Here is a 67221-nt window from a genome sequence, read left to right on the forward strand (position 1 = left end):
CCCACCCGCCGATCGACCAACCTGCCACTGCTGACTAACCGCGCCATGTCCTGCTCGCAGGCCTCACCCTCTTTTTTTTTCACAAAAGCCTTGGGGATCGATATTTATTATATATCTATATCTTACAACTGCTGACGCAGATTATGGGGATTACAGAGGAAAGGAAGAATACGCTAGATTGAAAGACAATCATATTGCACTCCTGGAAACAACAAGTAAACAAAAGGAGAAAGAGCTTATGTCTAAGCATCAGGAAAAACTCCTAGGAGACTAAGGCTGTGTTCGGGCATCCTTGTACTTACCCATCCGGAACAGTAATCACAGAAAATAGAGTGGTCTATTAGCGCTTGATTAATTAAGTATTAGCTATTTTTTTAAAAAAAAAGATTAATTTGATTTTTTTAAAAGTAACTTTCATATAAAAATATTTTTTTTTGCAAAAAACGCACCGTTTAGCAGATTGAAAAGCGTGCGCGTAAAAATCGAGGGAGTGAGGTTGGGAAAAAGGGTGCCAAACACAGGCTAAGGGCACCCACAATGGTTATCTATAAGCTCTCTACAAGAGATCCATGTCAGCATATCTATTATATAATTAAAGGAATAGAAAAAGGAGCCTTCACGTTCGCTCTCATGGCCTAGAAATTCTCACATTAATCGGAGAAAAAGAAAAAACAGAGTCCATATAGAAATACAATTTACAAATAGCTGAAATTCGGAATTAAAAATAAGGAATATTAGAAGAGGGGACTAGAGTCCATATAGAAATACAATTTACAAATAGCTGAAATTCGGAATTAAAAAATAAGGAATATTAGAAGAGGAGACTAGAGTCCATATAGAAATACAATTAGAAAATACCTGAAATTCGGAATTAAAAATAAGAAATATTAGAAGTAGAGTATAGACTCCATATAGAAATACAATTAGGAAATAACTGAAATTCGGAATTAAAAATAAGGAATATTAGAAGTAGACTATATAGTCCATATAGAAATACAATTAGGAAAAAATAGAAATTCAGAATTAAATATATAATTTAAGGAATAGAAAAAGGAGCCTCCACGTTCGCTCTCATGGCCTAGAAATTCTCACATTAATCGGAGAAAAAGAAAATACAGAGTCCATATAGAAATACAATTTAAAAATAGCTGAAATTCGGAATTAAAAATAAGAAATATTAGAAGAGGAGACTAGAGTCCATATAGAAATACAATTTACAAAGAAATTTGGAATTAAATATATAATTAAAGGAATAGAAAAAGGAACCTCCAAGTTCGCTCTCATGGCCTAGAAATTCTCACATTAATCGGAGAAAAAGAAAAGACAGAGTCCATATAGAAATACAATTTAAAAATAGCTGAAATTCGGAATTAAAAAATAAGGAATATTAGAAGAGGAGACTAGAGTCCATATAGAAATACAATTTAGAAATAGTTGAAATTCAGAATTAAAAAAAGGAATATTAGAAGAGGAGACTAGAGTCCGTCTATATAGAAATACAATTAGGAAATAACTGAAATTCGGAATGAAAAAAAGGAATATTAGAAGAGGAGACTAGAGTCCATATAGAAATACAATTAGGAAATAACTGAAATTCAGAATTAAAAAAAAAGAAATATGAGAAGTAGAGTATAGAGTTCATATAGAAATACAATTAGGAAATAACTGAAATTCGGAATTAAAAATAAGGAATATTAGAAGTAGAGTATAGAGTACATATAGAAATACAATTAGGAAATAATATAAATTCGGAATTAAAAATAAGGAATATTAGAAGTAAAGTATAGAGTATATATAGAAATACAATTTAGAAAAAAAAATAGAAATTCGGAATTAAAAAAATAAGGAATATTAGAAGTAGAGTATAGAGTCCATATAGGAATTTAAAACTAACTAAAATTTGGAATAAACATAATAAAATTAAAAGTAGAGTTTAGAGTCTGTATAAAAATACAATTTACAAATAACTAAAATTCAAAATTAAGAAAAACATTGGAAGAAGAATTTAAGGTCAATATAGGAATACAAATATTGGAATATAATTTAGAAGCAACTGAAATTCGAAATTAAAAATTAAAGAATATTGAAAGATGAGTTTAGAGTCCACATAGAAATACAATTAGAAATAATAAAAATTCATAAATAAAAATGAATTAAAAAAAGAAATATTAAAAGACGAGTCTAGAGTCCATATAGGAATATATATAATTTACAAATAACTAAAATTTGATATTAAAAATAATTAATAACTAACACGTATATAAAATATAATATAAATATTACACATTAGTAGTTTTGTAAAGTTATTGCAAAATTTAAAATTATGTTGTCATTTTAATATATTTGAATAATATAATGAGAAAACATATATGCTATTATATGAGAGAAAATATAATGATGCTAGCCGCGCAATCTGCGCGGGCCACTATGCTTGTTTTCCTAATTGGAAGAGATTAAATGAAGAGAGAGAGAGCAAAGCTATCTACTAACATGGAGATAGTCTATAGAGAAAAAAGAGGCAATGGATTAGAGAGCTATAGATACCCATGTAGACATACCATTGAAATGGTTTACTATTAATCTAGTCTATTGTTGAGGTGTACATGTTTTATAGATAGCACCTTACTTTACCATTGCGGGTGCTCTAAGAGCATGTACAATAAGCTGACTCAGCATGCTCCAAAACATTTTATATTATCTAAATCCTACGTGGAAGAAAGAGAATTGAAGAGAGAAGGAAGCGAGCGACCATTCTGTCGCCAGCGCTAGCTGCATGTGCCTGCGCGCTTCCGAATAAAAAATACGCTTTGCGGACCCCACAACCAAACCGTCTGATCCCCTGTATGTTCCCATCTTCATGCCTGCTTTTTCTCTTCCGCTCCGTCGAATGCTAGGCGAAATCTCCGCCGCGCCACCAAACTGCGTCGCTCACCTCATCTGTGTTATTTTTAAACCGCACCAACCCAAAGCTTCCCCTTTCTTACATGATTCGATCAACCCCCGTGTTCGCCGCCCTTATGGACACGAGCGTTCCTTTCTAACCTGACCTCAATTGTCAACGCCCGATAAAACCGTGAATCGATTTATACTGTAAGTGCTAACCACTAGCAGAGCTTCAAGATTTTATAACTAGGCCGACAAGTATTTGTGTCGAGAATTATATTTTCAGGTTATATAAAAGGGCATTATAGTTCGTCGTGTCGTTACATAATAATGGCATAATATAAGGTGTGTATTAGATGTAATATATACCAAGTAGATAACGGATCTAGTACCAAATGTACTAGGTTGTAACATCTCCGCCCAGGGCTTAATAGGATTGATAGGATACTCATATCAACAATTTGTAACTTCTTTTTCAGAAGCCGATCTCGAAAGAACATAGGTTAAGCGTGCTTGGTTGCAGAAAAGACTTGTGTTGGTCTGTGAGGGCAGTCTATGGCCTATGAAAGTTGCCAGATGTAAGCGGGCCCAGGCCGGTCTGCGAGAGGCGGGACGTTGCACAGGCCTCAGGTGTTGGGTACATAAACTCTCCGTCCCTAAATATTTGACGCCATTAACTTTTTTAAACATGTTGGACCATTCGTCTTTTTTAAAAAATTTAAGTAATTATTAATTATATTCCTATCATTTGATTCATTGTTAAATATATACTTTTATGTATACATATAGTTTTACATATTTCAAAAGAGTTTTTAATAAGACGAACGATCAAACATGTTTAAAAAATTCAACGGTGTTAAATATTTAGGGATGGAGGGAGTATTTACCAACTATTACAAACAACAGATCCACGATTAGAAAAGGAGGTGCATGCGCATGCAATATATTGCATATGCACTCGGTGTGAAATGGCCTACGTGCATCAGTAATGATGCAGCTAATGTCCGATCAATCGTACTAAAAGAACATCAAACACTCGATGGATGCCTGCCATGCAACCTAGGCATATTCATCAATGGCAAGTGCAAGTGCAAAGCTAGCTGCTGCCGCTGCCGCTGCACACGCTCCACTCAAAACAAATCATAGCGTGATGCAGAGGCCTATCTACTGTGCGCACACGAGTAATTATAAGTGCTCGGATTACTGTCTCTCTCTCCGACCATGCATGCTGTTCCTCAATAGCCGCTCCATCTCCTCATTAGAAAATCTCTTTTTTTTTAATATATACTACTACCATTTCATATTGGGTTATTGTATTTTATATTATAGACAACTTGTCTATTATTTCCTCCGTCCTATAAAAAACCAACCTAGTATCAGATATAGACCACGAATCTAGTTATATATCTATCCAGATTTGTAGTACTATGATGTGTCTCATTCGGTACTATATTCGTTTTTCATGAGGCGGATGGGAGTATCTCATAAAATATACGCGCACCAAGATAACATTAATTTGAATATTCTTCTTTATCTGTTGGATATATAGGCCTAATGGGAGAACGTCCACGCACGGTCTAGATGTATGCAAACACATTCGGCTTGGCCTACATGTTTCTGACCCTTTGCCCTGAAACGTTTTTACATAATAATTTTATACTATAAGCTTTTTAATATAGAATCATTCTATATAAAATTATTTAAATCCAATCAGTATTAGAGCAGGTACAATAGCAAGCTATAAGCCAGCTGCAAACATATTTTAAGGAGATAAATAAGGAGAGAGAAGAGCAGCGGGCTACAGATTTATAGCCAGCTGTAGCATGGACTCAAAGACACAGTGTTTGTATGACAGGTGGGACCAGGTATTAATAGTGTAGTATGTAACTATTGTATGAATGAGCTATTAGATTGGCTATGGATGAATTGAATCTATAAAATCGAACTTTCAGTGCATTAACTTACAAGAAGATCGAGGAAATTAATGATGTGGCGGAAAAAGAAAAACACGAGCATTCGTGATTCGTGTGTGGCCCGGACAGGCGAACATTCCGGCACTAGCCCTTAATTTCGATCTTGTGGTTAAAGTTTGTTATGGAGATCGTGTTGACACTTGACAGAGTGGCCTAATTGGTTTCTTATGCTGCAGTGAGAGCGTTAACATTGATGTATGGCTGACACATAGCACCTGATCATTAAGCAATGGTGGGCCCTTCATTACAGATAAAACGCCCCCTAATTTCTGCATTGAAATGAAGTGAAATTGACTAGGTACTAGAGTATATGATCCATCATCATAATAGCCATGCACCTGTGTTTTGAGTGTGTGTAATAATAACATCTATGGCACTGCCACTAATACTTGTTCAATTCATAGCTAATCTGTAGAGGTTTTTCAAGTCTGAACTGAGATTACTTTGGAGCACTTACAAAACTAGAGAATCAATCGATGCTCTCTTTTTTTTAATCAAGGATGTTTATACAAAGGCCAACACTAGAAACAACAACGTTAATATAGATAGACAAAATGCAAATTATTGATGGAGCTGGATATAATTCAGAGCAGAGGATTCTTGTGCAGCGAGACAGGGGTAATCCCTAGCGATAACTTATATAGAAATTTGATGGATAAAGAAATATAGTAGTACATACATACAGTCTACAGAAGAAGAGAAGAGATAAGAAAAGAAATGAAAAGAAAAAGAAGAAAGTAGAAAAGCAGAGTCCGTGGAGCAGAGAGAAGAGCAGGACAGAGTTAATAGTTATCACGCGGTAAATTAATTAAGAGCGGGACAGAGTTAAGAGCGGGACACGCGGTAAATTAATTAAGATTATGATAATTTTGAATAGGACGAATGGGCTTGCGTTGCATCGCTGGCGAATGGCGATGGCCGGCCACGCTTGCAGCTCGAGTAACCTTAGCTATCACTCTGCTAGCTACTCCTACGCCGGCTCCTCCTTCCGTCGCATAGTATAACAATTTGATATTGAATGAAATATTTTACAGTACAATAAATCTTAACACTTTTTTACCCAGATTTATTGTACGGTAAAATTTTTTATTTAATTGTATAAGTTGCTATATTATAGGACGGAGGAAATAGTACAGCAGTGAGTAGCTAGGAGTACAAACTTAATTACTAGATTAAGTAGCGATAAATGAATATCCAGGTCCAGTTCCAGGGGAGGGGACGACGCGCACTCCTTTCTCCAGCTGCGCGCGCGCATGCGCTGTGCTTTAACTCTCTCACAAGACAACCTAACCTAAAGCAAGCTAAGCTAGCTCCTACAGGGAGTATATAGCACGCCGGCCTTGCACTTGCACCTCACCTCGCCTCCCTTGTATATATACACTCACTAGTACACTAGTAGCCGGCCGGCCGGCGAGCGAGAGAGGTCGAGTCGAGAGAGATCGATCGAGCGAGAGCTACCTAGCTAGCTAGGCTATAGGCCTGCACACACATACAGCTAGCTAGCTAGCGCGCTCGAGACGATGCTGGCCTGCATCGCCTGCGTCAAGCAGGAAGATGGCGGCCGCCGCCAGGACACGCCGCGCGCCGGCGCCGGCGCCGGGGACGACACGCCCACCTGCAGGGACCCCGTCAAGACGCTCACCTCCCAGGTTAATTTCTTACTTAATTTATTACTACTATACCTTCATTTTTCTCCTTCCTTTTTGTTTGCTGCTGCTGCTTCTTCTTCTTCTTGTTGTTGTTCTTGTTGCAACCGGCCGGGCTACCTTGCTTGCATTGCATCTTGTTTGCCATCGATCTGCACTCCAGCTTATTTTCGATCGATACTATCATCTGTTACTTAACCATCTGCACCACCGTACCATCCATTACTTTCTTGAGGCTACCGATCGAGCTTTAATTAATTTATTAATTATTAGCTGCGCAATATATAAATAATCACAAATATATATATATATATATATATATATATATATATATATATATATATATATATATATATATATATATATATATATATATATATATATATATATATATATATATATATATATATATGTGCAAGTTTTTTTTCTATATAAATATACACTATTAATTAGCCACACTATATGCTCAGTGTATTACTAGTAGCACATCGATCGATCTGCCGATCGAGGATTTGATCACGGCACATAGAGGGTTGTTATGACACCCGGCACTTAACTCCGATCCTGTACCATCGATTCCTTCAATTATAATCGGGTAGTACTGTCTTAATTCATAATTAAATAAATAAAATAAAATTACTAGTAAATGCTAACTGAGTACGTACGTACTCAGGGTCAGAGATGCGTACTACGCACATATATGTGCAGTATATACATGTACGTATATGGCGTTCGCGAAAAAAACTTAGTACGTACTGTATATATATACATATAAAGTATTCGATGATTTCACCAATCCAACACAACGTACAATATAATAGTACCTGCAGATGTTGTACTCCTACGTAATGAGTAGTGTTTAGAACTTATTAATTTACTACTACTACGTCACTAGCTAGATCGATTGATTTGGCCTTATATATGTACTCCTACGTGTTTGAAGGTTCTCTAGCACTACTTACATACTCGAGACTGATTAATTTCAAAACTTTACATCGTTTGTTTCACTGTTTGGACGGTAGAGTTTGCTATATATATACACCTAGCTTTTCCTCTTGCTTTTTTATATGATACACGCAAGGCAATTAATATCAGAGTCTTATACTCTCTCCGTACTCGTAAAGAAACTCGTTTAGGACAATGTTTAAGTCAAACCTTTAAAATATAAATCATTAATAACTCTCAAGTTGTTGAGTTTGAAAATGTAAAAATTATATGAATAGATTTGTCTTGAAAAATACTTCCATAAAAGAATACATATATCACTTTCCAATAAATATTTTTATAGAAATAAGAAGTTAAAGTTGTGTTTTGGAGACCGTGAAGCTGTTCAAAATGACTTCTTTTTTTTTAAGTACGGAGGGAGTATATATATAGAAGAACTAGGTAGATAGAGTCCCCAATTAATTGCATTACGGTAGTAATTAACTGACAAAAAGTGAGTGAGAGAGATGAAGCTGCAGCTACATAAATTAATGGACATGATGATGAGGACGGAAACGATAATAATAATACAGTTAAGCAAAGTGTGATGCTGCGAGCAGAGCAGTAATGATCGAGAGAGGATGAGTGGCTGGTCGGCCGGCCGGAGATCAGAGGGCGTGCCCGTGCAGTCGCTTTCGATTGAGCAATATATATATATATATATATATATATATATATATATATATATATATATATATATATATATATATATATATATATATATATATATATATGCGCGTTGCCATCCTCTCTCTTAAGTTTACTATATGCCCTAATTAATTACTAGCTTAATAATGTTTTTATACAACCGGAATATATACCCCTCTATTCTAAAAATACTTATATTTTTGAATGGATGAAGTAGTGCATAGTAGGTTAATAATAATGCCAGTGTAAGAAGCAACCAGAGGTATTACCAAACAAGAGAGAAGACTGACAGTACAGCAAGACTACAAGAGAGACGACTGACCATTGTCTCGCTTGGCACGTCTTCCGAGGCGTACGTAGGGGCCCACCAACCCTACCCAGGGCATGGATGATGGATGCGAGCGGGCGTGTACGGTGGATGCGTGGCCCACGTGTCGGAATCATGGCAGCTCAAGCTGATGCTGCTGCTGATAATAACAGCATACGCTGCTGCTTTTCGCAGCTTCATTGCTTTGGCTGCTGCATGCATGAGACTGTACATGATACAGATGATGCAGTACTAGCAAAACACAAAAGCCAGGCGCCAATCCCGATCCATCATCCGATCTCCATCGATCCATCGATCAATCGACCTACCTTACTAGTATTGCATTGCAGCTAGCTACTAATTTACTGTAGGATCGATCGAGTAACAACTGTGATCCATGGCCGGCCGTGGGCTCCATTGCTCCCAGCAGCTGCCTCCTTCTGCTACCTCAGCTCATCGATCGACCAACAGCATGCAGACATCGATCGATCAGATGTCTGCAAGCTTCAACAGATGAAGCTGCTAATTAACTATTAGCGCCAACCTTAATTAAATAGTAGTAGCTACCTAATCAGTCCAACGTCGTCCATGTATCTCTATCACTTTTCTCTTTTCTTCTTTAATCGATCGATCGATCGGATGAATACTATAGTATACTAACACCTGGTGGCCGGTCATCTGCCAAAAAGAAACGCATCTCACTTCTCTCCATCTCTTTCGGCGAATTGAAGCTTTAGCTGAGCATGACACTGACGCTAGCTAGCTATCTTTGTGCCAAAGTCGATCAATTCTTCTTTCTCTTTTCTCTTTTTGTTATTATTATGCTTGTCTACTAGAAACAGAATACTGGAAGCTCACCTGATCAATCATCCGGCCAGTACCTGCCTTTAACTTCAAAGCAAGTTTCGCGCCTTTTTTGCCCCGGCCTCTTCACGACCGTTGTTGCATGATCCATCGCCATTTCACCAATGCTTTCCCAGCTCTCCCAATCTGAAACTTTTCAGAGTAGCATATCACAAGTTAGCTTGCAGTAGATGCCTGATTCAATTTAACCAATCACCCGTTTCACCCATCTGATCAAACTAATCCATGCTTTGGCATCAATGTGAAACCAGAAAAGATGTGCCCCATTTAGTCCTGATCAACATTTGTTTTCACATTTGGACTTGCTTTGAATCCAATGTTTTCACATCCATACTTTCTGTAAGGATAATACCGCTACCGGTCTACCATATGAAAATCTGAAATTAGATCAGATAGGACTAGATATATTGTTTTTAATTAGCTATTCCCATAGATGTAGCAGCCAGATGGACACTGCACTTCATATTATTTAAGCTAACTGAACACAGTTACTAATATTTGAGTGATGTGGATACAGTTAGTTAGATACTGTATATATGTTCAAACTGAAACTGAAGCGGGCAACGAGATGGTCAAAATGAGGGGACAGGTAGCGTAGTGTAGGCTGTGGCTGCCCTGGTTGGTGGATGATCACCTTTCACTTTGTGTCGTTTCCTTGGGGAGAGATCCTGGAACAAATTAAAGCAAAGCACATAGTATGCGTCATCTACATATGTCTATTGTTTCTTTCTTTCATTCCTCCCCCACAAAGAGTGGCCATGGACTATTCCCTTGTTCTTTTGTGACAAAGAAGCTTTGTGCCCCAACTTCCCATAGCTATGTGTCCATGTCTTTTGCTTCTCATTTTCTCTCTTTTTTCAACACCAAAGTATATGTAGTATAAGGTATGCTCAGAGCTTCAGATGAGATATTGATATAAGGATGGGGCTCCAGCATGCTTTCTTTCTCAAAAGGAGAGATTGAGAGAGTGGCACTAGTGCACTGCAATGCAAATAAAGAGATCCCCTGGTTGGATGGATGGATGGGGATGTTGCACTGCATCTGCATTGCTGCTTGCATGCTTCAGTTGTTATCAGTAGCACGGCAAGAATCTATGTGCGGGGATGTTCATTGTACTAGTACATGTTTTTAACAATAACAATACATAAAAGAGACCAGTCCTAAAGTGATGCTTGATATCATGAAAGGGGAAAACAAACTGTAGATGAAACATACAGGCGCATGGACAGTAGTGGCTAGTAATGGAGTTAAATAGCTAGGAAGAAAATGTAAATATAGTATATACTTGTATGAGATAAAAACATACATATCCTTGTTTCAGGTTGTGCTGCTTTATATATTTACCTCATGGTAGAATAAGAATTTACTACCACTTACTGTGTGAAGTGTGGAACAGGTCGTATTTACTTTCTTCTTCAGTCTTGATGAGGTAGCAATGCAAGATGGCATTGTGCAGTCTGAGCTGAATAAAGATTACAAATTGATTGGCTATAGGTCAAATAGTGGATCCTAGAGTGTAAGATAGTCTTTGAAAATGTCATTCCCTGACCCCTAAAGGGGAAGCAGCTTCATTATCTAGCATTCATATTTGACCGGAGCCTTCAATGGATTCACTAGCTGCACTGCCAATAGTACCCCAATATAAAATCGCCCATTTGAATGCTGCAGACAGATTTGTCGACAACTAGTGGCTATTAGTGCAGATAGTTGCAAGATGATGCGTTAAGCAATAACTTACTAGTAGCTATTAGCTCTAGACCTCTAGTTTCCAGAAATTCTGGTTGTAGAACCAAATACCTTGACAATAATGCAGATAGGAACATGGATGATATACTAGGTAGTAGGACTAGTACCTGGCCCAAAGCTGCAGTCGTATGAATGAGTCCAAATCAAGAGCTGAACTTCCCTGGAAATCAGCCAGTTGGAAGAGTATACAACTTATTCAGCAAATCATGATGCCTTTTAAGTTGTAACCAAGAGTAATGCATCCAGATGGAAGCTTAATGACTGACACATACCCAGAATGAGCACAAATGCGTCCTGAATTATGATTCAATATATTCAGCAAACCATGATCCAGGTATAATCTTAACGGAAGGAAATAACATCCAGAATCAGCACAAATGTATGATTCATTATAGTTCTTTTCAGGACTATAATGTGATCGAATAGCACAAGTTCGATTTGCATTGCTTGGAGAAAGCGTTTACAATTTCTTTTACTACTTGTTTTACCTGCAGTGTAGCTATCTGCTGAATGCAGAGGCAACCATCAAGGGCTAAATATCTCATTTCAATGCACCTAATGAACCCTGATGAAGTTGACGCAATGTCATTTTCGTCATCATAGGACAAAATCTTGCATCTGATCACATTGATATTTAAGTATCATCCTAGTGTTGATCATCGATGATCCCATGAATCCAATTAGGAGATGATGGATGATGGATCATCAAAAATTAAATGTGTTATTAATTGTTGGTGTATGCAGCTCAAGGACATGGTGATGAAGCTGTCCGGCACGAGCCGTCATCACGGTCAGCAGAGGCGTGGCGGGTCGCCGCCGCCGAGGGGCCGGACGACGTCGGTGTACCGGAGCGGGTACTACCGGCCGGGCATGGTCCAGGACGACATGGCGGTGCCGCCGGCGACGTACCTGGGCGGCGGCGGGACGTCGATGAGCTCGGCGAGCTCGACGCCGGCGTGGGACTTCGCGCGGCCGGCGGAGGGCGAGGCTCGGGAGTGGGTGGCGCAGGTGGAGCCCGGGGTGCAGATCACGTTCGTGTCCCTCGCCGGCGGCGGCGGCAACGACCTGAAACGCATCAGGTTCAGCCGGGAGATGTACGACAAGTGGCAGGCGCAGAAGTGGTGGGGCGAGAACAACGAGCGGATCATGGAGCTCTACAACGTCCGCCGCTTCAGCCGCCAGGTCCTCCCCACGCCGCCGCGCTCCGACGACGGCGAGGTCACTTCACTTGTTCTTTCCTGACTACTACTAGTACAAATGTCATGGTCCCCATGCATGATGTGGCCGGCGAGGCGGCGACAAGGCAACAGCACACGGCCACGACGGCGACGTTGCCTAGCCTAGCCTGTCCCGTTCTTGGCTTGGCATCATGCAGTGATAGATGCTGATACGTTCTTGCCTGCATCTGCAACTCTGCATATGGCGATGCTTTTACAGAATATTGCTTTCGTCGTTGCTAGCTAGTAGCTTGCATCAAAAGATGCAACGACGATTTGCTAGCTGCTGCTAGTGCTGCAGAGTGCAGAGCATGCATGCAACGATTAAAGCTGGTGATCTATGGATATCATATTCATATATGGCCATTTCTCTCTCTCTCTCTCTGCATTTGCATGAATTAAAATTAATTATTTGAGCAGAGGGAATCGTTCTACTCTCAAGTGGGGTCGACGAGGGGGAGCCCCGCCGCCACGCCGTCGCCGGCGCCGCTCACCCCGGACCGCGTCACCAGCTGGAGCGCCTTCGTCCGGCCGCCGTCGGCCTCGCGCCAGCAGCAGCAGCACAGCTTCCGGCCGCTGTCGCCGCCGCCGCCGTCGTCGTCCAACCCGTCGGAGCGGGCCTGGCAGCAGCAGCAGCAGCCGCAGCGCGCTGGCAAGAGCCCCGCGGCGGCGTCGGACGCCATGGACGCGGCGAGAACGACCAGCTGCTCGTCGAGGGACGAGGTGTCCATCAGCAACGCCAGCGAGCTGGAGGTGACGGAGTGGGTCATACAGGACGAGCCCGGCGTCTACATCACCGTCAGGGAGCTCGCCGACGGCACCAGGGAGCTCCGCCGCGTCCGTTTCAGGTCACAACCTTCATTTTTCTACTACTCTAGCTACCTATCCCTGATGTAGTATCTATTAATTACTTCCTGAATGATCAGATGATCTGCTAATTACTATAGATGATTGATTAAATGCGTTTTTGAGTATTGCTGATGATTTTGTTCTTGCAGCCGGGAGAGGTTTGCAGAGCTGAATGCTAAGCTATGGTGGGAGGAGAACAAGGAGAGGATACAGGCGCAGTACCTCTAGATGATCACTTTGCATTATTGGTAAATCTGGGAATTACTACTAGCTAAGCTACAAGTTGGATGCTTCCATTTTGCAAGGAGGAATTAAACTACATAAAGTTTATTTTACAAGTAAATAGAGTTTGTGTTCCAAGTTGGAGCTGGGAAAGATTAAGATAGGAGGTGGGAGGTGAGGGGAAAAGAAAGGGAAAAGTTTAGGGCATTAGTACCTGCCCCAGGTAATCTGTGACTGGTGTACCATAAGTTCCACACATCAACATCCTTCAGCTTTGTTCAATCCAATTTCTCTTGAGTATGCCTAGCAACTTATTTCACAGCAGAAAAAAATGTGTGCATTTTCCTTTCTTAATTTACCACCTGTAAATGCAATATAGATATAGTGAAGCTACGAATCACACATGATAGTTTCATACAACAGCCAAAGTGATCCAGCATTTACACCGCATGTTGGCCCAACGATCAAAAAAATTACAATGTACATAAATCGGTAAATGTAAGCTAGCAAGATTAATACAGACTAGAGCATTTATCAGAGGCATAAGCATAAACCTGTACAATTACTAACCAAATGAACTGCGGTAATGCACATTGACACCGCCAACTGATCGATGTCTATGTGCAAACTAATGTAGGGCATCTGTAGTACACACTGTGAATGCTCCACTTCATGCAAGTTCGCGCACACCCTTGTCCAGTGGAATCCTCAACAGCAATTTGGATAAATGTGAAGAAAAGTGATCTAGGACACGACCAATTTGTGTCAAAACATGTAACCGGCAAGGAGAGGAGAAAAACTCTGGATAGGAAGTTAAAATAGACATCCTAAACCAATCTTTTGTTTCTCCTTTGGTTCAAAAGAAATCAGTGAAAATATCAGTATGGTCTAAGATCACTTCTCTTCATACCTTCCAATGTTTGCAAGAATACCTATTAAGACCCAAGGGTATCTGCGATTTCACATGCTGAACTTCATCCATACTTTACCTGATGAAGATGAATTAATGTGCCGACCAGAGTGCTCTAAGATTATCATCGAACAGCTGATGCGTAGGGAGACAAAAAGTACTCCCTTATGCGTGATGCCCCGTCCCTTGCTAACATGCCCTCAAGGTCTCCCAGAATTCTTGCCAACCAAATCTCTAGGCTACGCTGAATTTCCTTGAAGTTGTTCCGAATTGAACTCAGTGCTCTTCTTGTGCTCATTTTGGCTTCTGCTGTCAGTTCATCACCAAAACTTCCTTTTGCAGTCTCTGCTTGCAGTGCACTGAGCTTCTGCCTAGTTTCAGTTGCTCGGTGCTGAAGGTGGAATGCTTCCAGCAAGTATTCTGTTTGCCTCTGTGTTCTAAACTCTGAGCTCAGTGTTGAATCACAGGGGTCACTTGTTTGCTGAGCAAAATTCCAAATAAATAGAAGTTAGTAGTTTCCCACTCCTGCTGCAGCTGTCTAATACAGATAAGGACAGGACCAGTAAAAAAGATATCATGCATAACAGGAAACAATATATCGGCATAGTGAGTGAAGTAGTGTACATTCGTTTTCAGAATTTATGAATCACCTAAGTGAGCCAGCATAATGTCATTGAGTGAAGCACAATTTTAACCAACATAGGAAACCCTTGCTCCTAATTCCTCCCTACAATTAACCGAGAATGACTAGTTTAACAGACAGAAGTCACCGCTATCTTTAGAACACCCAAATTCCCAGATCTTCCCAAGCATGTATTTATTAGCATAACAGCCATATGCTACATTAATGTATTCATCACATCTTCAGTTATACACTATGAATAAGTTATGCAGTAGTATCAGCAAATCCAAGTAAAAGACTAGATACAGTATCAAAAGATGATGCTTACCATTCTTTTGCAAAGATCATCAATCTTCCCAGCAAGAGTTTGGTATCTTTTCACTTGCTTTCTCATCACCAATGGTATCTTGGATAAGTCTCCATTTCCAATCTTTTCCAGGTTAATTAATTCCTGCTCAAGCAGTTGAAGCTTTGCAGGAACTCCTGACGATTCCACATCCACCTTCCAAGGTGATTCTCTCCTGTTAATGGAAGATGTTTAGAGAGTAAACATTAACTAGCGTTTATTCATTTGCAAGTTCAGGAAACCATGTGCCTCAATTGAAAAGTGCCAACCTACCGTGGTACAGCATGTTTTGTGTTATACATCGGCTCAGCCGTTTCATACTTCAGGTCCTACAAGATGAACATTAAAAATTGAACCACAAACATAAAAATTTAAAAAGGGTACTAGTCTAACAATGCTCAGACTGACACCAACAATCAAACATTGATACCTAGGATTTGTGTCCATATATAACATGAACATAATTACGTAGAACAATGATAATAAGATTATATATACCATTTACGTACCACTGGTATTGAAAAAAATATATATTAATGCAAATCAATCATTGCATTAAGTGGCAACACCATTACAACATTTCAATTTATGTAACACTGTGTATCTAGAAAAAAAATACATATATGCAAATTAGTGGTCGCTTAAGTGCCAATAACAAAAGCATAGATTCTTGCTTAAATCAAAATGTGTCTTTTAAGTATCACTGTACTGAGCCAAAAAGACAGCTGTTTCAAGTCGACCAAGGCATGAAAACTGCACTTCATAGTATCATTACAATTAACATATGAGCGTCATGTCTGAGTGTTTGTATGCAGCAGTCTTGTTGGACGTGCAGGCTCCAGCAACCCTAATAGATCTTAAATTACTGCGTATAACAATGCTGCCAGATGCCAGTAACCAGACACCCAGGAGCAGTAATCAGCACCAACATCACCTATTATGGACTCCCACATATCAATCCTATATTGCTACTCACTAGAAGATGAGCATATGGCCATGGGCTAATGAACAAGGCTGTAGCTTCCACTAACCCACCCAGCTAAGCTTCCCTTCACTGTAAGTAATAAGCGATGCTCCCAACAGGGCCCTACCCTTCCAAGAATTTGCTATTTATACATTTTAGAAAAGAGCAACTAAACAATGGTGTTAGTTGAAACCGAACAGTTTCTAATGGTTTAATTAAAACTGTTTCCATTTTAGAATACACAGAATGAAGTACATATAGAACCCATGAAATCAACCTTCCTGACCTTCAAACTGATTCCTACTTAATGCAAAACTTGATTTTTTTTCTTTAAATTCTTGTGCTTTTTCAGGCCATAAAGGTTAACAATAAACTATCATCTTTAACTTTGATTATCCTGCAACACAGATCTGAAGACAGAAAATCAAAGAAAGGAGAGAAAATACAGGTTGCAATCATATGAATCAAAAAAGAAAAATGTGTACTCAATGTGGTAACGAATATGAACAAAAGAAACTGAGTGGGCATGTGCGGTATGTTAGGTTAGGGATTAGTTTTACTAGTGTGAGATGGATTTATGTGAACCACTCAATTATGCTAACGAGAGGTACATATTTGTTCAGTTATAAAGCACAAAAGCTTTGCTGATTATCAAGTGTGATCTATAAAATCTTCTTAGTGTAATTATGTGCATCTCTCCTGTGAGTTCGAGAAAAATGTGTGCTCTATAATAAATATCAAATGATGCATCATGAAAAATAAGCACAATCCATCAGGGCTACGAGACTACATGACATTATAACAAGGCGAGATGTTTAGAATAATAAAATGATGATGGTTTTTTACAGAGTAACTTAAGGCTATCTGATTATTTCGGTGCAGTGCAGTACTAGTCTTCTATGGCACTGTTAGCATGAGCAACAACAGGAATCCTGTGATCGCATCACAGGTTCCAAATGAGCCAGATACGGTACAGGTAGCTTTCTTGCATGGTTTACCCCACAGGTTTTGTATCAGGATTCCAGTGGATGCAGAAAGCTATCAAAGTGGTCGTTTGTCTGTTCTATGTTCTGCAATATGACATGGTGTATGAAGGTTCATGGTGGTATCACTATCACAACTGGGAAATCGTGCACGGAGAGCAATTACAGGATGTTACACCTAAGACTTAGCATTAACTACATCAAAATTTGATTGTTTATTACAGTTCACAGATAATGGATAAAGGGCATAAGCCTACTGCTACTAAACCCAAACTAACAGAGGCGGTTTGGACAAGGGGAACAAGAAAATGTAGTAAATCGAGGCGGTTTGGACATTTCTGAGACAAGTACAAAGTTATGTGTGATTAAGTATGCAGTTGAATGCGAACTTTTCTTGCAATCAATTTGATAGGCACTGTTATCTGTTTTCTGGCAAAAACAGACACACCAAAAACTTGTGCCGTGAAAATTTTAAGTCATACAAAAATTTTAAGTCTAACAGTAACATTAAAATTTCCCAAATGTAGTATGCGCCCTAGCTAATCATCCATTAGCAGTAGCAGCCATTAAAAGGATAAGCATTAAGCAATCCACCAATAGATTTACTACTTCCTGGGAAGATAGTAGAATATAAGTGCTCGATGGAGTAAGATCATTGGAAGTAAGTGGTAGTGTAGGAGTAGTAGTAAGGGAAGGCAACGTGTTAGTAGAGAAGAGAAGAAACAAGGAAGGGGTCAATGGGAGAGAAAGGGGATGGATTCCAGCTTTTTGTCGTCTCACCTGCCACCCTTTTGATCGCTCCATCCATGGCTGCTGCATTCCCGAGGCCGCCGCCGCCGCCGCCGCCGTGTAGAAGTCGTCGCTGCCGAAACCCTCCTGCTGCTGGCGCTGCTGAGCGTAGAGAGCCGCGGCTGCAGCCAGGGCTTCCGCGTCGGCGTCAGCGCCGCGCGGTTCGGCCGGATCCAAATCCAACGCCGCAGCCGCCGGCTGGTGGTGGTGGTGCTGCTCCGCGTCCCGCGGCTCCGGGTCGTCGTCGGTGGAGCGTAGGTCGGCATCGGCGGCGCGCGTGGCCGCGAGGAGCGCGTTGATGAGATCGTCGCGCTCGGCGGCCTCGCGCTCGAGGCGGTCGACGCGGGCGCGCAGCGCGGCGGCGTCGGCCTCGGCCTCGGCGAGGCGCGCGCGGAGGGAGGCGGCCTCGTCGGTGGCGGCGGTGGCGCGGGCGAGGAGGCGGCGCTCGTTGTCCATCCAGGAGGCGCGGTGGCCGGCGAAGATCTCGGCGGCGCGGGCATTGGCGCGGGCGTCGTCGCGGCGGCGCGCGCGCAGCTGGCGGAGCTGGTCCTCGGCGGCGAGGAGGCGCGTGGCGAGGACGCGGCCGCGGGACTGGAGCGAGGCGAGGTGGCGCGCGGCGGGGGTGCCGCCCGGGAGGGAGGCGAGGAAGAAGGCGAAGCTGAGGCCGAGATAGGAGGCGAGGGCGTCGCCGCCGGTAGCGGGGTCCTGCGGTGGCGCGGGGCTGGACGCTGGCGGTGGCGTCGGCGGTGGCGGAGCAGCCGCCGCCATTTTCTCTAGGTTCTACTCCTACTAGTGTAGTGTAGTAGTGTGTGCTCGACTACTAGGAGGAGGAGGAGGAGCTAGCTAGAGAAAGAGAGAGAGTGGTGGGTGCGTGCGGGCTGAGAAGAGTGGAGAACCTCGGGCCATGTGCACGGCTTTAAATGGGTCGGCTTGGGAACAAGATTATCTGTCGTGATTATAAGGAGTAGTAGTAATAATCACTTTTCTCCCAATAAGATCTTAGGCCTTCTTTACAATTACACAGTTAACGTGTAAATTGCGAGATGAATCTTTTTAAGTCTAATTATGTCATGATTTAACAATATGGTGCTACCATAAACACTTGCTAATGATAGATTAATTAGGCTTAATAAACTCGTCTCACAATTTTCTGGCGAAATCTGTAATTTGTTTTATTATTAGTCTACGTTTAATACTTCAAATGTGTGTCTATATATCTGATGTGACGATCAAATCCAAAAATTTTCCCCAACTAAACCAGACCTTATATGGTGTATTTTGAGATAAAGTGATTACTTCTAGATTTCATAGAAGATTCTCATATTCTAGAATGAAGAAAGTATAGGATCTCTTTGAATTAAAGGAACTATGAAGGAATTTTATAGGATTGAAATCTATCAAAAATTTTTCTATTTAGCCCTTGGTTTAAAGGATTGAAGTTTTTTCAAATCCTACAAAATTCTTATGGGATGGCTTATTGCATAGGATAGGTTTTGGAGGAAACTTAGCAAAAAAAATCCTTTGAGTCTATCTCTCTCATCCGATTATTGTATTTTTCCTGTGATCCAATCAAACGATCATTGTTGTGTTTTTCCTGTACTTAGCAATTCGCTATTTTACACTTACATTCCTGTTAGAATTATATGTTTTTTCTATTCTTCTGTTTTTTTTTGTTACTACGATTCAAAGGGGTAGCTACATTCGTTATTAAGGAGCAATGTAAGTGGTGACATCTACCGAGATTGTAATCTATTGGTGAAGTCTAATTCAACCGGTAAGGTTCTTGTATTGAAATCTACCCACCACATTAGAGTTAAAAGTGAAGATTACTCGTATTTACATTTAATAATTCTTTTAAAATTTAATACTCCCTCCGTTTCAAAATGTTTGACACCGTTGACTTTTTAGCACATGTTTGACCGTTCGTCTTATTAAAAAAAATAAAATATGTAAAACTATATGTGTATATGAAAGTATATTTAACAGTGAATCAAATGATATGAAAAGAATAAACAATTACTTAATTTTTTTTAATAAGACGAATGGTCAAACACGTATAAAAAGTTAATGGTGTCAAACATTTTGAAACGGAGGGAGTAGTTCTTTTAAAGGTACATGTATTTGATACCCGTCGATAACAAGATGATTTGCCTATAGGCTATATATAGTGGTTACGTTAATCTCAATACACGCCCCGTCCAAGCTTCTAATTCGTCAACCTCAACTTTTGCCAATATGGTCTCTCGAAGGAGCCCACTGGCGTTTCGATCTTGGGGGTAAAAATATTGTTATCACTGGGTAAGAAAAAACTCACAACAAAGTGTCAAAACAGTTACTATAATAGAGGGTGATTAATAAGGGTAGTAGTTTGAGCTGTGGTAGAGTAGTAGAGTGTGGCCGGCGAGCGACGATGCATGCGTACATGCATTACGCGGGGCGGGGCTGTGTGGTCCGATGAGGCAACTACTTTTCCCTGCTTATCTCATCTCATCTGACACAACAAAGCGAAATGCCAATCAATCAGCCAAATGAAAAGGTGGTTACCGTGCGATGCGGACAATGACATGTGGGCCCCGGGCGTTACTTCCCGTGACCATCGCTGTCAAATCTCGCTGAATTAATTAAGGTAAGGCTGCCCCCTCCTTCTTTGCTGTCATTGTCTCCACCATCTGCGAAGCTAAGGGGGCTGTTTAGTTTCCAGTTACTTATTCAAGTACCTGTCACATCGGATGTTTGGACACTAATTTAGAGTATTAAACATATACTAATTACAAAACCTATTCCATAAGCTTAGACTAATTCGCGAGACGAATCTTTTGAGTCTAATTACGCCATGATTTTGACAATGTGATGCTACACTAAACTTTTGATAATTATGAATTAATTAGACTTAAAAAAATCTTCTCGCGGATTAGCTCTTATTTATGAAATTAGTTTTTTTATTAATCTATGTTTAATACTCTAAATTAGGGTCCAAACATCCGATGTGACATGGGCTAAAAAGTTTTTAGTCCCGTCTAAACACCCCCTAAGCTAAACAACAGATCAGATCACCAAACAAAGAAAGAGCAGATGAGTAGACTCGTGCAGTCGTGCTAAGCTGAAACCAAATTACTGTTGCTGCCTGTGCTACTACAGATAGACAAACACAGCCAACGGCTCTTGATGACGCTTTGTCCTTTGCATATTACGCTGCCTGCCCGCTCTGTAGTCTGTAGTCTGTACCCTCCACTGGCTGCGGCTGGCCCCCCTGCATCGCCACCATGACCAGCCCACAGCTAGCACACACACACCAGCCTTACATGATGCACAAACGAAAAGGAAGAGCTATAATGTGCAAAATCTGAATTGATCAGGGACATGAATGACCCTATTCAACATTATAAGATGCAGAAAATCCAGACATATGCTAATAACATGCACAATGGCAGCTGTATCAAAATCACTTTGCATTCACAAGTTTTCATAGTTGCTATCATTCATGCACGAGGCATTGTACCTTTGATTGGAAGATCCTGCTGGTCTCATATGTCAGTGAAGTCAGCAAGGGTCATTTATCACCTACAGTGCCATGTTCAATGTAGCAAGATCACAGTACCTCATTTATCACTACATGAGCACCATCCAAGCCAACTAGTAGTAGGTAAGTATTTTGCAGATACAGATCGGGAACCAACATGAAGATCTAGTGGAATAATGTTGAAGCCTTCAGAAAGAAAAAACAAGAACCCACATTACTGGAAGTTCCTCTCAGAATCACACAATTCAAGAGCACCTGGACTTCATACGCAGCAAGGGTTTGCAGGAATCATGTTTCTGCATCAGTGCTTGGTGAATCTGAGACTGAACCAACACCAACAAGGATTCTACATAATTCCCAGCGTAGGGTTGTGGCAAGTCATATATTATGTGATATAAACAGCAGCATCTGAATACACAGAATGGAATCTGCACCAAATGTGACTGGCTCCAACTACATGTTACCTGATCCAACTGCAAACATTATTTACAGTATAATAGTTGAGGTAAGGCAGTCATCCGTGCAAAACAAACATCAGACATGCTTGCAGGTTGTACTAAAAAAAAAAACTCCCTATTTATTTGAAATGCCAACAGTACCTTCCAAACCACAAAACACATATCCTTATTCATTGCCTTCAGGAATCTCAATGGTTTTGGAGTTCGCTTATGGGGCACAAAATATTGGCAGTCATATATTTGGAGCACAAACTCTCGGCTAAAACTGAAACATTATGTATTGATATTCAACATGTTTCGAAATCCTCAGCAGGCGACAGATAATCTCTGAGACAATATGTATATTCTAAGGGCATTCGTTTAGCATATTAATGGTTGACAAAAAAAAACTTGCTTCCTATCAATACTGTTTGTGACAAAGTGTTTCTTAGGAACAAAAAAGATAATTAACAATGAACACTAATCTAAACAGAGAAGAGGACATAATGTAGCTGTAGAATCTTGGTGCAACACAGAACAGATGCTCAGATTCAGAGTTTTTCTTTTTATACACAGAGGCTGCAGATTTGCATTGTTTTCTTGGTAATTTACTTTTTCATCACTATTTAGAACTAAGCTATTCACTTTCTTCCCTGCTCCAGGTAATATACAGTACGCTAGGACAGTCAATGTGTGCATCAGCTATAAAAGCCTAACATCATGAATAATAGAAACAACTAGCAAAAAAGTGCTGGATTATGGGATTGATTGATGGAAACTGGCATGAAAAGTTTCAGGTCGGTCAAACAGAAACATTTTGCATTGGAAGAATGGTCCACAAGACATACGTAAGAAAGGCCTAAGATGTTTACAATTTCCATTGGACATAAATCCAGGACAGAATGACAGAAAGACAATATTATATTTTGTATAATTCCATAGACCTGGATGTACTGGTATCACTTAAAAAAATACAATAATCCCAGTTATTCAATTATGTTGTCACCCTTCGTGAAGAATAATGGAAGGAAGAATAGGGAAAGCGCACATGAAGAAAACAGAGTAGACACGAATACAAACAAAGCTGAGAAGCTTAACTGGTAGTGTAAGTTATAGATATCAAACATAATCTTAAATAGAAGCGTTCATGCAATATTTAGACACCTTGCATCTTTCAAAAAATACATTGTCAGTTAGCTAAATGTAAAAAATGGTTTGCTGATGCAAACAGCAAAGACATTCTGCTCAAGGCCTCAAAATATAGTAAAATTAACCATACAGACACGCTCAAACTGTCATACAATATGTCTATAACACAGAAAAGTGCTAGAAAGATATATATTTGCAGACAGTTAATTAGCATTGGTAAATGGTAATTAAAAATGACCATAATTTCTGAATTGAGAAGCCCCCATAAAATTTGTATGGATAACATCATGCAGGATTGAACGAGGAACTCATGATCATTTAATGTACAGAAAACCTGATGAAGTTACAACATTTCCTAAAGCAGAAGGATTAAGAACCTGTATCACAGTCAAAACTGGAATTCTTGTGGTATGCCGAATAAGAGCTAAAGGGCTTCTCTGATCTGAAAAGTCTTCAAAATAGCTCTAGCTTTATCATATTCATTCAGTTCTACCAATATGTCTTTCAAACGACGAGCCAGCCCACGTGTCTCTTCCTCACTTATGCCTGACATGTGTCGCCTCTCCAACTTGTTTCCTAGTTCTACCACGAGATCTATGAAAGGCTGCAACTTTTGGCTTGGTGAAGACCACACTCCTTTAAGTAATGCAGATATCCGCTCAGCCCTAGCAATTGCATCATGGGCATCCAAAATGATACTCTTCATATGAGGAAGAATTTTCCCCTTCAACAATTCTTCCAGAGCAAGCTTCTCTAAAACAGGTTTTGCAAAAATATCCTTCCACAAACACACATTTTTAAGAAGACGTATCGCAACTCCAAATCTATGAGCAGCATACTGCGAAGCACCTGGAACAGTCCTTGTCACCATTGATCCCCAAGCTGGCACTGAAATGTCAGCAATGGCCTCAGTCAGACGACTATTGACAGCGGCCAATAGTTGATGCAATGCCTTGCTTGAGGTTGGTAAATAGCTAATGACCATATTAATTGCATCCACAGCGTTTTTGGTTCTTTGGGTGCTTAAAATATCCCAACAGTGCATAATACGGTGGTGCAAAATAGGAAGAGCCACCTTCTCTACTAATACTGGAATGAGGTCCTTGTCCACATTGTTAGGGTCAGTGCCACTTTCACTGTTTTGCTCACCATAATCAAAAAGAATCTTGTGCCACTCCATGCCAAAGAAATCAGTTGTTTCATGGAGAGGATCCCACTTCAAAAGCTCCAGTCTGACATAAGGGGTGAACACAGATGGCGCACTCAGAGCTACATGAGCATCTCGGTAAGCCAGAGGATACTGAGTTTTCCATCCTTCAAACTTGTCCTTAACAATTCTAAGGCTTGAGTATTCCTCGGCAGCATCACTGAATACAAGATCAGCAGTCTTGAGCAACTCATCACGGCTGGACAGATAGGCACTGCTCTCACTATCACTCTCATCAGTGCTTAGTTCCCCTTCGATATGTTCATTATTTGCACTCCTCCCTTCAGATGACAACCTTTTAGATTCTGATCGAATTTTTCTTCGCCTCCTGTCTTCTTCCCTACGCTTAAGATCCATTCGCTTCTGCATATTGATATCTCTGCCGAATTCATCCAGCTCAGGTGGTAGGTTTGAACTTTCCCTAGCAGCAGCTGCCGCCGCTTGTGCAGCATTAGATGCAGCAGATAGATAAGCTGAGCTTGATCCTTTGCTAAGGACAGATACTGCTGCATTGACGGCAGCTTCGATAACACTTGATTCATCAGCTAGATCAGCTGCCCTCCTCTCTGAGACAGCAGTCACTCGATTCTCATGCAGCTTCTGCATGTGCTCCTCCAATTCCTCTATATAGAATGCCTTATCATTCAAGAAATCACACATGACAGAAATGTAATTTCGGAGCTCCTGCATGTACACAAACTTCCTTTCTGCATCTTGTAAACCACTCTCAAGGCTAGATATCTCTGAAAGAGCTTCAGTAAGATGTGTGTCAGTCTTGACTAAAGCATCCACTGTTGTCTTATGGGTCTCCTTAAGCTTCCTGATGTTCTCCTGCAGGGCTTTGCTTGCTACATCAGCTTGTTGAGCGATTGACAGGAACTCTGCACTCCCAGATGCAAAAATAGAAGTCCCAGGCAAAACCCCGCTAAAGGAAGGCTGGTAACGGGGATCGATTGAGTATCCGGATGGTTGCGGCTGGACCTGCACAGGAGCTGGTCCACCATTCGCTGCTCTCTGAGCAGAAGCATCATCCACCCTCCTACCAAGCCCCTTCCTGAACTGCTCCTCCTCCCATTTCCTCTCTTCCTCATCCTCATCGTCATCCTTTTCATCCTCAACCTCCCTGAAACCATCATTGATAACCCCCAAACTGGCAGCAGGACCTCTATTATTGATCACGCCAAATACACCTTTCGTGCTCCTCTGGCTATCTGACTTCTCAGCGTACATTGCAATACGGCCGCGTGTCTCATCATCATCCTCGTCGCTGGATCCACCAGCAGCTTCACGACTGCTAAGCACACCACCTCCATCAAGGGAGATGTAATCCGGTGCTGCATGCCTCGGCTGTTGAAGCTGCTGCCGCTTTGCTCGGATAGCTTCAATTGTTGCGCGGTCAGGTATGACTGGTCCTTCTTCCTCCTCCTCCTCTTCCTCTGACTCATCTTCGTCTTTGTCCTCGTTCTGCGATGGATTCCTTGGTCCAATGCTAGCTTGTGACATAGGTTTTACCAGACCTTTGAGAATCACCACGGGCTCTACAGCAGCAGCAGTGGTGTTTGTAGCAGGAGCAGGACTGGCGGCAGCTCCAGGCAAACGCTGTCGTGGGGCTTCAGCGGTTGGAGGGGGAGGGGGCGGCGGTGCACGCATGAGGCTCCCAGGGAGTGGGCGGGCGTTCTTCTGGAGCTCACGGAGGCGCTCCGGCGTGTACTCTCCAGCATGCGACTGGAAGTTGGACGGCTTCGGCGCGGGAACCGCCGCTGCCACGGCCGTAGAGCTCTTGAGGCGGTCCCTGGCGGGCGTGAGGCGGTGGAGAGTCGCCGCAGCTGGCGATGCCGTGCGGGCCTGCCGGACCGTAGCAGCCGGGCGGCGGCGCTGCGACAAAGGTCCCTCCTCGGCGTCATCGTCGTCCTCGTCCTCGACGAAGCTGAGGCGGCTCGCGCCCTGACGTCTCGGCGACCTGGGCTTGGGAACGGGAGGGGTTTGGGTCTTGGTGGCTGTGGGCTTGGAGTTGCTCGAGTCGTCCCCGTAGGCGTCCTCGGCGTCGTCCGTGCGGCGGCGGAAGTTCTTCCGGTGGCTGCTCATCCCGCCCGCTCGCCACGACGGAGCGGCGACCAGGGGTAAAAAAAATCTGCCTAGTTTGGGGAACTCTATTAGGGTTTGTGCCTAGAAAAAACCTTGGGTTCGAGTAGTGAGGTAATAATCAGGTAAGAGAAGAAGGGAATCTCACCGGCGGCGACGGGCGGCGGCTAGGGTTCCGGCGGTGCGGAGTGTGGAGATCCGCGTGCAAAGAGAGAGAAAGATGGGAGGAAGGCGAAGAGGTTTCTGGATCCGGATCCAATAAGAAACCGCCTCCCAGCTAAGGCCTGGCCCATATCGGCCCATGTGGTGTAAGTTTAGGCCCGCTCCGCTTCGTCTCCTCTTGGCCTCTCCTCCATCCCTTCGGAAAAACCCTAGCAAATCCCCGCCTCGATCGGAAGGAGACCATGGCGACGGCGAGGCTCCGATCCGCCTCCTCCCTCCGCGGGGTCCTCCTCCGCCACTGCTCCGTGGGAACCACCTCGCCGCCGCAAGTTTTCTCCCGCGTCTCAGGTTCGCCTCATGCTTCGAATCTCTCCCCCCGTGGTTCTCTCCATAGTTAAATCTGATCCGCGTGGTAGTGCCCAGCTATGAGCTGCGAAATTGTTGTGAGAACGGGCATACGATTCCATGGTGCACAAGTTCGGTTCTAGTTTGATTAGGTCCTGGGCTCCTGGAGGTGCTGTGCCCTCTATGTAGTGCTAATGTTATCTGACTGACTAGCTATATGTTCTTCTATGTTGTGAGTAATCTCGGAATTTCCAAGTTAGATTGTAGTTGGTGGTTAGACTTCGGTGAGAGTGCATGTGTCAATGAAAAGGTAGTTTAAATGACAGTCCTCCACATCTATTTCAGGGATGATTTTTTCTAACTCCACCCACAATCCAACATAATCTGTGGATTCAAGCTTCTACCTTGAATTTCATGATTTATTATCTGCTATTCTCTACATATTACTCTCGTGAGCCCCCAATACCTCTTTCGGTTTCACATGATTTAGTTTTGCCAGTTACATGTGTCTAATTGTACTGTATTGAGGTGCATTTGTTAGGAAGATGTGTTATAGTAATTCAACAGGGCGCATGGTTGAAGTCCAATTTACCACTGTATGTTACCTCAAAATGCTTAATAGCGTAATGATCTTCCTTTCTGAAAGCAACATGCTCCTTTGCTAACTTAATGGTTTCTGAACCATTATCTTGGATAGCCGAAGTATATAGATTTGCATTCTTATTTTTTTTATAGGTGTCAAAAATCCGATTAAAGTCAGCTAACTGTCCTTTACATTATCAGATCTTCAGGCTCCTGGATGTATTGCATGGAAGCATTTCTCAACATTCAAGCCTAATCCTCTTCCAAAACTTGATGGCCTTGGTTCAGTCACTTGTTTGTACAGTCAGGCAAGATGGGCTTCTCAAGCTGCTGCTGTTAAAGAAACTGAAAATAGTGGCAGCAAGATAAGCATTGGGCCAAAATCCAAGCAGATCAAGGAAGATGACAAAGATGACAGGCTAGTTTACCAGGGACCTATATCATCGACCATAAGAAAAGTGAAGCTTCTTTCTCTGTCCACCTGCTGTCTCTCTGTGTCGCTTGGCCCTGTGATAACATTCATGACATCCCCAGATATGAATGTAATCCTCAAGGGCGCTGTTGCATCCACTGTCATTTTCCTCAGTGCTACCACAACGGCAGCCTTACACTGGTTTGTGAGCCCGTACATTCACAAGCTCAGGTGGCGACCAGGTTCAGATAGCTTTGAAGCAGAGATTATGTCATGGCTGGCTACACCCCTCACAAGGACAATCAAGTTTGCTGATGTCAGGCCTCCAGAGACCAACAGACCTTTTGTCACTTTTAGGGCTGAAGGGAACTTCTATTTTGTTGATGCCGAGCACTTCCCGAACAAGGCTTTGTTGGCGAGGCTTACTCCCAAGCACCCTAATGAGTCTGCATTCAAGAACTTGTGATTGAAGGTTGCCCAATGACCTCATGGCTGCACTCGCGTTCATGATCATTTGTTGGCAGTTTACATTTTTATTGTGATACCTCCCTGCTAATACTTCCAGAAGAAGTAGTATACTATGTTATTAGCGTTCCTTTAAATCCATGTGGAAATCAGTAAATGCTGGTGTCATACTACGATTTTAGTTAAGACACTGAGATGGCGTGCTGACTGTTCTTAATAAGTAGCGGTGACTTTTGCTTAGGACACCTCCCAACATTCTGTTGTTTATGATGTTGCAATGCTACACGCCCGTGTGTGCTTGGCAGTTTAATTACGTGATGCTCTTGTTTTGGCTTAGAGATATGATATATTTGCAACCATTGTTCAAATTTCATCTGGAACACCGAGCGATTGGTCGCTGGTTGTTTTTGTTCAGCTATCCATGTTTTCAGAGACTTTGCAAGGCATGACTAATGTCCTCTGACCTTAAGGACGCAGATGCCTATGCCTTCAGAAGAGATGCGGTTGTTATGCACAGGGCACAGTTTCGTCACACGTTTCTACCTCATGGCAAAAACAATCATAGACAGTTGACTTTGACCACAGTGTGATGTATATCGATCAAACAAACTCCCAGCTAAAATGTGGTGCGTATGGGCTGAGAAAGACCATGTCTTCGAGCAACCAAAAAAGTCCTTCAAAATCTCTTGATATCAGTATAAGGGAAGTTCATAATTGATTTCCTCTTACACATGAATTTCTCTTCTACTATGGCAATGCTAGCAATTCAATTAGGGCTTTGCACTCACAAACTTAGCGTCCGCGCTTACTAGGGACACTAACAAGCAATAGCAAGAGAAGATATGGAGGTTCCAATATCATGTGGACAGCAGCAAAATTCCACACGACCTACAATGCGTGGAGAGAACTATTCAGATAGTAGATCCTCCAACTTCTTTCGGAACTTCGGAATTGCTTCAGCTTTGACGGCCATCACTAAGCCCATCTCCTTGTAATTCTTCATCTGAAAGGGTAGACAGGGAGTCCATTCAATTTAGGTGTACACAACATCAAACTTAGAATGATGCATGTTCAGATTCTGCTTGAAATGGTGAGCTAATGATCATCAGAAGAAGAAAGATATAACGAAAGCATAACACAAAGGAACGAATGTTCCTACTTCACATGATTGGGATTTGGTCATTTGGCTACTACTACCTCTGTTCCTAAATATACAGCGTTTGTTGATTTTTTGGACATATGTTTGACTATTTGTTTTATCAAAAAAATTATGCAAATATGTAAAAACTCGTGCTTAAAGTATTTTTAATTATAAAACAAAATAAATGATACTTACATATTTATTAAAACGAATAGTCAAACAGATGTCCAAAAGATAACAATATCAATCCAGGTACCAAAGGAAATTTGTAGTGCCAGTGCCACAAGTGAACCAGTTCCAGATGCTGAAAGTAACTATGAAAATATGAATAAAAGAACAGCATAATAAAGCCTGAAGTACTTATACACAACTAACCTCTTGCTGAGCCGATTGTTCAGAACGTATTGGGAAAGTGAACGACCATGAAGAAAGCTGAGGAAGAAAGTTTTGTTACCACATCAAACAGAACTGCACAAAGAAAAATTAATCTCAGATTGTCAGTAGCATGTCCTGCTTGATACCTCGCGAAAAATTTCGTCTTCTAACTTAGGATAGATAATAGGCTCATCCTCTTCTGTACTGTTCTTTGCCTTTTGCTTTGCTGGAGTTTTCCTCTACACCAGATGGCAAAGACGTGTTATTCATACAGCTGAAGCAGTTACAACAAGACAGGAACTTTCATATACAGAGCACAATTACACTTGAAAAATGATCTATACAACATCTTACACGGAAATACTGAGCAACAAAACAAGTCGCTTTGAATATCAATGGGCAAAACAAACATGGAAACAAATTGCATTGCTCACCTCAAGTACTCTGACAACCATTAGGTACTGCTTGAACCGGAAGGAGTCCCGGAGTTCTTGTGTTGGCTTCAGATATGCGAGGACAGTTGAAAACACGTTATAAGAAAGTAGAGAAAAGAATGTGTTTCACACTATCTGAGCTCGACGTTCATAAAAGAAGGTGCTTGACAAACCTCGTCTTCTGTGGCCCATGAAACTTCGTCAAATAACGATTCATACATCTTGGGCACAAGTTCATATGGGAAATTCACAAAACGGCGGCACACAAGCAGACCCACATCAGGTGCTTTGTCCCCCAGCATTTGCTTGAGCTTCTTCTTGGTATCCTTGTCACCACAAACAGCAAGCAGGTAATCCTTAAGATCCTTCATACAGCGGTGCTCCTACAAGACAACACCAGCAAGTTGATTAATCAGAAGCCACCAGTGCAGCAAGACCTATGTATCTTGTGGATGAAGCAGTGAGTAGGTTGAACATACACTGTATCTTCCAAGATTAAGCACGCTAATGAGACCAAACAGATCGTCATTGCCACCAGTGCTGCTTCCATCAGCACCATTTCCTTCACCATCCTCTTCATCGTCAGCAATCTTGACAACCGTACCCACCGTGGTCTGCTCAAGGATGAGGTCGACGAAGCCAGTGAGATCCCACGGCTTGGAGTCGAGGTAGGTCTTGAGCAGCAGCTTGACGCCATGGAAGTCGCCGGGCTTGGGGTCGTAGAAGGCGAAGTCCGCTTGCACCGTATCGAGCTAGGAGCACCAATCCGAAGAGCAACTCGCATCAATCGATGAGTAGGAACTCCAGAGAGGCTAGAACCAAGGTAGAGGTAGGCACTCACCTCCTCCGACGCGTCGTCGCTGTCGTCGGAGTCGCTGCTGTAGCTCTCGTCGTCACTGCTGTAGCGCTCCTCGTCGCTGGAAGGCTCGGCCCGCTTGGCGCGCTTGGGCGGCGGCATATCGCGACTGGAGCCGGCGATTCCTGGAGAGCGGCGAGGCGTGAGAAGGAGGTAGCGAGGCCCCGGCGACGGCGTTGCCAATTAAGTGTAAGCACGCGTACCTGAAGGGATTTCGTCGGCGGCGGCGGCGGGTGGATCCTCGGGGGGAGGTAGTGGTTTAGAGGAGGAGGCGGAGAAGAGGAGGGAGCGAGCGAACGGGGAGAATCCGGCGAAGGGAGCCGGGCGCTTTCGGTCGCCGACCATGATCGCCGAGCAGTCGGCGGCGGCGGCGGCGGCGGCTGGTTCGGAGAGGGAGGAGAGGCTTGCCTTCTCCAATGGAAGTAGAACGAGGCCCATGCATCAAGGCCCTGTTTGTTGGGCCGCAAGGTGAGTCGAGCTCCGTGCAGCCCATATTGTTAATGGGCTGGAAGGCTAATGCGACAAATGTGAGAGGCTGGGCCCACGCGACATCGACGAAGCGGGCCCACCTCTCTCGATAAATAAGCCGACCCAAGCCTCAAAACACCAACCAACCAACCAAAGAAAGAAAAGCTCGACTCGAGCTCGCCGCGATTGAATCGCGCATGGGCACGGCGGCGGGCGACGCGGCGGAGCAGCCACCGGCGGCGCCGGAGGCGAAGAGGGCGGCGGCTCCACGGACGCTGGTGTTCACGTACGGCACGCTGAAGAGGGGCTTCTCCAACCACGGCCTCCTCCAGGACCTGGCCCGGGACGGCGACGCCTCCTTCGTGGGCGCCGCCACCACCGCGCCGCGCCTCCCGCTCGTCTGCGGGCCCTACCGCGTCCCCTTCCTCCTCAACCTCCCCGGCGCCGGACACCGCGTCTCCGGCGAGCTCTACGCCGTCACGCCGCGCGGGCTCGACCGCCTCGACGAGCTGGAGGGCGTCTCCCGCGCGCACTACGAGCGCCTCCCCATCTCCGTCCTCCTCGCCGAGGGCGCCCAGGTCGACGCCGTCGCCTACTACGCGCACCGCGGCTACGCCGACGACCTGTGGGCGCGCAGCGGCAAGAAGGGGTACCCGGAGTACTCGCCGGCCGTCGCCGACGGCTACATCCGCCGCAAGGATCGGCCGCAGCAGCTCACCTTCCTGGAGCAGATTCGGGTGTTCGTCTCATCGCAGTCATCGTAGAACCCATCAATTAATCTCTTTTCTTTTCTTAATCTATTTTTCTTCTCTTTGCAATCACTCCTCCTATTTGTGCGATAGCGTGCATGGGCCATGTGACAATCTCTTGTGATGAATGGATGATCACGCGTGCTACCTAACCTACCAGATCGCCATATCAGGCTATCGCTGATCGCGTGATCTGTAGTATCACATCCGTTTGTGTGGGGGTAAAATCAGCCATCTTCCTGTAATAAAATAGAATGATTTTCCATTAGACTCACTGATCATTGGCTGTGAAATTTGCCGGCCGCCTGTTCATCAGTTATCTCGATCAAGGCTTCAACTTTTACTGTGGTATGCCGGCTCCTAGCTGGAAAATGTTGAGGACAAAAACTCTTCTTCAACCCAAAGATAACACAACCATCCTGAATTTGGTTGTAGGGGACGCAAATTCAAAACCATAATTTTCTGGTCACAATAATTGATGTGTTCAAGATAACCTGCTCTGCTCTGAATTTTCTGTCATCTTAATTAATTACAGCTGCCTTGAATCGTTCAGACAATACACGATATCTTAGTTGACTCGGAAATAAAATGAACGAATGAATCTAAAGACGAGCCTTGCGTGGATTGCAAATTGGCAAAGGCAGCACAGATGCTCCCGTCACTCGCTTAGAATAACAAGCCACAAACACAACACAAGAACAAAGAGAATTTGCTTTGTGCAAGATTCTTCTAATGCGATTACATCAAGAATCTGTTACTGTCAGTGTCACTGTCAACCATTTGCACAACGGGCGGGCCTTGACGTTCCAGCATTTTTGACGACGAAAAAGTGGAGAAAAGAGAGGAGACAAAATAACAGTCTTGCGTGGCACCGCCTGGAGTCCACGTCACTTTGAACGGCTCTGCTACAACGATACACCCGGCAAGACAGCAACTTGCATTGTGTTTATCATTGGTGGCTCAAAATCACAGCAAAACAAGCCATTGCAATATATAATATGATGTCGACAGACGGCTGTTCGCAAAGTACCATTTTTCCCACGATAAGCTGAATCTATCATACTCGACTGCCAGTATTTGGTCAGTTTCCATACACGGTTAGCTGAATCTTGCCTTCACAAATTAACAGTTTTTTTCCACCCTGCAAGATTGCATTATAATAAACCTGTAACATTTAAGCTATCGACAGAGACGTCAGTAAAAGGAACAACCAGCCAGTTTGCAATAGCTTATCTGCTTATAATAGGAAGATGAACTCTAACTGGCAGTGGCACAGATCACTGTGAGAAATAAGAAATAACATGACTGGTTCCATTTAGCACAGGCACATCAAAGTATACCTTTTCTTCCCAGCTATACCACTAACTGGAATGAATACCATCGTATGTTTCAATCTTGTCAAGAAACGAATAAAAATATCTTCATGCGGACAGGGTTCCAACAATAGTAAAAAAGGAAAAAAGAATACAGACGCATAATTGCCAATCCTCTACTTTCATCTACATAGCTGTGCAACAAATGCTTCTCTGAGCTGCACCACATTTTAAACTCAATACGGTATTCTGTGCAGGTTTGCCAAAACAAAAAATGCTAATGATCTCGCCCCATCAACCACTCAAAGGATTCTGTCGAGGTCGCTGATAAAATTGGAGGCTATAGATGTCAGCTTCTTTCCAGTTTCTCCAGCCATATTCTTGAGGGAAGACAGATCTTGAGATGCCTGCACAACAATCCCAGCAGGTAAGATATTTGTGCGTTTCAAGGATCAATCTTTGTACTGAATAATTCAGTAGTAACTCAGTGTAGTAATGATTTGCATGCTCGGTTGCTTAAAAACTAAATATGCAAGAGGTGACAAAAGGCTGGCAATTATTTACAGAATAACTACCTGGAATGATATTCTGTTGATGAGATCCGCAGCACTTAAATCCAGATTCGAGTCATCCATGTCGCGGCGGCCAAAAAGATCAGCACTTGAAATGGACGAAGAACCCTGAATTAAAGGGGGAAAAAAAAGGAGAACCGTAAGGGAAAAAAAAGATGCAAACTTCTACAGAATATTCAAATGAAGTACTAGCACAAACATAAACAATAGACAAGAAATTTCAAGTCTGGAATGAAGTTAAGAATGCTTCGACAAGTTCGAAGGAGATGCAATGTAATGGTCCTCGGACAAAGAGATGCTAAACTAATACGCACCGCAAACTTTTGAAGGGACATTTGAGCGTCTTTCTCTTCTCTGCTTTGATTGCCAAAAAACTGAGATGATGAAATTGCCTTTGCATTAGAGAATTTTTTCCTTGCTTCGTCAGTCTCCTGAATCTGAAAGGTATTCACGTCCAGTGTCAGTACTTATTAACATAACAAAAATCTACAAGCGGAAAACTATTTGATATAATAAGAACATGCTAGCAATAACAACAGCTTGCATAGAGAGAACTGACTTTTCCAAAGTTCAAAAGGTAATTATTCTGTGAAATTTGTAGATGTTCACTGATGATTAAACAGCAGAATGCAAGCATGCAGCAAATAAAGGAAGGGGAAATGACATCATGAAATCAAAACAAGTCAAGCTAGTGGATGCAGCAAAATCTAGTGCAGTGTTTACATTATCATAGAAAGTAAACTTTGCAAACTTATGTATTGATCAGAAAAGTCAATCTATTTATTATTTACTTATTGACATAGCACAAACATTGGTTCAATATTTACCTGGGTCTTTGTGGCAGCTGTGCTTGTTTTCTTTTGGAACCCATTATCCATTCCGTACTCTTGAAAGAAGTTTGATGATTTTGGTGGTGCTACGTGGCCAGTCATTTGAGTTCCTCCATTTCTTGAATCAACTGCTGGCTCATTCTCCACATATTCAAAACGTGAATGCAAGGACGGGCCACTTTTTGTGGTGGAAGTAGTCATTACTGGGGCAGCAGGTTTTGGCTCTTCAGGTTTCTGATCATACAGGCTTTCACTTGGCTGCAACATAAAGGCAAAGGTCAGTCCTTAATGTTCACATCATATAGATAGAAGAGAGGAGGTATATTAAATATTAACTGTGGGAAGGAACCAAACACATGCATACATAGCGCTAATGATCCACAGTGTTACCTTTGTGGTGAGCTTTTTAACACCAAGCCCTCCAGTCTTGCCTCCAATCTTCTTCGCACCAATGGACTTCTTTACAGAAGTGGCAAAAGTGGGATGAGTAGGGGCTTTTGGTGTCTGCGTAGGTGCTTTTTGCGAATTGGTGACATCAGGTTCCTGCTTCCCATTGGTATTCTCTGCTGGTGCCTCTGGTAGCTTGAACTCAGGGAAGTCATCGGATGGATTTTGTGGTTGAGACGCTGCAACTGGCGACGATGGCAAGACGTTATCAGCAGAACTCTTGGCAACTTCCTTTTGCAGTATCTGCCTGTACAGCTCAGCAGCCCTTGACGTGTACTTTGCGTCGACCTTGCCACCATCTGTCCACCCGTGCTGTTTAAAGAAAGCATGGGCACGATTGTTGCCTCCAAAAGCCATCATCTTCAGTTGATCTGGAGTCCATGAATCTAGGTTTGTTGACCTATAGAAAATACATACGGATTGTATAAGAGAAAGTGAAAATAAAATGGGTACAGTTTTGACATTTGGCAGGCACAATACTAGTACTTTTGCGGAGTATCAAAGCAAGGCATTTTATGATTTTTTTTTTTGTGTGGTAGAAACAACACAATAAGACAAACGTGCAGCATCATGAGATGGGTAGCAATGTAGCATAGCCATAGTAGTGATCATAGATATAGCAGCCAGCAATGAAGTTCAATATGTTCATTGCAGAAAAATATAACGAAGTAGTAGGTGATTTACTGTGAATGCGCATATGGATCTGTTAGACCAAAATGTGTAACTTGTGAATGCAAATGCCGATGGGATGAAGGTGTAAAGCAGGTATTGACGTTGATGGCCCAAGAACCTAGATCTCCGGCTGCATTCCCCACCAGATGGGCTGTACCAAAAATAGGACCTTTTTTTTTTCTTTTTGATGAAAGGCTCGGCCAGATCCACCAAACCCAGCAACCACAGGCACCTATGCGCTGTACCATATCCCTTTTTTGGGGGGTAAAGAAGAAAAAGGGAAGTATTATTGAGATCGTTGAGCTGGTCTGCGCTAGTTCCTAGGAGTCGTGATGGGCTTAGAGTTGGTTGGTGATGGAAAGATGAGGAAAGGAATCGGATGTGATGGCGTGGGCGGATTGCAGATCTTGTGAGGGGAGGGGGCGTGGATCGGGATGGGAAGGGGGGGTAGAAAGAAACCTGACGAAGGTGATGTGGACGCCGAGGCTGCGGTGGACGGCGGAGCAGTCGAGGCAGAGGAAGATGCCGTAGGTGACGGAGGCCCAGGTGGGGTTCTTGGCGCTGCAGTCGAAGCACATCTGGGAAATTAACAAGCACACGACAATACTAGTACATGAGATCTGACTCTTGAGGCGAAGAAGAAGAAGAAGAAGATCTGAGAGGAGGAAGTTACCTTGTTCTCGGGCTTGGCCTTGAGGCGGCGGAAGACGGCGTTCTTGTCGGTGAAGGCGTCGAACGCCATGGCTGCTGCCTCTCTTGTCAGGCAGGCAGCCCAGCCCAGCAGCAGAGATCTGGGACGCCGAGGCGAGGATGCTTGTTTTGCGAAACAAACAATTAATTGCAGTTTGGTGGTGGCAAGGGAGAGGAGAGGAGAGGAGAGGACTCTTTTTGTGGAGTAGGTAGGGCTCGCTATATACAATACCACCAGCGAGGAGAGCAACGTCAACCAATTAGGCGGAGCGCGAGCCGACGACCGTGCGCGCAACGCGACGCAACCCAACCCAATTCACCGTCAGGCAAAGGCAACCAAGCCGAAGGAACCTTCCTTCCTTCCCTTCTTTGTGAATGTCAAATTATCAATGGTTTCTTCTTCCCTGGCTGGCCTTCAACACTAGCAACGCCAGGCTGACTCCTAGTCTCCCTCCCTGACCCTCCTCGCGAGCGTTTCCCCCTTTACTTTTTTTGACCACCACCACCTTAATTATTATTTGCCTCCATTCACCGCCCCTCGCTAAAAATGAAGCACAGTAAAAACAAGCCAGCCAGCACATATGCACTGTGCAACACACAGCCTCACGCTATTTTTAGGTATTCATTCATGATAATGTCGTACTCCTGCTAGCTGCCTTGGACGAGGCATCAACAACTAACCTGGATGAATGGATGGATGACCTGCCGTGCCGCCTCATCATAGATCCCAGTCGGTGCGATTCCAAGACCCGCTACCAAACTTCACTCTTCTGCTTTCGTCCTTTGCCTCTCTACCCGTCTCTCTCTCATCAACCATGCACCTTCCAACTCATCACTACTATCACTGCTCCTACCAGCTACTCCTTCCGTCCCAAAATGTTGCTACCTACCCATCTTAAAACAACGAATCTGGACAGAGGATGGGAGGTCTATCCAGATTCGTTATCCTAGGATGTGTGTAGCAACATTTTAGGACAGATGTAGTAGTACTAGGATTCAGCACTGTGAATACCGTGGAATAATAATCATATTCTCACACACTTGTTTCTTTCCTAATCCTAAACATATTCCATTATAAAACTGTGATTTGAATCAACTAAAAGCGATGAATTCTTCCTCTCATGTATTGCTCACCTTCATCATAAACAGGGCGACCAAAAATGTGCAGCAACATGGCAAAGTGGTTTGTTACACAACTGCTTTGACTTCTTCCTGAGTTACAAAAAGGCATTTCTTCCTTGCTCATCTAAACAAACGACAGTTCCCTCGCTACTAGTACTACAAACGAACTCACTAGTCACTACCAAAGCAGCTCAACATTCACAAAAAATGCGAACAAGGCGCTACATATTTCCTGCCGGATCGCTCCACCATCCATGCACATCTATGAGCCAATTTCAAACATCAATAATGCACCAAGAGTCCCCACGCGTTTCATATTCAAAACATGAGCTGCTACAACCTTGTGCTTCTGCAATGTTGAGGCGTTTTCTATCGCATGATTGCCTCCTCTCAGACATCTCCAGGTGCCTGCTTCTGCAATGTTGTCCTCATAAAATCCGAGATCCGTGACGATGCAGCAAGGCCCCTCTCTATGCAGCTGAAATAATCTTCCTCTTTACATGAGACAGAAAGGGGACATGTTTAGAGCCACAATATATGCATCCCTATATCTATAATGTCCAGAAGAACACATCAAGCTGAGGCACAAGATATAACCATACCGGACATCACTCCATGGGTAATGGAAGTTATCAATCCTCTCTCAGAATCCTCCTCTTTCTGGTTTGGTTCTTTTGAACTAGCAGACTTGCGTGAATTGGGGAACACCAAATGAGCAAATGATTTCAATTGCTGCAGATGACAGCAAACAGTAACATTAATGCATATGCACTCCTAAAGATGTTCTCAGCATTAACTTATTTAGATTTTCAACAGTTAAGACTATACACAATCAACATAACATTTCAGAAGATGATACCTGACAACTAGACCCACCTAGAAACCAATATGATAACTTTCCACAGAGTAGAGGGATTAAAAATGTACTTGTTGTCCACAAGTTTAAAGAGCGAATTATGAACCAATAGTTCTAAGATGTTTTTTAGGGAAGAAACGAGATAAAAATTCGTTCTTTCCTTTCCTAGTGCAGAGGACTTAATCAAAACGAGAAATTTCTACCTGCTCTTCTGCTTTGTTTGTGTCCAAAATCACTTCACCATCCTCCAGTACTCCACAACCAATTGCAACTGCATCACAAAAGCTTATGAGATATATTTCATCAATGAGCATACAAAGATTACTAACTTACCTGCAAGATGTTTCAAGGGGATGCCAGCAAAAACAAGGGCTGCGCAGCAAGCATTAATTGCACATGGAAGAAGCTAGACTTAGTCAAGGATTGTGCTTGATTGAAATCTTGAAGACCGAAATACTAAGAATCTGTGAATATTACAAAGAACATACTACATGTTGATATCTGCTATAGCAGGCCATGCCCATTCATATAAAGCACGCTGTATACAGTATGTTGATTGGAAGACTACTCAGAAAAAGCATGGAACCAGGGACTTCCATCAATACTTGGCATTTTCTCATCACAAGTCAGTTATATTAGCCGGCCAAAACAAACATTTTGCGAGGCAAAGAATTCAGGAATAAAACAACGAACCACTTATCCTAACTGTAGACAACCAGCTGAAATTAGCAGTTAGCTTATGAGATTCACAGAGATACAGGAAATTAAATTCAAATGCCAATCTACTGCAGCTAGTAGCCAAAAATCTGAAATCATTCCTATATCAAGTACAATGTTCATAATCCAAAAGGCACCCAGAAACAATACTAAGTAGTACATTACGGCAAAAGGATACAGAACCATCATTGCCCACAACCTGCAAACAAAAGGATAACTAAATTAAAGGCAAAACGATATAAGGCAGTGGCATGATGCACTAAACCTAAAGTACGCTTGATATGGCACGCTAAGAAAATGAAGTTTGACAATAAGTCAGCAATAATATAGCAAGCTTGAATCAGTAAGCAAACTCAATGAAGATTTTGTAGCAATCAGCGTCCTTAAAGCAGGGACAAGAGAGTACAGACAGTCAACTTGCGTGGCACAACACAAGAGCAATGATTCTAACACAATTTGTCAATAAGTATAGGTAGAACAAAACAAATGCAAAGCAATAGCCATAGCAGCATGGGAAGGGAGTAGATCTTATACCTGAAGAATGACAGAGGTGGTGGTGTTTGGATGAACAGTGAGCAGGCAAATGCTCTGCAATGTCCTCTTGAGCGTCATCTCATACTCCTTCTCTTGCTTCCCTGCAAATAAAAAATAAAAAATAAAAATAGCACACCATTTGAGCGATTCAATTGGGCGAGCAGCGATAGCAAGCGTGGAGAGGAGAGTAGTTACCAATCTGGCCGGTCATGGGCTTCCAGACGACCTCAATGGATGCCTTCTCGGGATTCTCCCCCTTCCTGGTTCCCGGCTTTGGCCCGTACACGGCGGCGAGCACGATGGTGTCCCCCTGAGCCCACCGCGCGGAGCCATGGGCGCGGTCGAGAGGGTTGCGTGTGCAGGAGAAGGGGCGGAGCTGGTTCGGGTTCCGCCCGTCCGCGCGGCTCTCCTCCATCCTCTCTCCTTCGGCGATGGGAACCAGCGTGACGGCGGCGGCGGTCGTCGAACTCCAGAAACCCTAGAAAACCCCCTCCTCCTCCTGTCCTCCCCTTGTTCTACCATGCCACCGCGGCTCGTGCCAAGGATACAGACAAATCCTAGCCGTTCGATCTGAATCCAACGGTCGAGATCGCCCCAGCCTGTCCCCTATTCTGGGGCGAGTTCCAACTAGGCGAAACCCCGCAACAAAAGAGTTTCCCCCTCCGCCTCCGAATCCCAACCCCACCGCCGCCGCCGCAAACCGTCTCGCCGTCGCCTCGCACCGGCGGCGAGAATGGCGAAGAAGAACAAGGAGCCCGCGTCCGACGACGCCGCGGCCATCCGCACCCTCTTCTCCGCAGACAACCCCTTCCGCCGCAAGCCCTCCGACGACCAGCCCGCTCCACCGGCGCCCACCGCCGCGGCGCCCCGAGGCAAGCACCCCGAACCCGAGGTCGCTGAGCCGTCCGCGAAGTCGCGCAGGGATGAGCCCCGGCGCAAGAGGAAGCGGGACGAGGTCGAGGCCGGCCACGAGCGGCGGAGGCTCGGCGGCGCACCCGCGCCTCCTCTTCCGGTCGTCGGGGAGAAGAGGAAGGTGCCCGAAGAGGTGGCTGCGGCGGCGGGGGCAGGGCAAGAGGAGGAGGAGGCGTTCGACGACGAGAGCAAGCTGCTGAGGACGGTCTTCGTGGGGAACCTGCCGCTCAAGACCAAGAGGAAGGCGCTCACCAAGGAGTTTGCGGCGTTCGGCGAGATCGAGTCCGTCAGGATACGCTCCGTGCCACTCACCGACGTGAGCACCATTGCCCTGTGCTTCGTCTTCATCTTCGTCCTCCTCATGCTTATCTGTGCTGATTTGTGCTTTGCTGCAGACCAAGATTCCAAGGAAAGGAGCCGTCATAAAAGGAAAAATCAATGATTCTGTCGACAAGTGAGTGCATTCTTGCCTGTCTAGTATCAACTACGATTGTTTATGCCATTGCTTAAATAGATGGCAGAGATAGCTACGAAATGCATTTTTTCCCCTATCCTTTATGCTTGCAATTTCAAATGGATTACATATGAACAGATTACAGCTGGTTGCAATTAGGACATTAGCATTGAAACACCGATTGAAATGGGCTTGCTCACACTTCTTTCTTTTCCTATCCTATCTCCTCCCCATTAGTTATAGCTTTACAATTCGCTTCTATGCCCTGAACATTTATTAAGTTCTCTACCATTTGTTATACATGGTTAAATGCCCTGTTTTTTCACTCTCTTTTTTTACCACATTTCACCTTAAAGTGTTTTCCTTTAACTACTGTCTTGATATATACAAGTTATCTGTCCTATTTGGATTGCTAGTTGAATGTAGTATAGGAAACTTCTGAATCTCAACAGTGTTGATTGTGGCACAACTTTTATTTAGTGATATAACAAACAACTTTGGTGTAGCTTAGGAGTCAATATTCTGCAGTTTGTTTCTAATAGCGCGTGCTTTGTTTTTTTACTGATGTGCCTATGTAATTATTTCTGCGTGCATGGAATACTTTCCTCGATCAACTAAAATCACCACAGCCCTTTACTTTGTCATTTTGGTTTCTACCTTCTGTGCTGTTTGAAGCAAAGGAGGAGATAAGTGACATGATTACCCAAATATATAATGGTGTACTAAGACCAAAAAGGCGCGTGCTTCGTATAGTTCCTTTAAGAGCATTTTGTTGATATTTCGTATTTTTCATGATCTGATGCCATCAACTCTGATATTCAATATATATCCCAGTTATTAGACGCCCATCAATGCACAAGGACTATATATTGATTGTAAAATGTAATTGATTGTGCTGAGCAGCTGCATATGTCAAATGTATTGTTTGCCTAATGTTTCTCAGACTCATTTTGTCTGTACCTTTTCACCCTTTGCAGTGTACATGCCTATATTGTGTTCAAAGATGAGCAGGGTGCACGTGCTGCTTTATCTCATAATATGGCCCTGGTGAGTTGGCTTTCTTAGAACTGAAAACATGATTAGTTTATATATCTGGTATATAATTCAAAAACTTCTATGTTGTGCCTGATAAGATAGTTTTTCTTGATTTTGATACTTTCTAGTTTGATGGCAATCATGTCCGTGTCGATATGGCATGTCCACCTCGTAAGAAACTTAAAGGCGAAGGACCTCTTTATGACAGAAAGCGGACAGTTTTTGTTGGTAATCTTCCGTTTGATATAAAGGTGAGTATCATGTGGTCAGTATTGTATATGGTCTGTGTAATTCTTTTGAAGAAAAGGTCAGATTTATTTTTTTTACTGGCATGTCAGGATGAAGAGGTGTACCAAAAGTTCTGTGGTTCCAGTGGTTCAGAAGGTGATGTTGAAGCTATACGTGTTGTTCGAGATCCAGATACAAGTCTAGGAAAGGGTATCGCCTATGTTTTGTTCAAGACAAGGGTACAATCTTTTACCTTCCTATTTCATCTGGTGCAGTGTGACCCACTAAATAAGTCAAAACCCAGAAGTCCATTTGATGTATAATATGTTTGTCGATAAATGGCTTTACTATGTACTACGTGATTTTGAACATCATTTATTGAAGATGGTAGCATTAACCATGCCATACAATTAAATGCTAGTACTGGAGGAAGACGATAACAGAAAGACTTCCTTGCTGAATTATGTATTCAGAACCAAGATAGCCAGTTGACGACTCAATCATACACTTTTATGCTGACCATTTTAATATCTGCCATGCAGGAGGCTGCAAACACTGTCGTAAGAAAACAGGATTTCAAGATTAGAGATCGCCTTCTGAGGCTTGCACATGCAAAATCAGCTGATGCAACACCAAAGAAGACGACGGATGCTGGCAAAACAAAGGGTGGATCGAAACACAAGACAGCTTTAACACCAAGCAGCAAATCCCATGAAGGCAGTGACAAGACCAAACGGAAGGCGTCAACTTTGTCATACCAAGGCCTTAGGGCAAGCAAATCTGGTGTGGTGAAGAAGGCGAAGGTGAGCCAGCGTCCAAGTTACCAGGGGAAGCAGCAAGGCAGGACTAGTGAGACAGGACATGATGCTAGTTCTCAAAAAGCCAAGCGCCCTGCTGTTGCAGCAAGGAAGGCAAAGCAACTAGCCAAGAAACGCAAGTTGGATGCTCAAACTCCTGAAAATACACATCGGAGCAAAAAAGCAAAGAAGTAACCATCCTTAACTTGAAGATTGTCATCCTGTCTTTGTACAAGGGGGTTGAGTCAGATTTTGGACAAAATGAGCTCCTGACATTGTTAAACCCCATGCAAGAGTGATCTTGAAATGCAAGGCTGATACAAATTCGTAGTACTGTATTACTTAAATTAAAGTTTGCGCTCATGTATACTGACATTAATGTTGTTTTTTCCCTGTAACATCGTGCACTGATATCATTCATTCTGCTTTTGATTGAAATATTTGCATTTTAGCTTTGGTTGCTGCATATGTGCCAACCTTGTCCAGTTGTCCCCTGTGAGAGCATCAATATGCTTGGACATGAGCTTTCTACAGCATTCCAGTTAAATTGTCAAATTATTTGATGTTAGGTACGTACCATTTTGTGTATAAGTGCTGCTAAATGCAAACTTGGAACATCCACTGTAAAACCGATGCTGAAGCGCTTACAGGTGCTGATAAAAATGAAGTCTTGTTCCATGATTCATCTCATATATTCCAGATAATAACTCGAGTATGTAAGCAGATGCACATTCGTGGACTGGATATTAGGATGCATAATACCAACTTACATAATCTAATATACTCCAGTTCAAACTGGAAATTAGAAGCAACTGATACAGTTCATACTACTAGTTGATAGTACTAAGTAGTAGGAGTACATTTAACGATCTAGTGTGATGATATTGCAGCAGGCAGCAGCATTAGCACTAATTTAAATTAACGATCAGTCTGATTTGTGAATCACATTGCGGCTTTGGCTGATGCGGCGGTGAGCACGTGCAGCTTCCAGAAGACCTCCTCGGCGGCGTGGGTGCTGTTGGCGTCGACGGCGACGGCGCCGATGAGGGCGCGGAGGGCGCCGCAAACGACGGGTGGGGCGGTCGGTTTGGTCCCGGCGGCGACGCGCACGATCGAGGGGATGCCGACGCGGGCCGCGGCCGCGACGCAGGCGGCCTCCCCGGACGCGTCGCGGGCGCGGCGGGAGACGGCGGAGGCGGAGGCGTCGTGGTCGGCCGCGAGGGCGCGGAGCGCGGCGGCGGACTGCGAGGCGGCGAGGCCGAGGACGGCGAGCGCGCGTCCGTTCTCGCGGGAGTAGGAGGCGTGCGTCATGGCGCGGCGCAGGAGGTCCGGGGCATGGAAGCGGTAGGCGATCTGGTTCTGGAGCGTGGCGAGCGCGGCGTCGAAGGGGGATGAGGAGGACGGCAAGGCGTGCGAGCGAGAAGAGGGGATTGCGACGAGGATGACGACGAGGAGGCTGAGGACGTGAGCCATGCCCATCTATCTGCTCACTGACCCTTGATTGATCCCAAGGAAATTGGTAAAGTGAAGAAGAGAATGTGGCGGCGGCCAAGGAAGACGATGATGAAGTTGGCGATCGAGTAAATTGCTAAATTGCCACTGTCAATTGATATCTACTACTCCTTAGGTGTTGCGCTAGAATATCATCGCAGACGATAATGCCCTTAGGTGTTTTTCTTTTCTCTCAAAGATAAACATGGAGATTAAGTTTTTTTACGCAAAACGATGTGGTATTAACGTATGATTTATTGAGTTTTAATTATTACAAACTTAAGAGATTGATTAATATGATATTTTAGAGCAACTTTCATATAGAAAGTTTTCGTACAAAACGCACCGTTTAGCAGTTTGAAAAGTTTGCCATGAAAATCTTAATCTTCATCCAGCTCTTATTGGAGAAAAGAACATGATCTTAGACTTCTTCTCCCTTCCCTTTAACATATGTTGGAGGTGCTTGCCAGCGGCCACCAAACGTCATGCTCACCATCCCGGCTCACCGACGTCGGCCTACGCTCCACTGTCACCAACTTAATGTACCGCCACTTTCATCCCCCCTCCCCCGCCAAACCTCTGTCATGCCACCTAACTACAACCACCGTTGTCGTACATTCGTCCTCGTCCGTGTCCTTCTTCAACGGCCTTCGCCGTCGCGCTGATGCAGGAGGAGCGATAAAGATTAGAAGAACCATGGCTGTGTAGCCGGGCGACGCGCGGCTCGACAATGGGGTGCCAACAGCGGGCTGGCTAGATACAATGCACATGTCTATGTCCCTCTCCAGCAGCACGCGATGACAACGGTCCAAGCCTTGAAAGAGAAAAAGAGGACAAGGGGCATTTCCGTCCATTCATATGGCAAGGACACTATAGCATGTAACATCTATTTGAAAGTGGCAATTTAACGAAGCTAAAATGCAGAATGGCATATGTGGCAAAACCCATGTTTGAAGATAGCACAATAGCAATTTTTTTGAGTGGGATCAGATAGGGTTGGATGAATCTAAACGTGTTTCGATTAAAGAAAGACGAATCCAAATTCACAATCTCAAAAGGAGGATGCTTTTGGTAGATGAAGTCCACTGACATATCTTCTCGGGACAGACACATCACATGTCTAGTCCTATCTCTCTGTATAGTTAAGCTAAGGTTGTCCTCTCTCTATAAAAAAAATAATGTCGTACATGATGTAACACACTCTACTATAGCGAATCTGAACACATCTAGACATACTGTCCAGATTCGTTGTATTAGAATGTTTCATGTCTTGGACGAGGTTAGTTTATTTTGATAAAGGGAGTAAGTACTTCATCAATTTCAAAAACAAACCTACGCATAAATGTGAGGCCCTGTTCAGATCCTTTTGCCATTTTGGAGCACTTTTTGCTATTTTGGATCTAAACACTAGTAGCAAAAGTTGGCGATTTGCCATTTACCATTTGCTAGGCCATAGTAGCAAATTGTGCCAAAAAGTGCTTTGGGACCTCTCTCTCTCCACTAAAAAGTGCTAGAATGGCAAAAGTTTAGGATGCATCTAAACACCAACTAGTACTTTTGCAATGCCAAAACTTTTGCCACCAAAACTTTTGCTATTTGCTATTTGCTATTTCAAATGGATCTAAAAATGCCCTTGATATATCATATTACAATTTACAACGAAACGAACATGTTTGTGTTAAGATTTATTTATTTTTTTTGGGAACGGAGAGAATACGTAGGATAAGGCTATGAGTAAGTAGGATAGTGGCGAGATGACCCCTGCCTGCCTGAAGTTCGCTTTCATGCGTATATGCAATGTATCAATCGTATGACATATGTCTAGCTAGGTGTAGGTGTCATACATGTTTGTATTATAGGTTGGTTTCTACAATAGTTGTTTGTTATAAAAAAAGTTTTTTTTTATTAAGAAAAGGTGACCGCAAGGAAAACAATAAAAAGTTATTCTTAAGATAAAAATCAGATTATTTGGAGGGATAATTTTCATGGGCGTGCGAACAAACAAACGGAAGGATTGATACAGATATGTTTACGGCGGAGTGGAGGACGGCGACGGGGCAGCGCCGTTAGGTAGGTCGCAGTCGCAGCCGCAGCGGCAGCGGCAAAGCAAAGAAGAGCAAAATTACAGAAACACCCTCGTCGGAGAAAAAAGAAAAGAAAAGGCCCATCCCCTGTTGTTCTTGTGGATGGGTTGGTTTCTTCTCTGCGGCCTGCCGTCTCTCTCTCTCGTCTCGTCTCCTTCCCACTAGCAGCCGACGACGAGCCCCCAAAAAACCTAGCGCCGCCCGCAACCCAAATCCCAAATTCCCCACCCTCAAATCCCCCCCTACCCACGGGCCCCGATCCCACGCCTCCCCCTAACCCTACCCATGCTCACGCTGTCGCGCCCCTGACCCTCACCACGCCTCCCCATACGGATCGCCTCATGGAGGCCGCCGTTGCTGCTGCGGCTGCGGCCGCCGGGGCGGTGACGACGGCGGTCGCGCCTCCGCCCGGCGCGGCGGTCAGCAACGGGGTGGCGACCGCGCCGCCGCCGTTCCTGATGAAGACGTACGAGATGGTGGACGACCCGGCCACCGATGCCGTCGTCTCATGGGGCCCCGGGAACAACAGCTTCGTTGTGTGGAACACCCCCGAGTTCGCGCGCGACCTCCTCCCCAAGTACTTCAAGCACAGCAACTTCTCCTCCTTCGTCAGGCAGCTCAACACCTACGTACGTCCCCCCCCCCCCCCCCCCCATTCCTCTTTCTTCCTACTCTACTCAAAATACACAAGGATCCCTCCACTATTGCTTTAGCTGCTTTGGGAAGTTATTTCTTACTTCGCACAATCCACCATCACGATACTTACTGCTTTCATTTGCTACCTTCAATACTTATTGGAGACTAGTTACTCCGGATTCCATTCTTTGGTGACACACATATCGACCGGCTTTAATACTTTCCCCTTTTGGGGCACCGTAGATCTGGATGTCACCTAGGGGGATTCATAACTCTAATCCAGCACACTTTTAGACCATCTTTAATTCTACAGCACTTGATACATCTTATGGTTTTGTTAGGCCATCGTACCTTTATTCATAGTTATTCAGTCCAAAATTTTGAGGTTTCGTCCCCAAACTACAGCGTATATATTTAATGAGCCAACATCTATGGCACTTCTGCAGAGGCTTGACTGTCTCTCTTGAACAATTACAGTATGCACATCTTAATTCCTCATGCCTTCTTTTAACAAGAATGAAAAAGTTGGTTTTTTTGAGTATGTACATCTTACTTGTTCACGTCTTCTTTAAACAAGAATGAACAAGTTACACAGAGAACAAAGCATCCTCACGCGAAGCAGGTTTAAATGCTAACCGAAAGCTCATAGTTTCACGCACATATAGATATAGGTATTCTTGTTTTGTCATCAATTGTGCAACTACCACTGCTTCAAAATCACCATCTGTGATACCTCCTGTGAAGGACTGTCTATTTCAGGTAGACGGTTTTTATGAGATCGTTTGTAGTTTGCACCTTTCTGATGATTGTTGAACCAGAAGTAACTACACCTTAATGGATTAATGAGCCTATATGAGATTTGAGTCTGATCTTTTAGAACTTTATTACCAGGCAAGATAGATAACTTTCTTCTTGCCGATATAAGTTTTTCTCAAGCTGAATTAACAAACACACGGTTGATATGTGCTTTTGCAACTAGCAATTTATTGGTCCTATTCAGTTGGCTGGGGCCTTTATGGCATTTGCAAATATATCTATTACACCAGTACTGCTTGTGCATCCTGTGGTAGTTTTCTTCCCTAATGTGGCCAATCAGCTGTTTCCTTGTGAACTACAAACAGTTTTAAGTGAATCATGGACAGTTTGTACTGGTTGTCTTGTCTGTTTTTTCTTTGGTTCATCTTTTCTTGATCCTGCTAATACACTCAGAATCACTTAAGCCGAACAGATAAACTGTGCTATTTACATTAGCCCTTCTAATGATATTACTACTTCTGTAATCATATAACACTCAGTCAGAAGTACTTGTACCGGGCAGATACACTGTGCCATGTACGTTAGCCGGCCTCTAACGATCTCATTGGTGCACTTATGAGCAGGGATTTAGGAAAGTTGATCCAGATAGGTGGGAGTTTGCAAACGAAGGTTTTCTTAGAGGACAAAAGCATCTACTGAAGACCATCAACAGAAGGAAACCAACTCATGGAAACAACCAAGTTCAGCAGCCTCAGTTGCCAGCTGCTCCTGTACCTGCTTGCGTAGAAGTGGGGAAGTTTGGGATGGAAGAAGAGATTGAGATGCTCAAAAGGGATAAAAATGTTTTAATGCAGGAACTTGTCAGGCTGAGACAACAACAGCAGACAACAGATCATCAGCTGCAGACTTTGGGCAAGCGTCTTCAAGGAATGGAGCAACGGCAACAACAAATGATGTCTTTCCTGGCTAAGGCAATGCATAGTCCTGGCTTCCTAGCACAATTTGTACAGCAAAACGAAAACAGCAGAAGAAGAATAGTTGCTAGTAACAAAAAGAGGAGGCTACCAAAGCAGGATGGTTCGTTGGACTCTGAAAGTGCTTCATTGGATGGACAAATAGTAAAATATCAACCTATGATCAATGAAGCAGCCAAAGCGATGCTAAGGAAGATCCTAAAGCTAGATTCTTCACATAGATTTGAATCCATGGGCAATTCAGATAATTTCCTTCTTGAGAATTATATGCCAAATGGTCAAGGTCTTGACAGCTCTTCATCAACTCGGAATTCTGGTGTTACCCTTGCAGAGGTCCCAGCTAACTCAGGTTTGCCATATGTAGCTACAAGCTCTGGACTTTCAGCTATTTGTTCAACTTCGACTCCTCAGATTCAGTGCCCAGTTGTTTTGGACAACGGCATACCCAAAGAAGTTCCAAACATGAGTGCGGTGCCTTCTGTTCCGAAGGCTGTGGCTCCAGGCCCAACTGATATCAATATTCTGGAATTCCCAGATTTGCAAGATATAGTAGCTGAAGAAAATGTTGATATTCCTGGAGGGGGCTTTGAAATGCCTGGTCCTGAGGGTGTATTCTCTTTGCCTGAAGAAGGTGATGATAGTGTTCCCATTGAGACTGATGAGATTTTGTACAACGATGACACCCAGAAACTTCCTGCTATCATTGATTCTTTCTGGGAACAGTTCCTGGTGGCTAGCCCTCTATCTGTTGATAATGATGAAGTCGATTCAGGTGTACTAGACCAAAAGGAAACACAACAGGGGAATGGATGGACCAAAGCTGAAAACATGGCTAACCTTACAGAACAGATGGGCCTCCTGTCATCACACCATACAGGATGATGAGGTACAATAGGACATACTTAGCCACCATTTGTCAAGGTACCCTGGGATCTCGGTAATAAACTCCCACATCATCACCTACCCTTATGTCTATGTTATGTTCTATCATTTTGCTGAAACAATACTGAAACGTCACCCTATATGTGGGAGGATACTAATCTTCCACCTATGAAACACGGTTTACCCGAGGGGTTTACCTGCTTGTATCTAGGTTTGGCAGGCGTAAGAATTGATCAATGGTAACTTGTCAAATCTGTATGATAGCTACTTTGTGTTGTAGCTACTGATAGCTTTTTTTTTTTGTTCTTGCCTGCTCTATCTGATTGCAACTAACTTCTGGTAGTACTGGCAGTCTGCCACACTGTATTGATTCCAAAATTAAGTAACTTTGACTGTTTCAGATTCTGGCATTGATTGATTCCTGCCGGTGTAGCCGAACGGGAAAGTGAGGGCACTTCTCATAACTTCACTGAACTCAGCAACTTATATGATATGCTTAATAAGACAGGTTGAATCAATCGAAGTCCTTTTCACCAGTGTTATTTGAAAACACATTTGCATTTATTCTGCTGTATTTTTCCTCTTGCACAAGATAAGATTGAAGCATTTCTTGCAACTGATAATGTCATGTTTAAGTGGTACAAGCCGTTCATCTGTGCACTGACCTGGTAGCATTAGAAGCCATTGTTATTGAATCATGGTGGTTGCATTTTTCTTGTCTGTATAGTTTTAGAGTCCATTTTCCAGCATTTTGGTATAATATTGGGAAAAGCAGCATGGGCAATTCATCAGGAGGTGCCTTTGTTTTCAACAATGCTTTTATTTCCTTTTTGACTTGGTAGGAGTAAGAGCTTTGCGTGGGTCAATGTTTTGGTAAGTAGTAAAAGTTGTGGATTAGTATTTGTTTGATACTGCATTAAAAAAATGATTGAATGATTAGTGAAATGCTGGGCTAGTTTGATTTGTTTGTCACAGGGGGTGTACTTTATGTCGGGAAAATGTAAGCAGTCGTCACATGCTCTTTGTTTTATTGTCTACCCTGTTGTGATAAGATAAACTCGCGTCGTTTCTCTCTTTTTCCTTTTCTCTTTCTCTTTCTCTTTTTTTTTCGTAAAGGATGTTTATTAGGTGCCGACCCAGCCAACATTTTCGTGCAGAGGAAAAAAGGGGGGAATGAACATCGCCCCCACACATACAACGAGGGCAGGTAGAATAGACTACAAACAGGGGTTTGTTTGGGCTGTTTGGAATGCACAGAAAAGAAATATACTATGTGGTAGTATTGTGTTAGGAGAAAATTAACGGGGATTATCAATCTGTGTATGGATTGGACGATATGCAGGGTCCAGACTAGACACTAGAGAAAGGGGGCTTTAAACCGCAAGTGGTTTCAGATTTTTGTCAAAAGGGGAATGCCTGCCTGCTGGGACAGAGATTACAAACCCCATGTAGAGTACCTATCAACATTATTATCATTATGGAATCATCATTATAGTATAGTACAACACATATGTAATGTAGTATTTGGGATGAAGGGAAGCGATGGAATAATATGCACGGTCCTGGGGATTAATGTATAATTAGTTGTCTTTAATTGAATCAATGCCCTTGCAATGCTTGCTTTCGGTGCGCATAATACCAACCCAGCTGAGCCTGAGGCAGAGCCAAACAAAAACAAAAGGTTGAGGGAAAAGGAGGTGGAAATGGAAGACAGCAAAGCACCAGCGCATGCAGACGATGGATGGAGAAGTTGGAACAAGCATTATGCATTGCAGCATCAGCTGCCTAATTATAGCTTAATACTGCCAATAATGATGGGATGAATTTGCATCATCATCATCATTATCTCCTCTACTTAACTTTACAGGGCAGAGCTGGCTGGAATATATTAGCTATATCTATACGAATACGATCATCATTCATCAACCACAACAAGTACGCATTTCGATTATCTGATCTGAGTTGGATCGAACGTACTGCAGACTGCCTGCGCGCGGCTCACTCTCAACTCCCACATGCACACTTAACCACCGCAATTAATTAGTAGTAGCACGTAATTCAATTGTGACCAAATAAGCAACTGGAGTACCTCTGTATATGCAGCTGCTTTCTTCTCATCAATCCATCATCGCACCATCACTAACTAATTAAGCATCAATCCAACTAACAACATACTTGTACCAATGATCAGATAGCCAGATCGACATCAAATAGGATAAACCAACAAAGGATTACCTATTGATAGATTTATAGTTAATGGTTAATTAAGACCACGGTTATAACTGTTCGTCGTGAAGAAGCAGCAGTAACAATAAATTAATCTCTATCATCAGGGGGTACTAATTACAGTATGATCGATGTACGCATGTGAAGGAAGCAAAATTAATCAAAGAATTATGATGGAGCTAGAGCCTCATCATAGAATAGAATATTCTAATCAAAGACTAGTCAGCTTGCTGCAAGGAGACGAGCACGGGCGGCGGGATGGCCGTGGCCTCCGGCGAGGGGCGGCGCTTGGAGCGGCGGCCGGGTCGTGGTCGGACGCGGGGGCGAACCACCTTGGACTCCCCCCACTGCCAGTACATCTGCCGCTCCGCCATGTTGACGTCGCACTCCGGGAACGGCTCCGGGTACCTGTTGGTGTCGTAGCACACGGTGTAGAGCATCTGCCGCTGCCTGAACCGCCGCATCGCCATCCGCTTCCTCGCCGTCATGGCCATGGTCGAGGAGTACTCGTCGCTCTCCATGAGGTCCTCCTCCGCCGCGGCGCACCTGTCCTGGTCGTCGGCGGTGGTGGCGAGGCGGATGTCGGAGCGGGCGGTGCAGCCGCGGAGGACGAGGTCGGAGAAGACGGCGGTGAAGGGCCCGCGCTTGTAGTTGACCTTGTACTTGCCGTTGTCGGTGGCCCAGGTGGAGCCGTCCCAGATGGTGACGTAGAGCGCCATGGGCTTGGAGGGGTAGTCGGCGCCCATGGCGGCGGTGCGCGGGACCTCGCGGATGGGGACGCCGTCGACGTAGAAGACGATGAGGCGGGAGTGCCAGAGGATGGAGAAGCGGTGGGCGTCGGCGGTTGGGTCGAACGGCATCAGATACCTCTCCTCCCGCCCACGGTCCGTGCTGCCATTGCCGTACACGTTCGTCTGCATCTTCCACTCGTGCCTGTACCTGTTGCCCAAGAACTCGAAGTCCAGCTCGTCGTGCGTCTTCTCGAACACATCTCCATTAGACAGCTGCATGCATCACCAGCAATCAATACATATATCGTGATCAATTCATGCATGGTTTGATCGATCACCGAGCTAGAATGAATGCTAGTAATACGTACGTAGAAGGCGACGACTACGCCGGCGGTGTGGTCCTTGGGGAGCTTGATGGAGGCGCTGAAGAAGCCATGGTGGTAGTAGTCGGAGGAGATGAAGCCGGAGCCGGTGTAGCGGTTGAGGGTGATGCTCACCGTGCGCCCGTCGGCCGACTTCACCATGTTGTCCTCCCCGAACAGCGGCGAGAACCCCTCGTCGAACGCGATCGTCGGCACCTCCTCGAACCCCGACGCCGCCAAGCTCGCCGGAGCTAGGCTCATCATCATCATGCACGCCCACAGCACCGCCAGCACCGCCGCCGCCATGGAGGATCGATCGATTGAGGTGCGTGGGTGGATGGAGTGGAGAGGAAAGCTAGCTAGCTAGGTAGCTAAGCAACAAGAGTAGAGGGCGGTATGAAGTGGCGGGCGGAAAGAGAAGGAAGACGACGTCGCCAATTGGAGTTGGTCGGATGCCATCCATCTATATATGCTGCGTCTCTGTCATGCCCACCGTCGCAAGAGAAAGAAAAATATGCGTCTTCTTTATACCATTTCTGGTTAACAATGATCCAATGGTATAATTAGTCAAGTTTATCATACCATACATACATATGCACATGTATATTCTTCCTTCCTCCACTTCAAGAGTAGCTAGCTACGCTAGCTTTGGTTGCGTCATATAATATTTGTGAGCTCATGAGATGCATGATTAATTACTTGTTTGGCTTAAAAGTTTTCATGAGGTTTGTTCAGCAGGAGTTAGTAGTTGTATAACTGAATAACTTGGATACAGGCTATGTCTCTATCATATCATATCGTTTAATTTTGGGATTCAAAAATCGATCCATCAGAGATTACTCTTCAGTCAATATAATCGATCGATCGCCAGCGAGGCTTTTAAATACATACTCCATCAATTCATCTGTTGTGCAGTCGCCGTCTTTCGTCTCTCCATCGCTCCCTGTCACGTACTTACGTGTACTGCACTTATCTATATAATTCAAGCTTAATTAGCTAGCTCCTCTCCTCTGCTTTTTCTTTTCATCTCAAATCATTTATGAGAAAATACGTATACACACTACGCACAGGTTAGTTATTAGCTAGCACGGCAGTGACTGCTCTGCTCATCACAAAATTTGATCGATAAAAATCTATATATGCAAGCAGACATGATAGTCGAAAACTAACACTCAAAACACACAAAAAGATCATATGTTTAATTTCACCCATAGAGTTGGTAAGCTACCTACTTGCTGTAGTCCTCATGAACTAGTTAATTTAATTTGGACTAAACATATGCTATACTTGGGTACCTGATCTTAATTAGCGGTACCTGATCTTAATTAGCTGGACACATATTGTGAACCAATTAATTTGTGGTGGTGGCTTATATAATTCCCTAATAACTGAACTGTGTGATGAATTAGTTGGACTGATGGATTAAAGGCAAGTGCTAGCAAAGTGTACATATTCTTGGATCCTTGAATTCCCTGGATGAAAGGAAGGGAAAGCAGATTGATCGATTGACAAGGAAAGAAAGGGAACCTTACCTACCGTCACGGGCCACGTACTGACGTACTCCTACTCACTCATGGAACTAGCTTAATTTGCTTGATAGTTCAGTACATTATTAATTATTAACAACTAATTAGGTGGTGTTTGGAACGGCTGTGCGAATACTACACATACAAGTTAATTAATCTTTCTTTCTTGCTTGCATTGACCCACTGCCATAGCAGCCATGCAAGGCGATTGATTACGATTTCAGAGTTGTTATCCATATATATCTGCAGTTTGAACTAGTAGTTTCTATGTCACGGCTACGAAACATATCTGTTGTCTGAACATGGCAAGGGATAATAATCTCCCATATCCGTTGACGGCCGGGTTAGCAAACTGGAGTACTAATTAACAAGCTGCAGCTGCTCATTCAGCCAAGCACATGCATGTGGACGACATGATTAATTAGAGTAGTAGTTCAGAAGGCCCCAATGCAATGCAACGCAATGCAAGGACATTCAGGTTTCGGACAGAGAGACCCCCGTGTAACATGGGATCAAGGATGATGCCTGTATGTCTGTCTCTCTGTCTGCTTCTCCAGAGCTAGGTTGATATAAACCTGCAGGCTGCAGCTAGATACATAGTCTCTCCCCTCTGCTATATATGTATCACATTTCATTTTCGTGGCCCCTATCATCTGCAGCATCAGCTCAGGTCCCTCTCTTATAATCTTATCCATCCACGTACGCCCGACCCTACAAATTAACTTAGCTTAAGCATATATATCCACAAAGTAATTACTCGCCCGTTCCAAAATATAAATTAAATACCGCTGAAGTTTAACTTTTATCTCAAAATATAACGACTTCTGAAGACTCAACATACCCAACCTCACAAGTAGTTAATTTATCCCGCTGGCCTCACCTTATCTGTTGGTGATAATTAATCTAGGAGCATTTGGTTGCAACCTGCGCAATCAGATAAAAATTAAACCACTTATTCATATGGCATGTGGGTTCGTTAGCCAAATAACCAGCCAGCAATTAAGCCTTCTAATGAGAGGACAAAATTATGAACAGATTTTATTTTTCCCCTCATTTATATGTGTATGTATGTATGAAACAAACTAATCATACACGGATTGTAATGCAGCTAGCTAGCTAAGCTAGTGCTTGTTTATCATTAAGCTGCATGTGCGGTTAGTTCAGTCTATAAATATTAGTCACAACTCTTCCTTCATGTAGTTCTTCCTTCGGTATACATGTATGAATTAATGCTCATCCAAGGCTCAGATTAACTAACAAATATATGTTTCAGTTTCCTTCTCGGCGAGCGAGCATATAAATTATTTATTCCATGTCAATATGTATATCCACTTCAAATGGCTCGGCAGATGAAGAGATCATATGTATGGCATCAATGTAAAGAGGATATATAAATTGAAGGAGGAAGTAGAAGCCAGCATAAATATATGACTATGGCCCTGTTTAGTTCCCCACAAAAATTTTATACCCTATCAAATCGAATGTTTGAACACCTACATAAAGTATTAAATATAGGCTAAAAAATAACTAATTACACAGATTGTGACTAATTTACGAGTTGAATCTTTTAAGCCTAATTGCTCTATGATTTGATAATGTGGTGCTACAGTAAACATTTACTAATGACGGATTAATTATGCTTAATAAATTCGTCTCGCTATTTACTTATAGATTCTGCAATTAGTTTTTTTATTAGTGTCCGAACAACCCATACGACACTCTATACTATATAATACCCGATGTGACACGTCTAAATTTTACACCCTGGATTTAAACACCCCCTGTACAGCAGTACATGCATACACCTATAAAATGCAGCTGAGGCAACAATTGACGGTCGTACAGTAGTAGAGGCCAGTGTATATATGCTGGCATTTCACATGCGCAGGCATGTAGTAGGAGTTTGCATACGTACGTACGGTGGCTGTATAATAACGGATGTGACGGTGCAACCATCGACCTGATTAGCTGATTGGTTAGGGTTAGGTATACCTGCAGACTAGTACTAGCATTGTAAGCTCTAGGTTGTCCCATACTTACATATATGCATATATATAAGGATCGATATAAATTTATATGTTTTTTGACGAAATATATATGTTCAATAATTCAGCCAAATCCACCTCTAAATTTGATCAGCTCACCGAAATTATATACAGTACTAGCTAGGTGCTCCAGCACAAAAACATTCCCCTGACATGCTCAAGTTGAGAATATATAATTCACATTTTGTTAGTTGGTTGCGGATGCGCATGTGGACTGGTTGTTCGGTTCTATCCATTAACAGACATATCATTTGATCAGGTGATAATTTATAAACTTTGAATTATACTACCTCTGTTCTAAAATAAGTGCAGCCGTGGATATCCGTATCCAACATTTAACCGTCCGTTTTATTTGAAAAAATTATGAAAAAATTAAAAAAAATAGTCACACATAAAGGTTCTCATATCTGCAACTCGCGATTTTCGCGAGAGAACCAAATCCAAGTTGGTGAAGATCATGATTTAGGCTGGCATAGTAGTGATTACCTTTGCAATTGCGGTTCGAATCTATCCGATCTTTATCTTTTTGCTCAAAGAACGAATAGAACCCCTTGTCGAAGCCCTTTATGATAAGCTTCCCTGGATCTGGGAAGTTTCTCTTTCACGGTATTGGGATCGTTTGATCGATTTCCTTGATCGCTACTTATGGGCGTGCGCTCAAAGGATACAAACAGGGATTCGCAAACAAAAAGGGGAATTCGTAGTCACTTTTTCCTCTCGCGTAAAAAAAAGGCTTTACGCGAGAGCAATAGAGGTTGGGATACATCTATCTCTTCTGAGCAACCTCTTTTGGATTCTTAAGACCACCCTTGCAGTAGGATACCGTCTGCTTTGGGTTCTTTATTATATTATCTCCTTCGAGGGATTTTTAGGATCGTTCAGGCTATATTTAGTCTATTTTGGCTTTTACTGTCTCCTTTTCTCAGGGAAGTGGTTAAGGACCTCAGAAGATAGAGGAGAGCGCCAGGCGCAGATTTCCGGAATACTTCTACGGGGAATGCTCATTGAATGGCATTCTCCGTATTATGCCTTGAAGAGGACTCGAACCTCCACGCTCTTTAGCACGAGATTTTGAGTCTCGCGTGTCTACCATTTCACCATCAATGCATCTTGAAAGTGAATCATATTCCATGAATATGATATCTATCTAATGTGATATCTTGAAAGTGAATCGTATTCCATGAATATGATATCTATCTAATGTGATATATGGAATATATGACAAAGGTGGAGTCTTGGAGTATTTCGATCGGTCATATAGGCCTGAGTCAGACATCAAATAGCTTCGATTTGCATTATCCGTAGGACACCTTATATGTATCAAAATCAAAAAGATATACAATCCAATTTCTCGATTCAATAGAAGCCCAAAGAGGTGCATATGGTACCCAAATAAGGATAGAATAGATATGTCAAAAGCAGGTCTGATTACACCTATTCCTAATCCTAAATAGAATGTAAGGACGTGGGGATTTCTATGTAAACAGAGTATCCTATTTCCATAGGCTCGAATGACCACTTCTTATAATAAGAATGTGCACGGTCTGGTCCGGTATGGAATGAACTTATAATCTGATGATCGAGTCGATTCCATGATTATAAGTTCATAACCCTAGCGCCCATTCCCATTTTGGGCGGAACAGATCTACTAATTCTTTTATTCCAGTTATTAAGAGGGATCTTGAACTAAGAAATAGACCTAGCAGCTAAAAGAGGGTATCCTGAGCAATTGCAAGAATGGGGTTCATTGATATTCCTGATATAGTAGATGCTATCACACATACAGTCATACTCAATTCGATGGAATTGTTTGATCTTAAAGGGGATCTTCTATAATTTCGTACATAAGGGGTTATTTTTTGGTTTCGTCTAGTCATTAATAACTTGACTATTTTTAGATAATAGTAGATAGAAAGAACGCTCGTAAGGAGTCCTATTGAAACCAATATTATTTATGTTTTATCATCTAATAACAATAAAAATACTAATTATAATTTTTTTTAAATAAAACGAACGGTCCAATGTTGAATATGAATAGTGCAAAACTACACTTATTTTGAAACACAGGGAGTATATAAAACAGCCTTGAATTTTATATATATATATATATATATAACTAATTTTCTGTCTTCTGGAACGCTTGTTTTACAGCTGACAAAGTCAAAGAAAAAATAAACGAAGCAACTAAAAATAATTTATACATAAAACTCTTATATAATATCCTTAGTGATTTGACTCGGTTTAAAACAGATTATTCATCAGATTGTAGTTGTAAATTATCTACTAAATTGTATAGATAAATTAAATATTTTAATATATAAACTTAACAAATAACTCAAAACAAATAGTAAAAAAAAATAAGAATATGTATTTTTCGAATGGTATAGTAAATAATCTGTTTCAATAGTCTAAGTATATAATCTAAAAAGCCTAATACTAATAGAATATAAACTGCGTTAAAGAAAACCTTAAATTAACTTAAAATCAAGTTTTAAAATTTAAATTCTAGTTGCAGCTAATAAGCCAAAACGCAAACAATGGATGTGGGTAGCATCAGATCAGCCCATACAAGTTTTTGTCAAAGATTTCTGCTTGCGTGGTAGGTGCATGACCAAGGCTGTGGTAGGTACATGATCAAGGCTAGCTAGGGTTAACCAAACAAGATTACCTCACCTCACGGTTACCATGACAACAGCGTGGTAGGTATATCGTGGTTTCAAAAACTAAAAAGCTCACCACATATGATAACCACGATAACCGAGCGGTTTTGTAAACCTAGATCAAGGCTCAAGTTGTTGCTTCCATTTCATGGAACATGCTGCAACTACTACCTAGCATTACTAAGTTCAAGCGAGGCCACCCCAGGATCAGAATGAAGGCAATGGTGTACACAAGCTGCAAGAAACGGGAACGAAATATCCACAGGAGATATTGATGAATTCAAGCCGCAGCTACATTTGACGGCGAAAAAGAACAACACTACAGCCGGTAGTCGAGAATACCATGCATGGTTATACAACCAAACAACATGTTGTCAACAAGGAAGTTTAGACTAGTTTTGTTTGTCAAGAGCTAAAGTCTGTGCATTACGGCACAAACGTTTTACACACATTTCCTTGAGCTCTCTTTGCTCAACCCGACTCCTCCACAGCTTGTTATGTCGGCAAACTGTCATTTTTAATTACGGACTAGCACCTCCTCCCCTTCCAGGTGCTCTTGGCGCTTGTTCAGTTGCTGCCATGGGTGGCAACTGCGGCAGGTATCAATAGTAAGTAAAAACATATGTTTGAATAATATAGTGGAAATTAGTAAATGGTAAACTCAAACATTAGACGGTATGAAACAATGCTACGGATTCCATGCTGCATACTAAGCATGATATGTGGTCCTTTGGGGAAAAAAATCAATTAGCTGATTGCATAATTCCATGTACCACGCTTCCTCAAATATACACAGCAGGCTTCACATTGAGTGAGGATGGAGGACTTCAAATCCTAAGTGAACTGTATACAAAGAGTTAGCACAGTAAAAAAGAAGTACCTTCTGCTGAAGTCTCACTACTGTAGAAACCAAAAGCTTGTCACCAACAATCTGTCTCAGCTGCTTCACTAGGTCAGGCCTGCTTATCTTTCTCCTCTATTTTAACATCAAAAACCATACCATAATTAGCATGCCAGCAAACAAATATTGCATGTAGCTGAAAATCTCCAAAGGAAGGACAAATAACCTTGAATTCTTCATAATATTTATGCACCAGATCCATGTCCGAACGGGGTACTTTAGCGGAAATAGCAGCAAAAAGCATTGAAAAGGGCATCCAAGGTGAACTAGGAGACCTTGGACTTGGAGCACGCCCAAGCATACATGCTTGTTGTTCATCACCTGAAGACGCAATGGTCTGTAGACTGTCATCCTGCTCACAACAAGCAAGCAACAAATTAACAAGATGAAATTTTTCCTAAAACTGTCATCAAAATCAAGGTCAACTAAGCTCGCCCATTAAGTGCCAATTATCAATCATTCAATTGTGAACCAGTTTTTCTTTTAGAAAAATCAACCGGATTAGTTTCTGCAAATTATGAAAAGCAGAGGAATTGGGCCAACAGAACCTGAATCCATTTCAGTAAATTTCATTTACATCCAAAGAGCATCAGCAAGAAGGAAACACATAACTAAGCAAAGTTCTTTGATCTTCCCGCCCCCATCCTACACCACTACCATATATGATCAGACATTAAAAGGTACTAATCAACAACAAAAATGAAGAAAAATATGAAATTCCATCACCATCAAGTCAAGAAATACAAGAGTGGAATTCAATAAGGATCTGCCATAGGCCATAACCAAAATATAAAGAGATATAGTAATTGTCATCTTTATGTTTTTCGGGTTAAAGAACACTAACTGCGGAAACAGTAATAAATGGGAACCTATTTAAACGCCAACTGGAAATTTCGCTAATAAAGTGAGCAAATCCCATAACGAGAAGCACAAAACACGCCTTCAAGTCTAAGCATCCATTCACCCTTTCCACTACACTACATAATAGATCATTAAGCCTAGGTGAGACAAATTCAATTTTCCCGCAAAACGTACTACATGACAGAACTGAATTATGCTTCAGTGAACAACAGCACACCAGCTAAACCATAATATGCATACCTTGGTTGGATTGTCTAGTGCACCAGAATTTCTTATCTCAGAGATATTGGATGCAGTATCTCCTGTAACCAAATAGCATACAGTAATATAAAATAAGTTATCTAGGGCAAATGGAAAATAACGACACAAGGTAAAAAAGAGAGGGGAAAAAACATGGTATAGTACCATTGTTCATGTAAGGTACTTTGATAATAACAGCATATTCAGCATAAATGTGCTTATGCACATTAGCATCCCATATGATGTAATGCTTTGGCCTTTGGAGATCATCCACACCACTGTCAAAACTTTCACTGGTTGGCTGGCATTGATTTGATCCAGGGAAAACCACCTCAACATTCCCCATTATAACACGGCACAACATCATCCTTATGATTCCATTTTCGTCAATATCAGATAAACCAACACTGTGGACAAACTTCAAGTAAGACATAGGCTACTATACATCCAAAACAAAAGCAGTAACACCAGAGGCGTAAGAGCACATAGAACAAATAAATCAGAAACAAAAGGTATTTACCAGATATTGGAGGAGTTTGCTGGAGCAAGATGAGCCCCAACACCATACATTGGACCCTGCAGAGGTTTTGCTATTTCCAAAGCACCATTCATCATCATCTCCTCCATAGTACCCTTAGTGCAAGCAAGCCATGCATAACGCTCATTTGCATTTCCCCGTTGATTTTTTGTGACTTGTACCTCCTTCTGGAAAAGACTATAACGGGACCTCCCAAGTTGATCTAGCATTGGGGTTCTATAAATACCGATGATGTCTTTTTCAGTAAATAGATGGCCTGATCCTTGAAACAACAAATTCCGAACAGCTGAATCAGCACGCTGGACACTTTGATTATTACGAGGAGCTTGCATGGCCCCATCAGCAGTTTCATTCATATGGCTTAAATGGCCCTTTTTATTTTCCCCAGAAACTTCACCACTTTCATTGAGTACCTTCTGTTTGTCCTCCACTACATTATTGACCTCCTGAACATCAGAAAGCACTGCATCAAAAGACGCTGAACTTGAGCTTTCAGCTGCAGACATCCCATCATGTTCATGAGCTTCATAACTACTGCTTAGATCATGAAAACTTTTCAAGAACTCATTTTTTCCATGCTGCAGAGGTTCAGATGGTATTACTCCAGCACATGAATCCGGAGAGAAGCATTTACCATGATCATCGATCCAAGCAATTGGCTTGCTTATGGCCATCACAGAATCTAAACAAACCATCTGCATGAAGTCCAACAGGATGTGCCTGTTCTGGAATACTGCACTAGTAATTGGCCTCTTCAACTGGAAGCTCTGCTGTACCGAATTGACAACATCCTCTGGGAAGTCTCTCCATCCACCATGTTGGTGAGACATCACACGAACAGGCATCCCGCTTATCTTGAAGTTATTGTACCTCTCCAGAATGTCATCGGCAGAGCACATCATCTTGGACTTCTTATGTCCAGTCGAATCAGGAAATAAAGCGAGATTCTGTTTTGGACCATTCTGAGAGAGGTTGGGGGCGTCATTGGCCTCAGCACATTGAGTAGCACCCACACGCTTCCTCTTGCGGATAGTAGAATCCAGCACATGTTCATCCAGTGCAATTGCATTCTTTGGTTCCATTTTTTTTTTTTACAAAAGACTCAACTAAGACTGGGTATTCATTTTCTTTACAGACTAACACCACTAAGTGAAAACAGTTAAGTTAATCTAGCTAATGAGACCTAGACAATGTTAGCATAGAGGTAGTTCCGATATAAGCCATGCTATCCAAAAGAGTAAGTGAAATACACCTGAGACCAAGAGGAAAAAAAAAGGAATAAAGATGGCATAAAGATGTATATATAAAGAGTACAAGAGACAGGCAATATTTAATTTATGTCTGGAACAATTATATATTCTTGCACATATCATTCATAGCCAACCCACGAGATTCTAGCTAAAACCTTTGTACCACAGGTGAATAAATTTGACGCAGGCCATACACCTCCTCAGATATCAACAGAAAAGTATAGGCCGTTTATTTTCCAAAAAGGATACGACAAACTATGCTTGTAAGGCTAAAATGTTGACTAACTAAAACAAAAGATAAGAGAAGATATATAAATCTTAGCATCAATTATAGAAAAAAAATACGAGTCCTGTTATACTAGATGGACATCATGTTAAACTACTGTGACCACCTAGCCTACGAGAACACTAGTCTTAGAGATCAGAAAGCACTCCAGACTGAAAGCAATTAAGAACATGGAAATCTTGTCAGCCATAGTTTATTTTCTTTAACAAAAAAAAAGTTTGATGGATGGCTATTTTAACTGAAAAAAATGTTTCTTCAGGACCCAACTCATCAAGAAATATGATAATAGTGCATCAGGCGTTTTACATGGCAATCATGTTATATTTCTTAAAGCATACATCCTGGTTGAGTGATGCGAACGTTAACTATAAAATCAATTCGTTTAAAAATAAGCCCCCATGGAGGGCATAAAATTAAACTCCTTTGTTAGTAACTCGCTATTAAAGGAGCTATACGATTAGCATGTATGGTACTCATCATTGTTGGCAGTAAGTATAAATCTGAAGAGGGGAAGGAGATTTTTCGGCATGCTCTGAAATGAAGGGCACAATTAATTGTGCTTCCCGCCACCATCAGTCGAAGCACAACTTCTGCTGGTGTGGCTGGTTGGCACAGAAGAAGGCGGCAACAGAAAATAATAGGAGAAGAAGATAACGGTGCTCCAGCAACAAGAAGAACATAATTCCATTGTTGGCCATGGTTCCTCCCCACGGACATTGGTGGAGAAACCAAGATGAAGGCCACAATACGATCCCATGGCACTGGAAAGCACGTAAGCACATCCATCACACGAGTTGTGAATATAGTAGCTGGATGATGACCGATGAACCCTGACGCACAAAGCTTGTTATGCCAATTAGATAAGCACCATCCATAACATTGAGTAAATCAAACTCAGTTTGCAATGGTTTGTTTAGCAAGTGATGAATGCGGATTTGGTTTATTTATGGCACCAGCAGTACAATAGGTGCAGTAATGGGGGGGGGGGGGAAGATATAATTTTTATTAGGGCATGTATGATGATTTTTAGTATAAGAACGCTCCCTAAACCGCCGAAACATGAAACATGTACCTTTTAGATGACATGTAATGAGTGAAGGATGAAGAGAACATACTAGCAACACAGGGAACTAGCAGTTAACATCCACCAATCGAGGTTAGATCCTAGAGTCACACAAGAAATTAAATTAATTGTGCCTAGAAGAAGATATTGGATGCATATGCCTGTGCAGTCTAGAGCCCCAATCAACATGGATCATTTCGGACCATACAAGAACAACACCAAGAGTATATATAAAGAAAAGAAAAGAAAAGAAAAACCTAGAACGAATCGAAGCCAAGCCCTGAAGATGATAGTAGTAAAATAACAAGAGATGGAGCGCACAAGAGAGAGAGGAAGGTGGGATCGGGATTAGCAAGCAGTACCGGTAGGAGGTGGTCATCGCGTCGCGGGTAGAGATAGAATCGATTTCGATGTGGTTGAATCAAATCGAAAGGTAAAGGAAACCAGATAGAGATCGATAAGGGTGGTAGTAGAGAGGGCAGGATAGGCCTTGTAAAGAGGCGAATCCAATCCCGTGGGCCGGCGGGAGGGCGGCGGCGGTGGGGGAGATATTCCGGCGGGCGGCAATCCTAGCCTTGCCTTGCCTAGGGGCGGAGGAGGAGGATTCCGGTGGGCGAGAGGAAAGGAGAGGAGGGGAGGGGGAAGGCGTTGTGTACGAGGCTGGGGTACGTATAGCAACTGCGCCGAATAGGGGAGGCCGCGTTCCCGTTCCCACCGTGGTGTGGGCTGTGGGCGGTGGAGATCGGACGGTGGAGGACGCGTGGTGTGTGGGTGGGGGGGTGCGTGAAGCAATTTTGGAATTTTCTTTCCTCTTTCTTGCACAAGGGGGCCGTGGACTTCAGTTGCAGCCCCAGCAGCATCATGTGATGTGATGTGATGCGACCCTCTCTCTCTCTCTCTCATCTTGTGACGTGGCGTCCGTTTCCTCCTCCTTTCCCAACCTTATCGCCTCCTTTTCTTTTTCACACCCCTAGCACTCTCAAAACAGTCGGTAAAAAAGAAAAAAAAATAGCATAAAAATTCCTCCCCTCTTCGCTAGAAGGCAGCAAGTGTCACTAGTTTTTCTTCGATATGTAACACCCTCGTTACGATGCTATATAGAGAGAAGCAAGAGCAAATAGTCTTTTTTGCTTTTCATCCCAACTTACATGTATAAATGGTAAATGTGACGAGGGTGTTACATATCGTCCTCGTCCTCCGTCGCCAAAAGTTCCATGTTAGCCACCAAGTCCTCTTTGCCCTCGCCAGCTACGTCTCCGCCTGCCAATCTCGACACCTCCTCTCTATCATTTATGTCTACACAGACGGCTGGATCTACGACCCTCGTCACCAACACCGATGCTCTCGCCCCTATCATCGGTCTCCACCTGCAGCCCCATGGACCTCAGCTCCTCCCTCTCGCCTCTGGGTGGTGCTTTCGTGCTCGAAACCGTTGGCACCGCTCCCGGGGCATCAATCTCTAACGGCTTGGTTGACAACGATGACTACTGCTTGTGAGGCGCGGTGGGGCTACAACTGCAGCGCCAGCTTGCAAGTAGCTTGACCGAGCGTGACAGCAAAGCACAGCGACTACTGCTCATGGGTTGCTTATTGCGCGAGGGCTGCAAGGCGCTACGGCTTGGTCATTAGCGGCAATGACTAGCTTGACCGTGTGCAACCTATCAACATGCACGAGGGCTGAGAGGCTCAGCGGGTGACAACAGCGACTGCTTGGTCGACGGTGCATAGAGCGAGGGCTGCAAAGGTAGAGCAGAATGGTCGTTAGCGGAAAAGACTGGCTTGACGTGTGCAACCTATCAACACAAGGGCTGAGAGACTCAATGGGGTGACGACGGCTGCTACTTGCTCGACGGTGCACAGAGCGAGGGATGCAAGGCATAGCAGCTTGGTCGATGACCTGGTCATGTAAGAGGAAAACGAAGGGTAAAATAATTCGAGGATAAATTTCTTTACTCTAATCTAACACCGTTAGCTTAAAATGTGATGAAAGTGCTACGTATCGAAGAAAAACCGGTGGTCTATGCTTCTAGTTGAAGCAGGAAACTTAATGCGAGTATATTTTTTACCAGGTTGTTTAGTTGCTATGGATCGAATTTTTTCGTTTTTCTTTTTCCTTTTTCAGTCCCACTATACTATAGTAAGCCAGCCCACTTATGCAGAGCAGATGGAAGGATTAATTGTTGGGCCGGACCA

At 43.0% G+C, this 67221-nt stretch overlaps 13 protein-coding genes across 21 annotated transcripts; 5 read left to right on the forward strand and 8 right to left on the reverse strand.

Annotated features, from left to right (window-relative positions):
- Positions 1–6211: 6211 nt before the first annotated feature.
- LOC9266896 (protein Brevis radix-like 4) lies at positions 6212–13645 on the forward strand. The gene is made up of 4 exons (XM_015772882.3): positions 6212–6505; positions 11796–12269; positions 12689–13116; positions 13267–13645. Exons 1-4 carry the CDS (start codon positions 6377–6379, stop codon positions 13343–13345), a joined length of 1110 nt encoding a protein of 369 aa, XP_015628368.1. The 5' UTR covers positions 6212–6376; the 3' UTR covers positions 13346–13645.
- A 76-nt stretch (positions 13646–13721) lies between these two features.
- On the reverse strand, positions 13722–18842 carry LOC4334818 (uncharacterized). The gene is made up of 4 exons (XM_015772881.3): positions 17945–18842; positions 15491–15546; positions 15200–15392; positions 13722–14730 (listed from the first exon to the last, which is right to left on the reverse strand). Exons 1-4 carry the CDS (start codon positions 18719–18721, stop codon positions 14374–14376), a joined length of 1383 nt encoding a protein of 460 aa, XP_015628367.1. The 5' UTR covers positions 18722–18842; the 3' UTR covers positions 13722–14373.
- A 4282-nt stretch (positions 18843–23124) lies between these two features.
- On the reverse strand, positions 23125–26581 carry LOC4334819 (transcriptional repressor ILP1). 2 transcript variants are annotated; one of them, XM_015776114.3, is made up of 2 exons: positions 26497–26581; positions 23125–26397 (listed from the first exon to the last, which is right to left on the reverse strand). In XM_015776114.3, exon 2 carries the CDS (start codon positions 26349–26351, stop codon positions 23484–23486), a length of 2868 nt encoding a protein of 955 aa, XP_015631600.1. In that variant the 5' UTR covers positions 26352–26397; positions 26497–26581; the 3' UTR covers positions 23125–23483. The 2 variants fall into 2 exon arrangements, with proteins under 2 accessions (XP_015631600.1, XP_015631601.1); XM_015776115.3 differs by having other exon boundaries at positions 23125–26401.
- A 109-nt stretch (positions 26582–26690) lies between these two features.
- Positions 26691–28650, forward strand: LOC4334820 (uncharacterized). The gene is made up of 2 exons (XM_015776116.3): positions 26691–26858; positions 27639–28650. The coding sequence occupies exons 1-2, from the start codon at positions 26753–26755 to the stop codon at positions 28313–28315; spliced, it is 783 nt and encodes a 260-aa protein (XP_015631602.1). The 5' UTR covers positions 26691–26752; the 3' UTR covers positions 28316–28650.
- Positions 28651–28968: 318 nt separating this feature from the next.
- LOC4334821 (protein BCCIP homolog) lies at positions 28969–31526 on the reverse strand. 2 transcript variants are annotated; one of them, XM_015777520.3, is made up of 9 exons: positions 31324–31526; positions 31106–31245; positions 30744–31016; positions 30438–30647; positions 30265–30330; positions 29977–30069; positions 29831–29887; positions 29651–29759; positions 28969–29317 (listed from the first exon to the last, which is right to left on the reverse strand). In XM_015777520.3, the coding sequence occupies exons 1-8, from the start codon at positions 31463–31465 to the stop codon at positions 29658–29660; spliced, it is 1083 nt and encodes a 360-aa protein (XP_015633006.2). In that variant the 5' UTR covers positions 31466–31526; the 3' UTR covers positions 28969–29317; positions 29651–29657. The 2 variants fall into 2 exon arrangements, with proteins under 2 accessions (XP_015633006.2, XP_015633007.2); XM_015777521.3 differs by lacking the exon at positions 29651–29759.
- Positions 31527–31728: 202 nt separating this feature from the next.
- On the forward strand, positions 31729–32605 carry LOC4334822 (putative gamma-glutamylcyclotransferase At3g02910). Its single transcript, XM_015777522.3, has one exon. It carries the CDS (start codon positions 31786–31788, stop codon positions 32350–32352), a length of 567 nt encoding a protein of 188 aa, XP_015633008.1. The 5' UTR covers positions 31729–31785; the 3' UTR covers positions 32353–32605.
- A 1049-nt stretch (positions 32606–33654) lies between these two features.
- On the reverse strand, positions 33655–37444 carry LOC4334823 (probable ADP-ribosylation factor GTPase-activating protein AGD9). Its single transcript, NM_001419014.1, has 7 exons — positions 36845–37444; positions 36631–36749; positions 35443–35899; positions 35050–35310; positions 34537–34659; positions 34226–34330; positions 33655–34057 (listed from the first exon to the last, which is right to left on the reverse strand). The coding sequence occupies exons 1-7, from the start codon at positions 36911–36913 to the stop codon at positions 33953–33955; spliced, it is 1239 nt and encodes a 412-aa protein (NP_001405943.1). The 5' UTR covers positions 36914–37444; the 3' UTR covers positions 33655–33952.
- A 510-nt stretch (positions 37445–37954) lies between these two features.
- LOC4334824 (exosome complex exonuclease RRP46 homolog) lies at positions 37955–40570 on the reverse strand. Of its 2 annotated transcripts, XR_001544503.3 has the most exons (8): positions 40286–40570; positions 40091–40191; positions 39735–39755; positions 39173–39245; positions 39043–39110; positions 38586–38715; positions 38324–38477; positions 37963–38245 (listed from the first exon to the last, which is right to left on the reverse strand). XR_001544503.3 is itself a non-coding variant. In NM_001419029.1 (7 exons), exons 1-7 carry the CDS (start codon positions 40503–40505, stop codon positions 38374–38376), a joined length of 717 nt encoding a protein of 238 aa, NP_001405958.1. In that variant the 5' UTR covers positions 40506–40570; the 3' UTR covers positions 37955–38373. The 2 variants fall into 2 exon arrangements, 1 of the variants encoding a protein (NP_001405958.1); NM_001419029.1 differs by having other exon boundaries at positions 37955–38477.
- A 197-nt stretch (positions 40571–40767) lies between these two features.
- On the forward strand, positions 40768–43982 carry LOC4334825 (uncharacterized). The gene is made up of 6 exons (XM_015774936.3): positions 40768–41318; positions 41398–41456; positions 42434–42503; positions 42620–42742; positions 42830–42958; positions 43262–43982. Exons 1-6 carry the CDS (start codon positions 40824–40826, stop codon positions 43709–43711), a joined length of 1326 nt encoding a protein of 441 aa, XP_015630422.1. The 5' UTR covers positions 40768–40823; the 3' UTR covers positions 43712–43982.
- A 251-nt stretch (positions 43983–44233) lies between these two features.
- On the reverse strand, positions 44234–45042 carry LOC9268233 (protein NUCLEAR FUSION DEFECTIVE 2). Its single transcript, XM_015774939.3, has one exon. It carries the CDS (start codon positions 44993–44995, stop codon positions 44459–44461), a length of 537 nt encoding a protein of 178 aa, XP_015630425.1. The 5' UTR covers positions 44996–45042; the 3' UTR covers positions 44234–44458.
- A 2147-nt stretch (positions 45043–47189) lies between these two features.
- On the forward strand, positions 47190–50750 carry LOC4334826 (heat stress transcription factor A-1-like). The gene is made up of 2 exons (NM_001402327.1): positions 47190–47720; positions 49107–50750. The coding sequence occupies exons 1-2, from the start codon at positions 47433–47435 to the stop codon at positions 50337–50339; spliced, it is 1521 nt and encodes a 506-aa protein (NP_001389256.1). The 5' UTR covers positions 47190–47432; the 3' UTR covers positions 50340–50750.
- A 1791-nt stretch (positions 50751–52541) lies between these two features.
- LOC4334827 (probable xyloglucan endotransglucosylase/hydrolase protein 30) lies at positions 52542–54195 on the reverse strand. Its single transcript, XM_015772763.3, has 2 exons — positions 53665–54195; positions 52542–53569 (listed from the first exon to the last, which is right to left on the reverse strand). Exons 1-2 carry the CDS (start codon positions 53962–53964, stop codon positions 52784–52786), a joined length of 1086 nt encoding a protein of 361 aa, XP_015628249.1. The 5' UTR covers positions 53965–54195; the 3' UTR covers positions 52542–52783.
- A 5941-nt stretch (positions 54196–60136) lies between these two features.
- LOC4334829 (probable inactive poly [ADP-ribose] polymerase SRO1) lies at positions 60137–65666 on the reverse strand. 6 transcript variants are annotated; one of them, XM_015775449.3, is made up of 8 exons: positions 65391–65666; positions 65081–65129; positions 62412–63681; positions 62057–62298; positions 61892–61953; positions 60957–61142; positions 60770–60865; positions 60137–60479 (listed from the first exon to the last, which is right to left on the reverse strand). In XM_015775449.3, exons 3-8 carry the CDS (start codon positions 63509–63511, stop codon positions 60411–60413), a joined length of 1755 nt encoding a protein of 584 aa, XP_015630935.1. In that variant the 5' UTR covers positions 63512–63681; positions 65081–65129; positions 65391–65666; the 3' UTR covers positions 60137–60410. The 6 variants fall into 6 exon arrangements, with proteins under 6 accessions (XP_015630935.1, XP_066164810.1, XP_025879885.1 ...); XM_066308713.1 differs by having other exon boundaries at positions 62412–64795; XM_026024100.2 differs by having other exon boundaries at positions 65038–65129.
- Between the last annotated feature and the right edge of the window lie 1555 nt (positions 65667–67221).

The sequence above is a fragment of the Oryza sativa genome, chromosome 3 (assembly GCF_034140825.1).
Source record: "Oryza sativa Japonica Group chromosome 3, ASM3414082v1".
In the NCBI taxonomy this organism is placed as follows: Eukaryota; Viridiplantae; Streptophyta; class Magnoliopsida; order Poales; family Poaceae; genus Oryza; species Oryza sativa.

Bases quoted from the DNA above. Each gene is read 5' to 3' on its own strand.
- LOC9266896 (XM_015772882.3), top strand. From the start codon at position 6,377: ATGCTGGCCTGCATCGCCTGCGTCAAGCAGGAAGATGGCGGCCGCCGC. The intron at 6,506-11,795 runs GTTAATTTCTTA...TGGTGTATGCAG, and splicing joins TCAAGACGCTCACCTCCCAG to CTCAAGGACATGGTGATGAA. The intron at 13,117-13,266 runs GTCACAACCTTC...TTGTTCTTGCAG, and splicing joins CTCCGCCGCGTCCGTTTCAG to CCGGGAGAGGTTTGCAGAGC.
- LOC4334818 (XM_015772881.3), bottom strand. From the start codon at position 18,721: ATGGCGGCGGCTGCTCCGCCACCGCCGACGCCACCGCCAGCGTCCAGC. The intron at 15,393-15,490 runs GTAGGTTGGCAC...TTCCATTAACAG, and splicing joins ACAAAACATGCTGTACCACG to GAGAGAATCACCTTGGAAGG. The intron at 14,731-15,199 runs GTAAGCATCATC...AATTTTGCTCAG, and splicing joins ATGATCTTTGCAAAAGAATG to CAAACAAGTGACCCCTGTGA.
- LOC4334819 (XM_015776114.3), bottom strand. From the start codon at position 26,351: ATGAGCAGCCACCGGAAGAACTTCCGCCGCCGCACGGACGACGCCGAG.
- LOC4334820 (XM_015776116.3), top strand. From the start codon at position 26,753: ATGGCGACGGCGAGGCTCCGATCCGCCTCCTCCCTCCGCGGGGTCCTC. The intron at 26,859-27,638 runs GTTCGCCTCATG...TTACATTATCAG, and splicing joins AGTTTTCTCCCGCGTCTCAG to ATCTTCAGGCTCCTGGATGT.
- LOC4334821 (XM_015777520.3), bottom strand. From the start codon at position 31,465: ATGGTCGGCGACCGAAAGCGCCCGGCTCCCTTCGCCGGATTCTCCCCG. The intron at 31,246-31,323 runs GTACGCGTGCTT...GCCGCTCTCCAG, and splicing joins CGCCGACGAAATCCCTTCAG to GAATCGCCGGCTCCAGTCGC. The intron at 29,760-29,830 runs GTTAGTTGTGTA...AGTTACTTTCAG, and splicing joins AACAATCGGCTCAGCAAGAG to CATCTGGAACTGGTTCACTT.
- LOC4334822 (XM_015777522.3), top strand. From the start codon at position 31,786: ATGGGCACGGCGGCGGGCGACGCGGCGGAGCAGCCACCGGCGGCGCCG.
- LOC4334823 (NM_001419014.1), bottom strand. From the start codon at position 36,913: ATGGCGTTCGACGCCTTCACCGACAAGAACGCCGTCTTCCGCCGCCTC. The intron at 36,750-36,844 runs GTAACTTCCTCC...TTAATTTCCCAG, and splicing joins AGGCCAAGCCCGAGAACAAG to ATGTGCTTCGACTGCAGCGC. The intron at 34,058-34,225 runs GTAGTTATTCTG...ATTGTTGTGCAG, and splicing joins TCAACAGAATATCATTCCAG to GCATCTCAAGATCTGTCTTC.
- LOC4334824 (NM_001419029.1), bottom strand. From the start codon at position 40,505: ATGGAGGAGAGCCGCGCGGACGGGCGGAACCCGAACCAGCTCCGCCCC. The intron at 39,111-39,172 runs GTAAGTTAGTAA...TTTGTGATGCAG, and splicing joins CCCCTTGAAACATCTTGCAG to TTGCAATTGGTTGTGGAGTA. The intron at 38,478-38,585 runs GTATGGTTATAT...TCTCATGTAAAG, and splicing joins TACCCATGGAGTGATGTCCG to AGGAAGATTATTTCAGCTGC.
- LOC4334825 (XM_015774936.3), top strand. From the start codon at position 40,824: ATGGCGAAGAAGAACAAGGAGCCCGCGTCCGACGACGCCGCGGCCATC. The intron at 41,457-42,433 runs GTGAGTGCATTC...CACCCTTTGCAG, and splicing joins ATCAATGATTCTGTCGACAA to TGTACATGCCTATATTGTGT. The intron at 42,504-42,619 runs GTGAGTTGGCTT...GATACTTTCTAG, and splicing joins TATCTCATAATATGGCCCTG to TTTGATGGCAATCATGTCCG.
- LOC9268233 (XM_015774939.3), bottom strand. From the start codon at position 44,995: ATGGGCATGGCTCACGTCCTCAGCCTCCTCGTCGTCATCCTCGTCGCA.
- LOC4334826 (NM_001402327.1), top strand. From the start codon at position 47,433: ATGGAGGCCGCCGTTGCTGCTGCGGCTGCGGCCGCCGGGGCGGTGACG. The intron at 47,721-49,106 runs GTACGTCCCCCC...ACTTATGAGCAG, and splicing joins TCAGGCAGCTCAACACCTAC to GGATTTAGGAAAGTTGATCC.
- LOC4334827 (XM_015772763.3), bottom strand. From the start codon at position 53,964: ATGGCGGCGGCGGTGCTGGCGGTGCTGTGGGCGTGCATGATGATGATG. The intron at 53,570-53,664 runs GTACGTATTACT...TGATGCATGCAG, and splicing joins GCGTAGTCGTCGCCTTCTAC to CTGTCTAATGGAGATGTGTT.
- LOC4334829 (XM_015775446.3), bottom strand. From the start codon at position 63,511: ATGGAACCAAAGAATGCAATTGCACTGGATGAACATGTGCTGGATTCT. The intron at 62,299-62,411 runs GTAAATACCTTT...GTTTGTCCACAG, and splicing joins GCAAACTCCTCCAATATCTG to TGTTGGTTTATCTGATATTG. The intron at 60,866-60,956 runs GTTATTTGTCCT...ATGTTAAAATAG, and splicing joins AATATTATGAAGAATTCAAG to AGGAGAAAGATAAGCAGGCC.